Raw genomic sequence first — 72089 nt, 5'->3', positions numbered from 1 at the left:
ATGTGAGATAGAGAGAAAAAATCAGCTTCTACTTGCTAGACAAGTGGCTCCTTCTCCTTCGCTAGGGTTTTATCCTTCTTGTGAATTTTGCTCTACTTTTCTGCTTCTAGCTATTGCATATCGAACTTCTTGGTTGGTGCTTCAAATGAGATCGAATAGTTGCCAATATATAGTGAATCTGTGAGGTCGAATTTCCTAAATGAGGCTGAATTGTCCTTCGTTGAGGCCAATTTGGTGGAGGAGGCCTAAATGACCTAATTTACATATTTTTTTTCTTTCTTTCTTGATAGACAAAGCCCAATAGGGGTCTTTTATATGATGACAAGGACTCTTGACATAAACCCTAGAATCCTACAATGGAGGCTTTGACTTAGAAATAGAATAATAAAGCATGAAACCCATGTTTAATAAATAATTTTTCTTTCATAATAAAGTTTCTTTTTCTTTCTTTTGACTAGAGTACAATTACAAAGACCAACACTAGTTACATTCTTCAACTCTCCCTCTTAACTAGGGAGGTATTCATAATTACATATATACAGAGATATATGGAAGATTTCAAAATGATATGTTATTATGTTCTATGAAAAGTCACAGCACACACAGTCCCACAGATTAGATACCTGACCAGGGTACTCTAATTAGGTGGGACTAAGATGTACTCAAGCTTTAGCCACTCTAGGTACCATCGGGCTTTTAATTTCTAACACCTACCCAGGGATCTAGGTGCGTATCCAAGGTTGGAGCTCTAAGACCAATGCCACTCCCTACTTTGGGATCTAGACATTAACACATAGGTCGGCCAAATGTCCTCCCAAGCATATTGTTGCTCTGGGATGCTTTATCTCTCCTAATTAACTAAATCAGATATATCCACCAGTCCAAGCATGCTTCAAAATGTTCAACCTTTTTATGGAGAGATTTACTTGTACAATCACAACCCCAATTAGCAATAAACTTTCAATATATAAATATGTTTAGAACAAACCTTTTGAGTCTTCAAATATTCTGATGCTACTTATATCATCATCAAGTTATTCGAATACATCTTGTCAGAAGCTTTCTTCTTTCATTTCTTCTGCAACACCAAATACAACCTCAATACTTTTCAACTCAATCAAGTCTTTTGTTTATAACTTCATGAATCATGAACATCCATTAATAGTACTTTCTATGGTCTCATTCTTTCTTCAAGGTCTTTATTATGACTATCATAATATGCCCTCCCTCTTAGCTGGGGAGATATACCCTTTATTCTATCCAAGCTCCCTCTCAACTTAGGGAGATCAACAATTTCCTTCTTTTATAACATTGGAGAGACTTCAACCTTTCAAGGCTTCATTTCTTTGGGAACATCATGGCAACAAGGTTATCTTAGTCGTCATCATTCTTATAGCTTCCTTTATTCATCATGCTCATCATTATTATCAAGTCATCTTCACTTATGAACATCTTCAACATCCTGAAGATTATGTACTTGCAAATCTTTAACAACAAGTACAACCAAGTACAAATATACAAAAGCATGAAGTTAACGATATCAAAATCATGTTATTACAATGGAAGCATCAAAATAATCGGCTTTAGACTTCTAGTTAGGTTCATAATCAACAAGGGTTACATCTTTTATATTCTAGACTTCAACAACTTGCTAGGGTTTTGTCACAAACCCTAGACTCCATCTTCGAGACATAAAGCCTTAGATATCAACAACTCAATCAAAATATCAATCCAATCATAGTACTATACATCTAAGGTTTCAACAATATGACAATTTTACTAGGGTTTTGCTATATACCCTAGATTTTATTAATAAAACTAAAACATCAACAATCAAGTTAGCATACTCACATATACATATCTAGGGTTTCATTATCATGCACTAGCATCTCATATCAATATCTACTAGGTAAACCCTAGATACAAACATCAAGACATCGAAGTTAGATATACAACAATTTTAATCAGGCTAGGGTTTCGATCATACAAAAGAATATACACCTAGGGTTTCATTCCTAGGACCTTACTTTAGCTATTACAAGGGTTTTGTTCATAAACCCTAATTCACCAAACCTTAAAAATCTAGGGTTTTATCTTACAATCTAGACAACAACAACAAACCCTAAAAAGGCTAGGGTTTTACCACAACATCACCAAAACCCTAAATATTAAGAGAGTAGGATTTCATCATGAGATCTAAACTTTATCAACAAACCCTAAGAGAACTCGGGTTTCATCATTGTTGTCAACATACCCTAAGTACCAAAAGGGTAGGGTTTTGCAGTGAACCCTAAAGGTTAGGGTTTCAAAAAAATGAACAAATGACAAGAGACAATATAACGAGGGTAGATTCAATCTAATGATTAATCACCCTAACAAGAATCTTTATGATTCAAAACCCTAGACATAAGAGTTTTAGTAATATAAAGCAAATTTCAAAAGAAGAATGATCATACCTTTTGTATGAAGAAAGCCTTGCAACAAATCTTGTAGTTTATGACATACCTTGAGTTGTTCTTTAACAAACCTTGTAGGACATCAATTTTTGAAGGGCTTCCTTTGCAGCAAAACTTTTTTTTTCATGGTTCAAGTCTTTCCTTTGAAGTCTCTTCCATAATCTTTGTGTATTCTACTAGCTTTCCTAACAAAGAAAATATAAAGGAAAAGGTTATGAGTATGCAATATAAACAAATCTTGATGTGAAGAGAAAACCAAACATAAAAGAGGAAACGAGGAACAAGATACTTATCTTTCGGTAAAATGGTGAAGGCTCCCTCTTAATCCAATCTTTTTGAGGGATACCTACAGGTTGAACAATTCAAAAAGTTCTAGCAAGATATACCTATCAATTCTAGAAATCAAAACATAAAAAAAACATTACAAAACTTAAAGTAGAAGGATATGCAAGGGATAATATCCCTAAGAGTCTCTAGAAAAAAGTCTTTGACTTTGGATTCTTTAGTATTTTTCTTCTTTGGTGGATCTTCATCAACAACATTTGCATCTTCTCCTTCTCTCTTCTTATTCCTTGGATGTTCAGGACAATGACTTTTGTAATGACCCATCTTATGAAAATTGTAACATTCAATCTTGGATAGGTCAACTTTCTTCCTAGGTCCTTTAAACTTCTTGTATACTCCCTTCTTCTTGTGATGAGCAAAGTAGGCATTTGAAGTGTTGTTTTCTTCATCCTCCTTCTTGTCACTTACTAAGGAGACGTGGACTTCTTCTTGACTGCATGCATTCCACATTTGTTCAAAGGTTGGTGTATCTTTCCAACTACTAATTCCTGATGCAAAAGAGCTCCATGATTTTGGTAGACCTAGTAATGCAACAATCACGAGTTCTTTCTCTGGTAAAACTTCATCAATAGCTTGGATTTCATTTCTTATCCTAGAAATCCTTACAAAATATGATGATACAATGTCATATTTTGTCATCTTTATTGTTCTTAGTTCATTCTTGAGACTAGCTATTTGACCAATGTTCTTGATGGTGAATAACTTGGAGAGGGATTCATACATCTCTTTTACAGATTCTATATTAGATATGTATGGGATTAAATTGTCCTTTACTCCATCTACAATCAAATTCATGGCCAAGATGTCAGTTTCCTTGTATTTTTCTTTTCCTGTATCATTTGCTGGTTCCTTGACCTTTCCTTGAACAAAATCCAAAACTTTATGCTTAGCAAGAATAAGATCCATCCTCTTCTTCCATGCCCTGTAGTTGGAGGCTCCTTCTAGCTTATTTTCTGTCTTCATTGAGGTTGCCATAGACTTTATAATGTCTCCTTTACTTGATATAGATAGTAGGCTTTTCTCTTCTTATATGATCCTTTCCTTAATGATCTTTCTTTGTTCCTTCCTTCTTAACCCTTATTTCAATAGACCTTCAAGCCGCCTTTTTCTTTCCTCCTTCACCTTAGCTCTGATACCATGTTGGAAAATCAGAAAGGCAAAAAGATTTTCTTATGTTGACAATTACTTGTGATATTCTTGTGTTCTTATTAACTTTCTTTATGTTCTTTTTTTATCTTCTTCTCATCAAGCAATCATCAAATCAAAAGCATGAAGATTAATGACAGCAGAAGTGGTGTTAATTTTAGGATAACAATGGTATGTTCTTTGCTTAGAGAAATTTTACTTCAATTTCTTTATTAGCTCAATATCAATATCCAGTTCAACAATCACATCATCGTGATAGTCAAATGCAGATAGAACATAAACAATAACAGTAGAAGACAAGCCAACACAAGGGGACACAAGATATGGCACCAGCCAGAGACAAACCCCAATTTGGGGAAGCCCTTGATCAATTCTTATAATTCTTCAAAATTTCAACATAGAGAGAGTATAATTTACAATATTCACTTGCCCAATCTGATCAGTCAAAACAACAGAAACAAAAATTCCTAACCAGAAAGTCAACACTGGTCAACAGGGTTGAAATAGACCTCCAAAATAGCGCGGTCAACCTTGGTGAACTCGACCTCCAACAACAAGATAATGCAGCCCAAAACAGTATGAAAATAACCAGTCAAACTCGGTCAACATAAGTCAATGCAACAACCAGAACTAGGGAAGTCAATGCCGAGGTCAAACAACCTTGATTTTCGTGCCCAAAATTGCGGCCTGCCCAAACAGAAGTTTCCCTCGGAAAATCGCAGTCAAATAGGGTCAACGCTGGTCAAAGTCAGCCTCTTGAAATTTTGGTCAAATCTGGTCAACCCAACAGCTAGAAAACGAGTCTTTCCTTCGCACGTGTGGAGAGAGAGAGGTGCCTAGAAATCTGTACCCAATCAAGATGAGAGAGAGAGAATATGAATGACTGAAGTGTGTCCAAATGAGGATGAGGCATCATGTATTTATAGGCTAACGTTGAGGATGAATAGACGTGACTATTGGGCTTCAGAGCCTACATGAGTTCGCTGGTTGACCTTGACAATTTGTCCATAATCAAAATAAATTCATTACTTCAATTGTACATGTCAGAATAGGATGATCTTTAGATCAATCCTACACCTCTTAGAGAGAGGAATCCAAGAAAAAATATGAGTTGCCTCATATGAACTGCCCAATGTGAAGTTTGGCTCTAGTTGCCAAATTTAACACTCCCTCTCAACTAGGGAGAACTTCACCTGCCAAATTGTTTGACAAACTGTACCATCACTATCTTTGCTCTGCTGAACTATGAAGAAAGAAGAAATGATTGAGAATGTATCATACAATTCTACACAGACTCGAATTCAGTCTCCAATAATAGAGAGTGTGTCATACCACTCTTAATCGACCTGAATCTGTTTCCATTGATCTCAGATCAATATCAACATCCTAACATAGGGAGTACAGTAGTACACAGTGCATCCATCGGTAGTACTATGGTCCCTATCCTCATTTCCCTACTCATTGGCCATATGATATGTACTTCCCATGAGTCCCAGACTGCATGGGTAGGATGTGTCGACAGGAGAAGGTGAACCACTCATCCTGCTCATATGCCATAGGAGAAAGTGAACCACTCACCTTGTACATCGTGCGCCAATAGGGGAAGGTGAACCACTCACGCTATGGTCGCTCATCGCTCCAAGAAGTACACCAAGCCCCCTGCAGCTCCCAGAGCTCAACATCCATCTCAGAGAGGACCCTCATAGGAGGGTCTCTCCACGACTCCAAGTCGTTCACGAAAGGTCAAAATTTTGACCTTCCCCAGGGGCTTTGTAATATCGACGATTTGATCATCAGTCCCAATGTGTTGGAGCCTTATTGCTCCCCGTTGTACCATATCCCGGATAAAGTGGTACCTGATATCAATATGCTTGGAGCGGTCATGAAACATGTGATTCTCAGAAAGACGAATCCACTCTGGTTGTCACAAAAGATCACGGTGATATCCAACACATGTCCAAACAACTCACTAAAGAGCTTCCTCAACCAAACAACTTCACAGGAGGCCAAACTAGTAGCAATGTATTCAGCCTCAACGGTGCTCCAGGCAACCGACTTTGCTTCTTGCTCATCCATGATATCGAAGCAGAACCTTGGGAGAAGCAACATCCAGATGTGCTTTTATGATCCACCACACTGCCAGTCCAGTTTGCTTCAGAGTAACCATGGAGTCTCACATTCTCAGCAGTGTATCTCAGTCCATAAGTGATTGTGCCCCGAAGATATCTCAAGAGATTCTTGGCAGTAGTCCAATGTATGTGATGAGGCTCGACCATAAACTGGCTTAATGTATTCACTGCAAAATACATGTCTAAACGGGAGTTCACGAAGAACATCAGGGCCCCCACGAGTTGACGATACTTAGAAGGATTTCCCAAATCGGGCCCAACAACACTTCCGCATAACTTCTTGAAGTTAAGTTCCATCGGAGTAGTCATGGACTTGCAGTCCACCATCTCAAATCTTTCAAGTATCTTCACAATATATTTTCCTTGAGAAAGGAAAGTCTCGCCTGGCTTTCACAATATATTTTCCTTGAGAAAGGAAAGTCTCGCCTGGCTTTTGCCAGACCTCCAACCCTAGAAAGTAATGCATCAGTCCTAGGTCCTTCATCTCGAATTCAGAAGCCAAATCCCTCTTACATTAATGAATATGAGGGTCTGCACCTGCTAGAAAGAGATTGTCCACATGGAGTACCAAGATGAGAGGTCTATCATTCTCAACCTTAAAATAAAGGTTCGGATCAACTTCACTTCTCGTAAATCCCAGCTTCATTAGATAGCTATCGATCCTCTCATACCAAGCCTGGGGTGCTTGCTTCAACCCATAGAGGGCTTTCTTCAATCCACATACATGTGACTGACGATCTTGAACTTCGAACCCCTCAGGTTGTTCTACATAGACTTCCTCCTTAAGTGAACCATGCAAGAAGGCAGTCTTGACATCCATCTGGTGAAGATTCCATCCTTGCGAGGCAGCAAGGGCTATAATTGAATGGATGGTGGTGTAGTGGGCAATTGGCGCAAATATGTCATCATAATCTAGACCTTCCTTTTGAGAGAAGCCTTGAGCAACGAATTTGACCTTGAACTTGTCAGCACTTCCATCAGCTCCATGCTTGATCTTGTAGAGCCATTTCAAGGTGACAATGGATTTGTCCTTGGGTATAGGAACCACATCCCAGACATCATTCTTCATAATCGACTCATACTCTTCGTTCATTGCATCCTTCCAAACCTGGTGTTTGGCAGCTTCTTCGAATGTGCAAGGCTCAGATTGAACAATGGTGCTCATAGCAGTTAAGTACCCTTGGTACCTATTCGGCTTCTTACTTTCACGAAATGTCCCCCTAGGTGCAACATGTCTCTCGGCATCTTCGAGAGTCTCCCTAAGCCATGAGGGTCTCCTTTTCGAGGAGGAGGGCTCATGAGGGGGTGGATCAATGGGATCCATTGGTCCTTCAACATCAGGCATCTGCTCATCCTGCGATTCTCCTTGCTTTCCAGAATCTGCTTCTTTGTCCTTCCTTGGAAGAGGAAGGTTACTAATCTTCCCAAGGGCAACATCCTCATCGAAAGTGACATCATGACTTATCTCCACTTCTCTTTGACCAGGCACATAGATTCTATATGCCTTAGAAGTTTCACTGTAGCCCACAAATGTTCCTTTCTTCCTGGAAGCATCCAATTTGCTTCTCTTTTCTTTCGGCACATGAAAATATACGGGGCTACCAAAAATTCTAAAGTGAGAAACATCAGGTTTCTTATTGGTGAAAACTTCTTCGGGAGTCTTGGAGTCCAACGCTTGATGAGGGCATCTATTTTGAACATACACGACAGTGTTTGCAGCTTTGACCCATAAGAACTTCAGAAGGCTTTGATCATGAAGCATGGCACAAGTGGCTTCTACGATAGAATGGTTCTTCCTTTCAGCAACACCATTTTGCTCAGGAGTATATGCGGTAGTAGTCTCCCTCTCAATATTTGAACTCATTTGATTCGTATTCGGTTCCATTATCGGTGCTCAATATTTTGATTTTCTCCCCGGTTTGATTTTCGACTAAAGCTTTGAAAGAACGAAACCATGAGAATACTTCGTCCTTCTTCTTCAAGAAATGTATCCAATTCTTGCGAGAGAAATCATCTATAAAGGTTGCATAATATAAGTATCCTCTAAATGAGTTCACGGGCATTACACGAGATAGATCATAATGAATCAATTGCAATATGTTAGTGGTCTTGCTATCACTTGAGGGGAATGGTCCCCTTGTATGCTTTCCTTCACACCCTTGACAAACACCTTCATGTTCAACTTTAAATTCGGGCATACCTGTCACCATCTTTCTCGCATCGGGTAGAGCCTTATAATGTAGATGAGCAAACCTCCAGTGCCATAATTTAGATTGAGGTGATGTGTCGTAAGACATAGCCCCCAATGGGCTTCCTCCAACTTGATATAGGCTATCAACCCTGAAGCCAAGTGTAAATGCATCTTTGAAATTTTTATTCCACACACGTACCTTTCCATTGATGAATGCCACTTTGAATCCTTTGTCCTCCATCGCCGAGATAGATATTAGGTTCTTCTTTAGATCGGGTGCATATAATACTTCTTGTAGATGAATGGTGTTACCTTGATTCAATTGAAGAGTAACATTCCCAACTCCCTTTATGGGATAGGTGGCATTGTCTCCAAGGATAATTTCTAAATTTGTATCCCTTTCAATCAGATTTGAAAGAGCTTCCTTATACCCGGTGAAGTGCCTTGAGGCACCACTATCAATCAACCAATTTCCCAAAGTGTCCGGAGGAGATGCAGTAGAAAGGGCAGATATAAGATATAATTTTTTTGCTTGTTATCAACAACATTAGATTCATCATACCTGGTGTTTCTTGATCTCTTGGAAGGGCGACCATTTCCTTGATGAGAAGCGGGAGCATTCCTTTTTCCTTGGTTGTTGAATCTGCCATTCCTTTGATTGTTGTTGCCCCTGAAATTGTTGTTGTTGTGATTGTCATCATCATGAGGTGTATCCCTTCTATTGGGACACTCCCTAGCATAGTGACCAAACTTGTTGCAAATGAAGCATCTTCCCTTCCTTCCATTTTTGAAACCTGACCTTCTTTGACATTGCTTCTTTAAACCTGCATTGTTCTTCTTTTTAGCATGAGCGGAGAATGCAGTAGCATCATTCCTATTTGAAGGCATATCTAGTTCCATCATCCTTGTTTCTTCTTGAAAGCATCTAGTCAACAATTCTTCAAAACCTGGAATCCTGTCATTATTAAGAATAGTAGTGTTGAACACGTGCCATTCTCGAGGGAGTCCTCCAAGGGCAATGAGGGTAAGCTCCCTATCAGCAATAGCTTCTCCAATCGAAAGAAGATCATTTTTGATCTCTGTAATCCTCATGAAGTAGGATTGAATATCTTCATTTCTTCCTTTCTTTATATCCTTCAGCTTGTTCTTGAGGAAAATAATTTGATTTGCATTGCTAGATTTGAACATGCCAACCAACCTGTCATATATCTCCTTTGATGTGTTCAAATTGGAAATGTAAGCAACTAAATGCTTATGAATAGAATCCTTGATGATCTTCTTGGCTTTGACTTCACCCTTCTTGTATTTGGTTTTAGCAGCAGCCGATGCATTAGAAGGAGGTTCTGAAATCTTTCCTTGCACATAATCCATCACATCTTGTTCTTCTAATGTCAAATCAAGAGACATCTTCCATGCATGATAATCAGACTTATCATGAAGCTTATCATTAGACTTGAAGTAGGATGTGGAAGCCATTGAATCTTGTCTTTGATCAGTGATTGCTCCTCTTGGTGATTGCTCTTCTCACTCTTGCTTGGGCTTTGTCTTCAACTCAGCTCTGATACCATTTTAATTTTGGGAGACCAATTTTACTTCAATTTCTTTATTAGTCCAATATCATTATCCAGTTCAGCAATCACATCATCATGATAGTAAAATGCAATAGAACATAAACAATAACAGTAGAAGACAAGCCAACACAAGATGACACAAGATATGGCATCAGCCAGGGACAAACTCCAATGTGGGGAAACCCTTTGATCAATTCTTCTTATAATTCTTCAAAAGTTCAGCAGAGAGAGAATATAATTTACAATATTCACTTGCCTAATCTGATCAGTCAAAACAACAGAAACAGAAAGCCCTAACCAGAAAGTCAACGCTGGTTAACAGGGCTAAAATAGACCTCCAAAAAAACTTGGTCAACCTTGGTCAACTTGGCCTCCAACAACAAGGTAATGCAGCGCAAAACAGTATGAAAATAGCAAGTCAAACTTGGTCAACAAAAGTCAATGCAACAACCAGAACTAGTGCAGTCAACGCTGAGGTCACACAACCTCGATTTTTGTGCCCAGAATTGTGGCATGCCCAAACAGAAATCTCCCTCACAAAACCACAAACAAATAGGGTCAACACTGGTCAAAGTTAGCCTCTTGAAATTATGGTCAAATTTGGTCAACACAACAGCTAGAAAACCAGTCTTTCCTTTGCACGTGTGGAGAGAGAGAGGTGCCCAAAAATCCGTACCTAATCAAGATGAGAGAGAGAGAAGATGAGTGATTGAAGTGTGTCCAAATGAGGATGAGGCATCATGTATTTATAGGCTAACGTTGAGGATGAATAAACGTGACTATTGGGCTTCAGAGCCTACATGAGTTTGCTGGCCGACCTTGACAATTTGTCCATAATCAAAATAAATTCATAACTTCAATTGTACATGTTAGAATGGGATGATATTTAGATCAATCCTACATCTCTTGGAGAGAGGAATCCAAGAAAAAATATGAGCTGCCTCATATGAACTGTCCAATGTGAAGTTTGGCCCTAGTTGCCAAATTTAACAAGTAGGCACTCAGCTAGGGATAAAACCCCTATGTAGGGGAAAACCTAGTCAAACTCTTCCACTAATAGATTCAAATCAAATTGAGACAAGCCAAGACCTTAGACCAGACCAAAAGACCTTCTTCCTCCACCAAGTCAGCCCTCAAATTGTTCTTCCAAGCTTCAAAGATCAACTACAACAATACTGCATCAAAGACATATGTTTGACCCTACTGCTTTAGAATTTCGGCCCAACTTCATGTCTGCAACTTCGACCCTCTTGAAGCTTCAACTTCTTCGCATGTGTGAGACAAAGAGAAAAAATCAACTTCTACTTGCTAGACAAGTGTCTCCTTCTCCTTCGCTAGGGTTTTCTCCTTCTTCTTGGGAATTTCGCTCTTCTTTTCTGCTTCCAGCTACTGCAAATCGAACTTCTTGGTTGGTGCTTCAAATGAGGTCGAATAATTGCCAATATATAGTGAATCTGTGAGGTCGAATTCCCTTGATGAGGCCGACTTGTCCTTCTTTGAGGCCGACTTGGTGGAGGAGGCCTAAATGACCTAATTTATATAAAAATAATTTCTTTCTTGATAGACAAAGCCCAAGAAGGATTTTTTACATGATGAGAAGGAAAAGAATCTTGATGTAAACCTTAGAAGCCTACAATGGAGGCTTTGACCTAGAAATAAAATAATAAAGCATGAAACCCATGCTTAATAAATAATTTTTCTTTCATAATAAAGTTTCTTTTTCTTTCTTTTGACTCAAGTACAATTACGAAGACTGGCACTAGTTACATTCTTCAACAGTTCAGTCCATTAACAGAGCCCTAAAAGGATATTAGGGCCCTAGGTATTAGAAAACTAGAATTGTGTTATCAGATAGGGAAAGAGCAAAAGTCCAAAGAGCTTTGATATGGTGTACAGATGAATGGGTAGATATCAAGTAATCCATTGTATTTGATGGCTGGAAAAATGTTAGAAATCAGCGTTTGATAAATGTTCTTGGTGTTTTAGCTAGTAGTATAGTGTTTTTGTAGCACATGATTTATTGTCAATCATTTCATCTACTCAAACATTTTAGAGCCCCTATTGAAAACCATTAATAATGTTGGTCTTTGAAATGTGATTCAACTAATCATGGATAATGTAACAAATTGTAAGGGAGTAGGGAAAATCATTGAGCAAGTGCATCCTCACATCTTTTGGTTTGGGTATTTGCTGCACACGTTGAACCTTTTGGTGCATGATATTGTCAAGCATAAAGATTATGGATGGATTAATGACTTGTACAAGACAAAGAAGAAACTCATCAAATTGTTATTGAGCATACAAGGGTCCATTACTTTTATGGCAGTCACTCTAGGTTGCAACTACTTAAGACTGCAAATACTAGATGTGGTAGCTATTTCCTCACCTTCAAGCATCTATTGAGGGTAAGACGAGCTTTTGGTGCCATGGTGTGTTAATTAAACTATTATATTCCTTGATTTAATTTCATTCAACAATTTAACAATATCTAGAAATATTTTACAAAATAAATTTAACAAGCGCCAAAAACTAAATACATTGATAATTAATAGGTAAATTTGTAGTGGAAATAAGTGATAAATCAATGATAGGTACAATTGATAAAATTGTCCACAAAACCCCTTTGCAAATTTTATTAATTCAAGAAATATGGGCTAGACCCATAGAGAAATACACATGACATTATAGTTGATAAGTAACTTGGTCTCTTACTGAGAAATTCGGCCTGAGAAAACCCCATGTTGCCTAAGAAATTCAGCCTCAACAAAACTCGGTTTGCTCGATCAAGATCTAAGCCTATAAGGTCCTCCTCGATGTCACACATGTGAGCCACGATTGTCTTATCACATGTGGAATATCTGCGCCCTTCCTCACTCACACACGTGGGATGTGGTTTGATTCCTTGTTGCTCGACCTCCTTTCTCCAATTCAGCCTTTAGATCTTCTCTCGAAATCTCCTCAACATCCTCTTGAATCTCCTTCGTCAAGTCAAACCTTCTAACTCGACAAATCACTTGCTTAAACGCTCAACAATGATTGTGTGTTTTAGCCTCCTCCCTTAGGCTCAATATATAACTTCATTAAGGCCTAGATCGACGACTGAGATTAAATTGTGTTGATTTTTGTAGCATTTTTTTTTTTTCTAAGTAATACTAAACTATTATATTACAGCAAGAGCAGAGTTACATTGTGAAAATTACAACGGGGCCGCGGCCCTGTAAAATTTGTCCGTGGACCGACAGTAGACACTTGAGAATTCTTGCCAGAATTGCATAGGACACATGGACAAAGGACACATGGATAAAGACTTAGAACCACATTCATGCAGCTGACACATGGACATAAACACTTGCAGAACATCGACACAGAACAGAGATAACATAAAACCGACACCATTACATAGAGACAGAGTGACAGACTCATATATAACCGCATAGGAAGCTGACTGAGAAAAATTCTTGCTGTAGAACCTGGAGTGCGAGCTGGGCATGTCAATCTTCGTCAGTGGTCTGCGGCTCATCTTCTGCCTTGCAGCGTGGAGGCTGAAGGATAGCTTTGCCAAGGTTGCGCGCTCCACGGTCGCTTGGGCCAGCGCCTGAGTCACCAACAGGCTCTCTCAGGCTCGCTCCCGGGTCATGTAAGGGCCGCATCATCTCAACAGCAGGGAATTCCATATCCACCATGGGAACAATCCCAGGAACACGCGGAGGGTTGGCCCGAGGGATGTCATTCTCATCTTCCCATGGATTGCTACAATGCTCAACAGAGACAGTCACAAAGAAAGTGGAATTAGCTAAGGTGCAGGGGAGGCGGTAACGCACCATTGGGTGTTCCGTGTGCCCACAATCCATGCGCGCAGGCTGTTCCCCCATTCTGCCTCTGCCCGGGGGCCTTCCCCTCGGCCTTCTGCATTCAGAGGATTCCTCAATTGAGGAGGAAGTCGAGGGGGCTCTGCCACTATACCCACCCCTGCCGCCGCTGCCTCTTCCCCTAGTACGATGCATGCTGGTCTTATGAGCAGAGCGCTTAATACCACAGTGAAACAGCGTTGTCGGCCTAGAAATGCTGCCAGACCAGGTTTGAGTTTCCCAATTGCCGAGAGCAGTGGCAGCAGAGCCTTGACCCTCTTTCTTAATGTTTGATTGAGGGCTGAGACTCTGAGCCTCCACACCTTCTAACGAAGCCAGAATAGGACTTAACAATGGATGCGGATACGAGCTGAAGCTCCGAGTGCCCTCACCTTCTAACGAAGCCAGAGCAGGAGCTAACGAAAGGCGCATACAGAGAGGCGTTACCAAATTCTCAGAGGCGCAATTGGCTTGCTTGTGAGCTTGCCAATTGCCCCACTCCTCCGCAGCATCACACTCACATTCACAATCAAAGTTCAGAACCTCCGTCACCTCCGGCGAGAACGAAACAGTTGCAGCGAGAAATGGCGTAAGAATGTCTGGGAGAAGGCTGTTATGAAGCGCCATGATGCGCTTCTCAAGAATCGCCTTGATGGTCGACAGGACTCCTCTGTCAACCTTCTTAATTCCCCTCCTTAAATGCTGAAGGGTGGTAGAATGAATGCGTGTCCTTCTGTCATGCTTGGCTCGTCCGGGCGGACACATGCCCTTTGGACGAGCCTTGTGTGTCACATGGCTAGCGATCACCCGCATCCGGGGTTGATTTTTGTAGCATTGGGAGTTATTCCCACATGCAAATAAGACTTCTAAATCAACAAACATAAATTAAATATTAAAAGAAAAATGAATTTTTATATTGGTTTATGTAGCCTCTAAGAAGCCTAAGTCGACCCCACTATTGGAAGTGACCCTTGGTCAAAAGGGGCACCCATTTAACCACTATAAATATACAAAAAAGATATCCAATCCAATAACAACATCTCATCTGAAGCAATCGCACGTGGGTACAAGAAGGAAGGACGAGTTGAGCAAAGTTGACCTAAATCTAATCTTTGAAGGAGTTTTGACTAGCGTTGACCTTAATTGAATTTGACCGCCGAACTTTGATCACAGGAGGCCGAGTTGATCGTAGACCCTAGCCATAGTTCCAAATTTTGATAGTTGACCGAATTCTGCTAGTTTGACTACCGTTGACTAGATTGACTTTGTATTTTTGGAGGGTTTGAATAACTGATATAGTTTTGAATTCTTGACCAAGTTGGACTGATATTTGGGCTTGAGAAGTGGCATAGATTTCTAGACAATATTTAGTGTAAACTTTTGCTGAAGATTGAATTCTCCTTAGAAGAAAAGTTTACTGGGTTTTTCCCAAGGATAGGTTTTCCGAGTGTAATCTCATGTCCCTTATTGTGTCTAGCTGTCTTTTTATGATCCCATGGTTATTATTGCATTATAGTTGAGATTTTTTATGTATAATTACTTAATGATATAAATGACTTAAGACAACTTGAGAATACAAATCATTGGAAGTGATTTTTAGATTAGGAAGTCAGTTTCTATTATAAGAAAAAATGAACAAATTGGCGAGTTACTAAAGATGAGTCACTTAAATTAACTTACTTTTCTTAAGCCTTCTTTTCCTAAACATAATAAAGAAGTTATAGATAGCTTGCATGTCATGCATGCCTTATGCATGTCTCATGGTTCATGCAACCTTCATGTCACATGCAACCCTCATGCATGCCTTGCATTTGCATGTAACCCTCATGCATACCTTGCATGTCACATGAAAGCTCTTAAAGGGGCAAAACAAAATCTTTCTAGCCAAGACACCAAGTTAGAAGATCTTTTGCAACTTAATAATTCAACACTTCCTCCTTGTCCCTTTAAAACACAAACTTCCCTGTCACTAGAGGCTTGGTAAGAATATTTGCAACTTGCTTCCTTTTGGGTATGTACTCCAATCTCACAACACCTCTAATCTCACAACACCTCTCTGGACCATGTCTTTGATGAAGTGGTACTTGATCTCTATGCACTTGGACTTATCATGAAACACTAGATTCTCTGAAAGCTTGATATAGCTTTGGTTATCACAGTGTGTCATAGTCGGTTCCATCTCAAGATCAAATAAACCTGTGAACTGTTGAAATTTGGTACTGGAGGACAGGTGGTTCCCTAAGGCTTTGATCTTTGGCCTAGGGAAAAGTGTCCAAAAGAATTTAATTTTTCTCCTAAAGTAACTTTATAATTTTTATAAAGTTAAATCTAATTTGAAAGTGACTTTAAGTGATAAAGTTACTATGTCTAATTTTAAAGTGACTTTTATAAAGTCAATGAAAAATTAGAAAGGAAAAGTGACTTTGGAAATAAATGACTAAGTGGGTCTTTATTAAAGTGGGGTGAATTAAAAAATAGAAAGTGAGATTTAAATGAGCATTTAATCTCAGCCATTGATCTAAATCTATTTCAGCCATTGGATTTAGGGATCACCCAAAAGTCATTTAGGGTTGGGTTAAGGGAGGAAAAGAAAAAAAAAAGATCATTCATTCTTTCATGAGCAGATTGGGAGAAGGAGAGCAAGAGAGCAAGGGAGATTTCTGGACAAGGAGGAGAAAGAGGCAGCAGTTTGGCACACATACAAGCAGCACTTCAGCAAATCCGAACAGCATAAAGAACAAGCAGAAAAAGGCAGTTTTTGTGAGCAAAACAGTGGAAAAATTAATTTTCAGCACGAATATTGAGGAGGCGATTTTCTGCACATTTTTCGAGGTCTGTCCGTACAAGTCCGTACGGCCGCCCGCACAGTCCGTACGTCCGTACGGTCCGTACAGCTCGTACAACACTTTTCAGATTGTCTGTTGGGCTGAAAACAGATAAGTTTTGCTTGCTGGAAATTTCTGTTTTTGCTGAAATTTATTTGCTGAAAATTTTCTCTGTAAAAAGGCATTTTCCAGAAATAAAGAAGAGCTCTCAAACTGGTTTTCCCCAAGAGTTGTAGGGGGTTTTTCCAGGGTCAAGTTGACCAAAAATATCAGTGTTTTAATGTGTTTTAATGGCTGTTTTAATTGCTGATTTTTTATTTCTGCAATTTCCAGCACTCTGAAAAATTTCCAGAATTTGTGTTTTCAGCAATATTTATTTTTTTAGTCTATTAAATGTATGGCTATGGGAATGGGCATTTAACTACATGGTAGAAATAAGGTGAAACTGAAAACCGGGGTGGGAAAACAGAAAATTTTACATGGTATCAGAGCTTGAGTGCTGAAGGGCAGTTTGGGACAGCAAAAGAAAAAAATACAGCTGCTGATTTTTTTCACTCAGAAAATTCCAGCAAGCTGATTTTTCATAAACAACAGTTTTATCTTTACCACAACAGTGCTATTTTTCAGTTTCAGGACAGCAAGATGTCATTGGGATTGAGGGTGGAGGATAGGTTGGATGGGCATACAAATTACAGCGTTTGGAAGGAGAGAATGCAGAGTATCTTTGAGGAGGCAGAAGTCTGGGATATCATGGTGCATACAGCACAGCACCCTGTTGTTGTGCCTACTGATGCTACTCAGTTGACCGCTTATAATAAAAAGAACAACAAGGGTAAGAGGCTGATTCTAGACGGAATCAAAGACCATTGCATTCCTCATGTGAGAGGAAAGAGCAATGCCCATGAGATTTGGACAGCATTGTCCAATCTCTACCAGAGTACCAATGAGAACCGGAAGATGGTCCTGAAGGAGAAGCTGAAGAACATTAAGATGGGGAATGATAGTGCAGCTGGATATCTCACAAAGATTACCAATGTGAGAGATGAGTTGGCAGCGATTGGAGAGGCCATTCCATCCACTGAGTTGGTGCGTATTGCAGTGAATGGCCTCCCCCGTTCATGGTTGAACTTTGCTGATGGGGTTTGTGCACGTGAGACCCTTCCCACCTGGGAGAGGTTTTGGGATGATTGTATTCAGACAGAGATCAGGAAATGACAGCTTGGGGCAGCCAAACCAGTTGAGCAAGATGAGGACGTAGCACTGGTGGCAGGAGGCAAGAAAGGCAAAGGGAAGAAGCAGGCTTCCACAAGCGGTGGTGGAGGCAAAGGCAAAGGCAAAGGTAAACAGGGTAACTCACAGAAGGACTATTCCAAAGTGAAGTGTTGGAATTGTCAGAAGATGGGACACTATGCAGTTGTGTGTTCGGAGAAGAAGAAGAAGAAAGGGAAGAACCAGGATGTGGCAGCTTCAGCTGAGATTGAGGACTTTGCAAGTCGTTTTGACCGGGAGTTTGCGTTCATTACATGTGAGTCCTCTAGTGCAGGATCACCTGCCACACAGGTTCAGAGGGAGCATGCTTTTCCCTCGATTAGCGGAGCATCTACAGGTATCTGGTATGTGGGGCTTCACGCCACATGACAGGAGTCCGGGAGTACTTCTCAGAGCTTTCAGAGAGTGGCACTGATATTGAGGTAGTACTCGGTGATGACAGAGTTGTTAGAGCAGTCGGGGTGGGTACACTGACATTTCAGAGGGAGTCCAGACCTCCCTTGAAAGTGTCAGATGTTCTTTATGTGCCAGGGATGAGGAAGAACCTCATATCCGTCTCAGCTTTGGAGGACAGAGGATATGAGGTACTGTTCAGGGGAGGACATGTGTTGATGTATCCTAGGGGCACTCCAACTGATTCAGCTAGAGTGATAGGTGTACGCCATGCAAAGGTGTACAAGTTTGCATTCCAACCCCTTTTGGCATTGAGCAGTAGTACCGACAGCAGAGCTAGCAATTCTGAGCTATGTGAGATTTGGCACCGCAGGATGGGGCACATGTATCATGGAGCCTTGAGGACATTGCGGGAGATCACTACAGGTGTGCCAGATTTCAGTACTGATCACTTTGATACTTGCAGAGGTTGTGCAATGGGCAAGTTTGCCAAATCCCCTTTTCCCAGCAGTGACAGCAGAGCGACGGGGATACTTGATTTGATTCATTCCGATGTGAGCGGTCGGATGTCTCATGTTTCCTTGAGTGGATATGAGTACTATGTGTTATTCATTGATGATCACTCCAAGAGGACCTGGATTTATTTTTTGAAGACCAAGAGTGAGGTCTTCAAGCGGTTTCAGGAGTTCAGAGCTCTTGTGGAGACTCAGACAGGTCGAAAGATCAAGTCCTTGAGGTCGGACAATGGAGGAGAGTACACCCTTGGAGAGTTTGTTGACTATTGTGCGGAGGCAGGCATTAGGAGGGAGTTCACTGTTCCTTACAACCCCCAGCAGAACGGAGTTGCAGAGAGGAAGAACAGATCCATCATAGGGGCTGCTAAAGCCATGTTACATGATCAGGGGTTGCCATTGTTCTTGTGGGCAGAGGCCTGCAACACAACTGTTTACTTGCAGAACAGGAGTCCGCATCGTGCCTTGGGGCACATGACTCCGGAGGAGGCTTTCTCTGGGAAGAAGCCTGATCTTGGTCATCTTCATATCTTTGGATGCATTACATACTTCTATATACCCAAGGAGAAGAGGACCAAACTAGAGCCCTCCGCAGAGAAGGGTATCTTTGTGGGCTACAGTGAGACCTCAAAGGCCTTTCGGATTTACATTCCTGCACAGAGGAAAGTTGTTGTCAGACGGGATGTGAAGTTCGAGGAGGACAGGGCCTTTAGGAGGTCACGGGAGTTAGAGTATCTGGATCAGCCAGACCCTCAGCAACAGTTGAGTCAGTCGCAGGGATCCAGTGGGCAGGGATCAGGAGGATCCAGAGGTACATCTATGAGGATGTCAGGTCCATCAGTGAGCAGTGGCTCGCCGAGCCAGAGGGGTGGTGCTCCGGGCAGCATGCAAAGCAGTTCACAGAGCAGTTCACTAGGGAGTCAACTGATGGACAGTTCACACGGTACCTCAACTTCTACAGGTTCAGGTGCAGGCAGGAGGACAGCAGACAGACAGTCATAGTCGGTTCCATCTCAAGATCGAATAAACCTGTGAACATCTTGCAAAGCCAGATGGCCTCACAAAATTGCGAGACTCACTGCCATGTACTCTGCCTTTGTTGAGCGACGTGCCATCGAGTGTTGCTTCGTATTGAACAACAAGATCATTGCTGACCCCAAGCTGAAACAACATCCAGAAGTGGATTTCCTATCCATTCTGCTCCTTTCCAATCAAAATTTATGTATCCCCTATAGTTGTACAGTGTACTCCACCAACTCTAACATACCTCATTCCAAAGTCTATTGTACCATGAAGGTATCTCAAGTTTCAACACGTGTTTCGTTGCCAACCAATGGACCTTCCTTGACTCCACCATAAACTGACTATGTGTTTACTGAAAAGCAGATATTTGGCTTAGTATTGACTAGATACATCAAAGACCCAATAAGTTGCCTCTACAAAGTGGGATCCGATGGTAATCATAGGTGTAAACATAGGCTTGTAGTCTTGCATCTTGTATCTCCTTGCGATCTCAACTACATACATGCCCTACCCAAGGACGATCTCTCTTGGCTACTGCCACACGTCCGATCCCCAAAAAGTAGTGCATAAGCCCAATGTCCTTCATCTCAAACTTAGAAGCAAAGTCCTCCTTGCACATCTCAATGAGCCTCTTAGAAACTGTCAAGAATAGATTGTCCACATACACGGTCACTCGTCCTCAACAAGTACATAGAACAAATTGGAGTCCGCCTCACTTGTGGTGAAGTCCAAACCAAGAAGGGGCCCATCGATCTTGGAGTACCATACACATGGAGCTTGATTCAACCTGTAAAGGGCCTTCTTCAATATGCATTCATGGGACTCTCTCCCATGCACCTAAAATCCCTGAGGTTGCTCAACATACACCACCTCCTCAATCACTCCATTGAAGAAGACAATCTCCACATCCATTTGATGTAGCCTCCACCCTGTTGCTGCAAAATCTAGCAGGCCTTGGAGAGGGGCACTTTTAGTGGGCTAGGGCAATTTTTTCCCCTAGGGTTTTCCTATAGTAATAATTCTTCCCTTCTCTAATACAACAATTATATCTAATGCAATTATTAATCTGACATTTCCCATCTCGTGCTATAGGCAGTAAGGTGACATTTCGTAGTTTAACTAAGTATAATAGAATGATTAATAGTTCACAATATACAACCCAACAATGTAAAATGAAATATGATTCAAATACAACTTCAGTCCCACAATTGGTAAAACCACAAATTCATGGAATAGCTACAATTTCGGAACTTAAACTGCCCTAACTCGTGTTACAGACTTGAAGTGTATTCGATTCTCTATAAATTTTTGGGCTTAATCTGCGTATGATGCTAATCTGAATATGTTGCAATCTCAGTCTCCCTCTTACTGTTCGATCCCGAGTCACTTTGTAATCTGCCCTTTAAACATGTTCCGACTCTTCTGCTGTATGATACGGATCACAAGATGAACACAAACCATAGACTAATGCCTCGCGACCTTGATCAATTGCAATTCTTTCTACTTTGTTGTATGCGAATTCGCTACTCTAAATAGGTGTTGTTACTACCTAACGGAACTCACAACTCCGAATATATGTATAGCCCGCCCAGATCTTGTCTTATCTAGTCAATTACGTCAATCATTTGTCAAGTATTCCCGTGAAGCTACCGCAACAATCCCCTAGATACTTCACTCAACCTCGCTGCGCAAGTGTGCTGTCATTACTTAGCTGAGAGCTGCCTAAACTATGCGTTCGATTAATGGGTGGACTGTGAAAATTCGAAAAACCCCAAATCCTACTACAACAATTGATGATATTTCTCCTATTTGTTAAATTACTTGCAGTTTTCTACGACAAATATTGAAATACATACATTGTAGCCTTCACAAAAATAAAAAACACTGCGGAAGAAATAAAACACTGAAAAATAGATGCACATGCACATATACACAGTTATTTTTGGACCAATGTTCCCGGAAATACCTAACTTGTGAAAACCGACGCAACAATTGAGGGTTTGATTATTGTGTAGTAGTAAAGCTGAGTACAAATCTATGGAAGCTCAATATAGCTTTCTATACAGAGAAAATGAATGACATAAGTCTAGTGAGAAAAATCTCACTTCCACTGGTGATCCGACACTGACCTTGGCTCAAGATGAGCTGCTCCTTGCTTCCTCTGCGCCACCTTTGCTTCACTCTACACAGTTCTGCGTCACCCAGCTTGAACCAACGTCTCTCTCGCTCACTGGTCAATTGCTACTCTGGAAACTCGATCTTCCTGGCCTCCGGGCTCCCACTTTGGATTCTGGCTTTGAATTTCGACCTCTCCTCAGCAAAATACGGATCTCCCTTTGAAGCTCTGCACTGCCTCTTTGCACTGCGTCAACCTCTCTGTGGAGTTCTTTGTCTCGCTGCTATGCACTCACTGGACTGGAAAAACTTCCTTTCGACCTTACTATCCTTGCCCCTCTCTCACTGCTTTGAAATTATTGAATCACCTCCAGCAATTGATTGCTGCTACTCTAGAGTTCGATTTCCCAACAGTATTGAATTTCTCTCCCACGAGTGTCTCAATTGTATTTCTCCAACCCCATCGACTTTCTTCTTATAATCTCTCGTTGAGGCATCAACGACCAAGATTAAAACATAATCGATGGCTAAGATTAACTAGAAATCGATCCAAGTCATTTTCTAGAAGATTCTCACCATGACTTAATTAATACCCTTTAATTAATCGATTTTCCTAAGTTTAGACTTAGCTGCCTTTAAAAAAAGATTAATTATTTTCAATAAGTAGTCTCTAGGTGGAATTTCCAAAAACGATTTTCGGGTTTTGGAGAATACATGTATTATAGCCTCTCCACAAAATTTCATGGCTAGAACACATCCGATGCTACAAAAGCTAACACTCCCTCTTAGCGAGGAATGTGTTCTAGTGCTGCAACCCACTACAGCAACACCTTGTCTTTGCACCACCTCCAGTCACACTGTTGATGTCTGGCTCTGCTGCCCACCAACTAATACGCAACTCTGATATGAGCTGCATCTGTGCTGCTGCTGACCTTGCTGAACTCCTGTCAACTACTGTATCTGCACTGCAACTGTTGCTGCTGCAACTGCAACAAGTGCAACGGAAAAGCATCCAAAATACTGAACCAACTGTGGTCAGTATGATGCATCTGTCACCTGAGTCTTAACTGCTGCTAGACTCTATGCTGTCACTGAAGCCTCTGTGTTGCTGCTGACTCTGCACTGCTGCCAACTCTACTTTGTGGTGCTCAGTGTCTGATTGCTACTAGCTACTGCATCTGTCACTTTGGCACTTGGTTGCACCAATTGTCACTGGTCCATCCTGCTATTGCATGCTATGGGCTGCCGTAGCAAGGTATTGATTCATGAGGTGGACCTCCTCAAGAATCCTGCCCATTTGTAGCTCTCTAGGGCTACAACTCCAAATCACCCCACCTCACCTCTGGAGGTATCTCGGTGATCATGGCAAACTCTTCCTCCAGTCTGCTGGACAACTTGTCGATCTCTGCGGATGCAGCCTGTTGATCATGCTTCTCCCCTTTGTCCTTCTTTCTAAGAGGACACTGGGTTCTGTAGTGGCCAAGCTCACCGCATCTGAAGCATTTGACTTTGGAAAGGTACTTCTTCCTCCTTCGCTGCTCCTACTGCCCCTTTGACGCGAGGGCCACATTCTCCTCATCCTTGACTTGCTTCGACCCACTACTGCTGCTACTACCACTGATAGTGCTCTTCACCAAATCTCGCCTCATCTCCTCCTGCTGCAGATCAACCCACATACGATCCCACTTTGGCAGTTTTTCTCTGCCCAGAATACTCTAGACGAAAAGTTGCCACTCTTCGGAAATGCTATTGAGGGCTAATCACACCAATTCTGTAGGCTGAGGCGCTGAGCCTACTGCAGATAGTTGATCTCAGATATCCTGAAGCCTCGTAAGGCCCTATGCACTCCCCTTTCTGCAACCTTGTGCATCTCAACTTCTCCTCAAGTACATCTTCCGTTGCTCGGAAGATCCTTCGTACAACGTAGCAAGGACCTCCCACATTTGCTGGGCAATATCTTTGCTAACTATGTGACACAACATGATGTCGAACCCCATCGAGAATCAACCTCTTTGCCTTCGCTATCTCCTTCTTGTAGGCTTTAAGCGGATCTGCATCTACAGATACAACTACCACGCCATCGATGTAGGCTTTGAGATCATACTCATCCAGAAGATAGGAAATTCTTGCCTTCCAGATCACATAGTTGGAGGCTCCCTCCAATCTATCTTGATCTTGTAGCCTTGTTGATGCCATCTCTGAAGAATGTTGAATTCCTCCTCTTCCCTTTTGCGCAACTGCTGCTCAACTATTCACACTCCTTTCTAGAGTGAGAAACTCTGCCCACAACGCTTGCTGGTCTGTAAGGGAAAATCAAACTTCTTGGCTAGAAGTTTCCCTAGGAAAGAATTCCCTCAATGTGTGCTCTTTCTTCCTCCTGACGCTATTTCGCACTAGCAAATTGCTGCGAAATATATGTGTCCCGTTGAAGATCTGCGCTGCAAGGAAATTGCAGCTACTCTCTCTGCCTTCGATCTTGAAAAGTTTATTCTCTGTCGACTCTCTCAGAGAAATAAAATTTCCTCGAAAAAACCCTCCTAGCCAAAGAATTTCGCTACCCCTGAGGGTTTCGAACTGTTGCCTAGGTAGAGTTTTGAACTTCCTCTTTCTTTCTGGAGCTGAGCTCTCCAACTTTTATCTACGCTCTGATACCATGTGAAAATTCAAAAAACCTCGAATCCTACTACAACAACTGATGATATTTCTCCTATTTGTTAAAATTACTCAAAAAAATTACTTGTATTTTTCTATGACAAATATCGAAATACATACACTGTAGCCTTCACAAAATAAAAAAACACCATGGAAGAAATAAAAAGTTGAAGAGTAGATGCACACACACATATACACAGTTATTTTTGGACCAATATTCCCTGAAAAACCCAACTTGGGAAAACCAGTGCAGTAGCTGAGGCTTTGATTATTGTGCAGTAGTAAATCTGAGTACAAATCTATGGAAGCTCAATCTATCTTTCCATACAGAGAAAATGTCTGACAAAAGTCTAGCGAAAAAATCTCACTTCCACCGGTGATCCGACACTGACCTTGGCTCAAGATGAACTGCTCCTTGCTGCCTCTGCGCCACTCTATGCAGTTCTACATCACCCAGCTTGGACCAACGTCTCTCTCGTTGATTGATCATATGCTACTTTGGAAACTCGAGCTTTCTGGTCTCTGGGCTCCCACTCCGGCTTTTGGCTTTGAATTTTGACCTCTCCTCAGCAAAATAAGGAGCACTGCGCTGCCTCTCTACACTGCGTCAGCCTCTCTGTGGAGTTCTCTGTCTCTCTGCTATGCACTCACCGGACTAGAAAAAATTCCTTCCAGTCTTACTATCCCTGCCCCTCTCTGACTACTTCGAAATTACTGAATCACCTCCGACACCTGACTACTGCTATTTTGGAGTTCGATTTCCCAACAATATCGAATTCCTGTCTCACGAGTGTCTCAAGTGTAGTTCTCCAACTCCATCGACTTTCTTCTTATAAACTCTCGTTGAGGCATCAACGACCAAGATTAAAACACAATCGATGGCTAAGATTAACTAGAAATTGATCCAAGTCATTTTCTAGAAGATTCTCACCATGACTTAATTAATACCCTTTAAATAATCAATTTTGCTAAGTCTAGACTTAGGTGCCTTTAAAAAAAGATTAATCATTGTAATTAAGTCGTCTCTTGGTGGAATTTCCAGAAACGATTTCCGGGTTTTGGAGAATACATGTATTCTAGTCTCTCCACAAAATTTTGTGGCTAGAACACATCCGATGCTACAAAAACTAACATGGACGATGTGGCGCAAATCAATCCATGCTCCAATTCTTAATGATGATTCCTATGTTGTATTATGTAGATTTGCTTACGTGAGAACCATCGCAAAAGTGTAACCCGCCGACTCCCTTCCAAACCTTCGCGTATACTGAAAAAAATTGTTAACGATAGTTTGTCCTTCGATGAACATTTTTACAAAATTACCTGTTCTTTGGAATCATTTTTGGTCCATTGATAACAGAGATGTGCCCTACGGTCCATAGGATGGGACTTCTTGCTAGGGGCAGCTGGATTAGGGTGATTTCTCTTACTTTGATAGCTGCTTGTGATGTTCTTTTACTTAACTTGATATTAGCTTCTTCTTTCACTTGATTATTATTGAGTTCTATATCATCAAACAACTACCAAATGATAAAACAATGAGACGAGAACACAAGATACAAGCTATAATCCAGGGCCAAAACCTCTCCTTGTGAGAGGAAAACCCACAAGAATTCTTCTCCTTCCTACAAAATCTTCAAATGACCAATTCCAAGACCTATGACCCTTGATAGAGACCCCTCCAAGACCAATTCAAACTTCTTCTTGATGAGCTTGCTTCTCCCAAAGTCAACCCAAGTCAAAATAACTTCACAACATCTGCAACTTCTCCGTTGACCTTAACTTCAGACTTGCAACTTGTGACTGTAATTTTCGGCGTCCTGCAGTCTCTAAAATCTTCGCATGTGTGATTGTTTTTAGGGCAAATTTGAGTCCTTTACTTTGCTTGACTTGATTTATTCTCCTTAAGACTCCGGCTTCCAAAGTAGATCTTTTGGTACCCTAAATTGGCTTCTTTTAGCAAGTCTGCAATTCGGTCTTGTTGTAATAAGATGATGCCCTAAATCTCGCATGTGTGGAGGACAGTAACCCCAAAACAACTCTTGAAACTTTGTTTTTCTTCTTCCTTAGGGCCTGCTTTTCTTCGTTGCTCTTTTTAGGTCTCTTGTTCTTTTAGATCGAACTTGATTGATGCTTTTCCAAATGAAGTCGAGCTCTTATATATAGTTTCCTTGTGGAGGTCAAATAGTTGTCCATGAGGCCGACTTGTCTTGGAGGGGGTTTTTTGTCACTTATATGACTCAAATAAATTCTCCACATAATACAAGATGCCCAATGGGGTCTTCTTCATATGACAATGACTCAATAACATGTTGAGAAATCTAGGGCGAACATATTAAGTGATTTCTCCTACTTTGATAAATGCTTGTGATGTTTTTACATAACTTGTTTTGCTTTTTCTTTCACTTGATTATAATTTGTGTTCTTATCATCAAACAACTACCAAAACAATAAAGAACAATGAGACAAGAGGACACAACATATAAGCGATCAACCAGGGCCAAAACCTCTCCACTTGAGAGGAAAACCCACAAGAATTCTTCTCTTCTTATAGAACTTCAAACTACGAATTCCAAGACCTAAGACCCTTGACAAAGACCCCTCCAAGACCAAGTCAACCTTTCTCGTTGATGAGCTTTCTTTCTAGCAATTTCGACACCAACAACCTCTGTAACTTTGATCCAATAGTTTCTTCTGTAACTTTGACCCAACAGTTCCTTCTGCAACTTCGACCCAACAATTTCTTCTGTAACTTGGACCCATCAGTTTCTTCTATAACTTTCCAAGACTTCGACTTTCCTAGCAACTTTCCAGCAACTCGACTTTCCCAACAACTCTTTAGCAACTCGACTTTCCCAACAACTTTCAAACCCTAACACAAGAGAGAGAGAGAGAGGCTCCTATGGAGCAACTACTAGGTCAAGGGCAACAATGGAGCGATATCCCACTGTCACCTCAACTAAGGCTCCTCGCTCTTTATAGATTTTCACTGATGGGAGGAGACCCGATATGAGAGGAATCACGATAATGGATGAATCAATGAAGAGATAAAGAGTGATTCCTAAGGCCTATTCACAAGAGAGACCCAATTGTATGGTTTGCTTGCTTGAGAAGCAAGGTGTAAGGCTCTCAAGGGCTAAGGGGATTTCAAGGGCTAGGTTTGTGAACAAGATTTATAAAAGGAGATACCTAGTCCTAGAAATCCTTAGGAAAACTTGGCTTCAAAGTGGTCTTTGTGAAATTAGCTTCAATAAGTTCTGGGACCACATTGAACCAAGTGGACCCAAAATTAGGTCAAGGGGGTGGAGTTGATCAATTTGGGGTGTGCTCGACCTAATTGAGGGGGAGAAGGGGATCAAAGGAGAATTTTTCACTAATTTTGATGCAATGATCCCATTGAGGTCACTAGCCAAGGGAAACCTAGGGCAAGAATCGATCTCAGAGCTAGGGCTTGGAATATATCAAGATCCCATCGTCGTAATTGCTTCAAATTTGGATGGCTTCTAGGAGACACAACAACGCAGTGGAGGGCAAGAGATATAACTTTTCGGATGGGTGTATCGTGAGAAATTTGATGCCCTAGGTCACCTATGGGGGCTAGGCCTAGGAAGAAAGAGAGAAAGGTGAGAAAGATATGCATTTGAGTGATCACCAATGGAGGATCAATGCCTAATCCTTGGGAGAGATGGGGTCAAGGAGATTGCAATGCTTAGAATGGATTCACTTAGTCAATGAGGCTTCTATAACAATTTCACATGGCATTAGGGCATGAGAGCGATTGCTTCAAGGTCTTTACACTTTGATTTGCAATATTTGATGACTTATGAAGATAAAATTTTGACAATATCTCTAGGAATATTCACTCATTCATACATGGCCCATGACATGATGCAACGCTATAAAAGATCAAATTTCCACAATTTCACATAAGAAAAACAATGAACTTCACCCCAATATAGCGAAAATCCCAGCAACATGCATGTGACATAAGAAAATAACAAGAATAACATTAAAAGAGTACTTACATGTAAGAAATAGTATATCCAATCATCAACATATGCCAATAATGAAGCTCCAAGGCAAAAATGAAGAGATCCAATTATCAAAATTCAACCGTTCATTCAAAATTTGTCCTTCAAAGGAATAACGAAAATCTCTTAAGAGAGAACAACCCAATCCAAGTGATGATGATCAAAATGATTCATCACACTTCTTTTTATACACTCTAATGAATTCAATTTAGCTAAATTGGCCTAATTTAGCCCCTAAGATAATATAATGTGCATAATAACAAAACTTTTGGTGATAAGCCCACCAAATAGCTCAATAATGTAAAGATAAGCCTCTCAAGAGGTGAATGATCAACAAAGTGAGTCGTTGGGCTTTTGAGGAGGCCTGATGAAGTCCAAGGGGTGCCATGATGTAGAAATGGACTCCAAACATAGTGGACAAGGGGTTGACCCCTTTTTTTCCAAGTGAGAAATTGTGGTGCTCCCAAGTGGGTGTGGGTCACAAGGATATCCTCATGGGTCTCCAAATGGATCAAATATTCCTATAGACCATCTGTGAGGGTTGGAGTAATGACATAAGCCCTCCCTCTGTAGTGGGAGACATACTGGAACACCTACCAAGTGTATGGTGCAGTGGTGGAGCCGACTGGGCGTGGTGGACCAGGTGCATCATCTTCATCCAAAAGGTGGAACATGAGCAATCAATGAAAGTTGTTGGGGAACCATGAAGTAGTATCTACTATGGTGGAGGCTAATGGCTCTCAACATTCACACTACAAGTGCCAATATGGCCCTCTGGAGGGTTAGGACCCCGTATAGGGAGACTAAACCCCAAATAGAGACCCACCTGCAATCCTGCATAAGATCCAATGTGCTCCCTTGCCCTCCAATATAACCAGTCATTAGAATAATTGAGTAATAAAGCTTACAAGTCATGGGATCAATGGGGCACTTCATGGTGGCATGTACAAGTGTCTCCAAGCTCAATAAGGGGTTAATCAAGGACCCTATTAGGTGGTTTCAAGTTTCAACCTCTAAAGGGGGTGACATGTCCATGGTAGAATCCTCAAGTGGTAGGTGGCAAGTGATATAATAATGGAATGAAATGGGGATCAGGGGAATCATTTAGACCACATGTGAAGGTGCAAGGGTAGCTATGAAAATGGAAGCCCACACCTGGGTGTATGAGTGTAGGAGGGAGAAAATCGTGGTGCATGAGTTACCTCGACCTTTTTTTTCCACTCTTCTTCATATGCCTTTTGCCTCTGATTGATTTTTCTTCATAATTGCTCGGGACTCCAGGGGATGGAGAGCATGATGTGTAATATGTAGCAGTGGATACCCCTTTGAGTTGGGGAATTCATCACCCACCAGGGGTTGGGACAATCATGGGTTCCTTAATGATGGAGGGGGCTCATTTAGGGCACATTGGAGCTAGGGTGATAGCCATGGATATGGGGTAGAGCTCATGTTTGGCTTTTTCCCACGTGTTAAATTTGTATGTCCCAACAATCTTTTGCATTTTGTGGTACATATCTTGTTGAGAGTCGCCAAATTATGCTTTTTATTTTTCTTTTTAGTTGCATCAACCTCGGGGGCATCGTTCCAGGCCCAACCCAAGGTGTGGACAAGGGGAGGGGGAGGCTAACGTATATGGACCCAATGGACACATGTGGACCCGAATGGGAAAAGAGATGAATGGGTCTCAAATGAGTGGAAATGGAGTTTTGTAGGTGGTGTCGGGAAGTAAGACCATGCAACTAAAATTGAGATTTCCCATGTAGTGCCAACCCTAAAGCTAATGGCCAGTTAAGGAGATCCCATAGGACTAGGATACAAGGGTAACCACGAAATCAGGAAATGGAGACAAGAATACAAACCTAACCCACTCTTTCCGTCAAATCCCCCCACCAATTCATGCCCAAAAGTGCCCATGACAAGTAAGGAAAAATACTAAGCTATACCAATGAAAAGCCATACCTTTTGGGACGGGAGGCTTGCCTTCAAACATACATTCATAACAGATGGGTGAGGGACCACATGGCTGGCTCAGGTGGCGGAGAAAATGGCACATCGAGCTATCTAGGCGCTGCAAGGGGTTGTTCGCTGTCGGTTGAGGACCATTTAGGAGAAATTTTTTTTCCCGTATACACTACCGACTGGTGGTGGGTAACATCTGGTTCCAACTGGGACATGAGCTCTTGGAAAAGTGCACAAAGCCACTTGAACGGGAGGTCATGAGAACACTAACAATCTCTTGGTTATCGTAGACCTGTTACCTGCACATATCAAAGACCAAGCACATGGGGCAACATGTTTTTATGGTGTCTTATTATCACCCATGCTTAGTGTTAGGCCGTAAATTCAACAAGAAAGAGAATTCATTTTCAATGCAAGTCTAATCTAAATGCAACTAATCTACCATGATAATATCATATGATGTTAGTTCTAATGCGAAAAACCATCATGCAATGCATCCTACCCTAACATGCATATAGTAATCTTAATGCTAAGTGTAATCATAAAGCCAATGCAACCAACTTATCATCATATCATTATACATATGCTTGCTAGTATGATTATTCATGTAACAAATCCCAAAGCGAATACGGATACAATCATATGGAGGATGAAGTGGGTGGGAGGTGGGAAAATCCGATCTCCATTCCAGGTAAAAGGAAGCCCTAGGAGAAGGAAAATAAGCCAATCTATAAGTGCAAGGCTTTCCCTCTAGGTACACAATGTTGGAGTGTATGATCACTCTCAAGAACTCCTTATTACAATCATTGTTTATAATATTATGCTTTGTAGGTGCCACAAGGTCATGATGGGAGGAGAAATGAGACTTGAAACACGAAAGGGGACATCAGATCAGTTTCTCAATGTAGTGATTATATTCACAAACCCGAGGGTATGAGGGGGAAGGAGGGATGCATCTAGTGGATGGTTCTTCCTCAACATCATACCTAGGAAGGTAAAAGGGCCCATGGTCACTGGAGATCATATGAAAAGGGGAGAGGGAATCACTTGAGGAAGACTCATAATGATGAATAAGAGAAAAAAGGCAAAGGGGAGGGTGAAGTGCTATATTCAACGGGTTTTTCTTCCTCAAAATCATAATCTAAATGCTCAAGCGATTTGAACATGGGATCATAAGGAGGACAGGTAGGAGCAAAGGCCTTATCGATTTCATCATCATTAGTATCAGAGATAGGGTCTCCCCTAAAAGGAGAATCAATCATCTCCAACTGCCCCTTTTCATGCAAGGGAAAATGATAGGTATCGATGGATATGTCATCATAAACAATGCCTGGGAGAAAGGGAGGACCAATCTCAACCTCATCCTCCTTGTTGGTGTCATAAATGGGAGCACAATCAAATTGAGGACCAACAATTTCCTATTTCTCCATTTCAATATGGAAATAATCTCCAGTGTCATCTTTCAAGGGGCTAATGGGATCACCTTCCTCAAGGTTCTCAAGAGAAGAATCACCGGGAGTAATATCCTTGAGAAAGGTAAGGTTAGTCTCAACTTCACTTTCCATACACTCATCCTCCTTAACACATGTGTTCTCAAAATCATCCCTTTCATCATGTGGACCCAAGGAGAACTCATCTTCCTGCGCATCACCTAGATTCTCAAAGTCCTCTTTAACTTCTTCATCTTTATCACTAGGCAAGCGGGACTTCTCTTCTTCCCTCTTCTCTTGGAGAACAATAGCTAAGGTGTTTGTTACATGAGCTTGGTATAATACTTCTAGGAATAGTGTATTAGTAGGGTTTTCTTTATATTCACACTTCATTTTACAGAGCTTTGCCTCTTGGGTATATAAATGGGAGAATAAGTTGTTAACATTATATTCCCTTACTAACCCCCTGCGTGACTTACTATATTCCTCCATTCTTTCTTGCATGACTTGGATGCTTTCAGGATCAAACTCTTCGTCATCCTCAGAGGAGATGTCTTCCACCTCAGTGATATTGGCCCCCAATTCCATAATTGATATTTGCTCATCATCCTCATTTTCTTGGTCATCCTGGTCATCCAAATCCTCATTTGTAATGAGCCATATTTTTCTTTGATCTTGTGAGACAAGGAATTAAATGTACCAGTATAATAGGTAAGTACCAAGAAGAGATAATCTGTGGGCATTTCTTCATACTTCTGCCTTATGCTGCCAAGGTTTAACCTTCACCTATTATAAAAATTGAGTCTCATGCTCTATCAGATGATCACAAAGCTCAGACCAGAAATCCAATCTTTCCCTTAGGGCTTGTTCTTCTTCGGGGCTAATGTCGTGGACACTTTCTTCAGCCATTTTTCATGATCTTGCATATAATGCCAAAATGGAGTCACTAGGGTGAATTAAAATGCCTTGATAGATGCTTGCTTCACCCCACAGGGCCACAAACATTTAACTTTGTAGTTCGATGAAGAACTTGGGCTTCGTTCTTCCAATGGAGTCGCCAAAATGATATGTCAATAATGTCGTAGGAGGAACAAGATACATGTAACGTGTCCCCGACAATGGTGCCAAAATGTTATCGCCCAAAATAGCAGGGGTCCTAGGAGGGGTTCCTATGGAGCAACTAGTAGGTCAAGGGAAACAATGGAGCGATATCCCATTGTCACCTCAGCTAACTAAGGCTTCCTGCTCTTTACGGACTTTAACCGATGGGAGGAGACCCAGTATGAGAGGAATCACGATAATGGATGAATCAATGAAGAGATAAGAAGTGATTCCTAAGGTCTATTCACAAAAGAGACTCAATTGTATGGTTTGCTTGCTTGAGAAGCAATGTGTAAGGCTCTCTAAGAAGGGCTAAGGGGATTTCAAGGGCTAGGTTTTGCGAACAAGATTTGTAAAGGAAATACCTAGTCCTAGAAATCTTTGGGAAAACTTCGCTTCCAAGTGGTCTTTGTGAAATTAACTTCAATAAGTTGTGGGACCACACGGGAGCAAGTGGACCCAAAATTAGGTCAAGGGGGTGGAGTTGATCAATCAGGGGTGTGCTCGACCTAATTGAGGGGGAGAAGGGGATCACAGGAGATTTTTTAACTAATTTTGATGCAATGATCCAAATGAGGTCACTAGCCAAGGGAAACCAAGGGATCTCGGAGCTAGGGCTTGGAATATCTCAAGATCCCATTGTCGGAATTTCTTCAAATTTGGAGGGCTTCTAGGAGACACAACAACGCAGTGGAGGGCAAGAGATCGAATTTTTTGGATGGGTGTGTTGTGAGAAATTTGATGCCCTAGGTCACCTATCGGGGCTAGGCTTAGAAAGAAGGAGAGAAAGGTGAGAAAGGTATGCTTTTGAGTGATCACCAATGGAGGATCAATGCCGAATCCTTTGGGAGAGATGGAGTCAAGGAGATTCCAATGCTTGGAATGGATTCACTTAGTCAAGGGGCCTCTATAACAATTTCACATGGCATTAGGGCACGAGAATGATTGCTTCAAGGTCTTTACACTTCGATTTGCAATATTTGATGATTTATCAAGATAAAATTTTGACAAAATATCCCTAGGAATATTCACTTATTCATACATGGCCCATGACATGATGCAACGCTATAAAAGATCAAATTTCCAAAATTTCACATAACAAAAGCAGTAAACTTCACCCCAATATAGAAAAAATCCCAGCAACATGCATGTGATATAAGAAAATAACAAGAATAACATTAAAATAGTACTTACATGTAAGAAATAGTATATCCAATCATCAACATATGCCAATAATGAAGCTCCAAGACAAAAATGAAGAGATCCAAACATCAAAATTCATCCATTCAGCCAAAACTTGTCCTTCAAAGTAATAGCGAAAATCTCTTAAGAGAGAACAATCCAATCCAAGTGATGATGAACAAAGTGATTCATCACACTTCTATTTATACACTCGCTAATGAATTCAATTTAGCTAAATTGGCCTAATTTATCCCCTAAATAATAATGTGCATAATAAAAAAACTTTTGGTGACAAGCCCACCAAATAACTCAATAATGTAAAGATAAGCCAGTAGGCTGAATGATCAACAAAGTGAGTCGTTGGGCCTTTGAGGAGGACTGATGAAGTCCAATGGGTGCCATGATGTAGAAATGGACTTCAAATGTAGTGGACAAGGGGTTGGCCCCTTGTTTTCAAAGTGAGAACTTGTGGTGCTCCCAAGTCGGTGTGGGGGCACAAGGATATCCTCATGGGTCTCCAAATGGATCAAATATGTCTGTAAACCATCTGTAAGGGTTGGAGTAATGCTTGTAGGAGGCCTCTACAGCGGGAGGCATTTTGAAACACCTGCCAAGTGTAGGGTGCAGTTGTGGAGCCGGCTAGGTGTGGTGGACCAAGTGCATCATCCTCATCTAAAAGGTGGAACACGAGCAATCAAATATGTCTGTAAACCATTTGTAAGGGTTGGAGTAATGCCTATAGGAGGCCTTTGCAGCGGGAGGCATCTTGGAACACCTGCCAAGTGTAGGGTGCAGTTGTGGAGCCGGCTAGGTGTGGTGGACCAGGTGCATCATCCTCATCCAAAAGGTGGAACATGAGCAATCAATGAATGCTACTGGGAATCCATGAAGTAATATCTGCTATGGTGGAGGCCCATGGCTTTCAACGCTCACCCTACAAGTGCTAAAGTGGCCCTTTGGAGGGCTAAGACCCCGTATAGGGAGACAAAGCCCCAAATGTAGACCCACCTGCAATCATCCATAAGATCCAATGTGGCCCCTTGCTCTCCAATATAACCAGTCATTAGAATAATCGAGTAATAAAGATTACAAGTCATGGGATCCATGGGGCACTTCATGGTGGCATGCCCTTCCATAGTGGGATTTGGCATGTACAAGTGTCTCCAAGCTCAATAAGGGGCTATCCAACGACCCTATTAGATGGTTTCAACCTCTAAAGGGGGGGGCATGTCAATGGTAAATCCCTCAAGTGGTAGGTGGCAAGTGATATAATAATGGAATGGAATGGGGATTAGGGGAATCATCTAGACCACATGTCAAGGTGCAAGGGTAGCTATGAAAAGAGAAGCCCACACCTGGGTGTATGAGCGTAGGAGGGAGAAAATCGTGGTACATGAGTTACCTCGACCTTTGTTTTTCCACCCTTCTTCATATGCCTTTTGCCTCTGTTTGATTTTTCTTCATAACTGCTCGGGGCTCCAGGAGATGGAGAGCATGATGTGTAATATGTAGCAGTGGATACCCCCTTGAGGTGGGGCATTTCATCGCCCACCAGGGGTTGGGATAATCGTGGGTTCCTTAATAATGGAGGGGGCTCATCTAGAGCCCATAGGAACCAGGGTGACAACCATGGATAAGGGGTAGAGCTCATGTTTGGCTTTTGCCCAAGTGCTAAATTTGTATGTCCCGACCATCTTTTGCTTTTTATGGTACATTTCATGTTGAGCATGGCCAAATTATGCTTTTTATTTTCTTTTTCGTTGCATAAACCTCCGGGGCATCGTTCCAGGCTCGACCCAAGGTGTGGACAAGGAAAGGGGGAGGCTAATCCTGTGTGGACCCAGATGGGAAAAAAGATGAATGGGGCTTGTTGACCCTGCTGCCTACACCTACCTACAAGTCAGTGAGAAAAGCCTTCAACCCCACAAGGTGTGGTTGGTGGCAGGGAACTCAGAGAAGGGGCTGTTACACTAATCCCGACTTTCTCCGTTTGAGCTATCTCATAGGTTAGCTAAGGGGGGTGGTCCCTAATGAAAAGTTAATTTAAAAAGGATGTGAGTTTCTAGGAGAATTGTTAGAGTTAAATAGATTATCTCTTTACAATTTATAAACAAAAAATTGATATGAACAATAACCATCATAAGATAAGCATCAAATACATAACCAACCAGTGCCTTCCAAGTATTTGCTCTTTAAGAAATGAAATTGTATTTTGCTTAAAATGAAGTGAAATGCTTTCAAATGGAAAGCCAAAATAAACCTGAAAAGTGAAACACTAAATTGTTAGCACAAGATATTATAAATGCTTTCAAGATGAATAAGATGACAACAAAGTATGTTACAAAAATAATCTACAAGAAGCTAGGCCAAAGAGTATGAACAAGCTCTCTTCCTTGACTAGCCATGACTTAGCTCTTTGTAATAGCCAGATATTGATAAATGAAGTACAATACGTAAAAAATAAATTTTTCCAAGTTTGATATTTTGATGCAAGAAATAAAAGCTTTAAGAAACTTGAAAGAATCTCTGCAAGACACAAATAAGATATAGATGAGACTTTGGAATTCAAAACATGTGTTTTCTTTGAATATTTTTCAAGAATGGGTTGATTCCTCTGAGAATTTCCCCTCACACTTGAAAAATTTGACCAAATAATGATTTATTTACATGAAATTAAATAAGTGCATTGGAAAGAATTCCTAGAGATACATCTATTATCCACTAGAAGATTTCTTTTCCTAAAGCAAATAATTAGTTCTTATGCTAACATGAGATAGCTACATACCAACATAACTTGAAACAAGCATGAAAGAAATAATAACACGAGTAAATAAATAGAAGCATAACAACAAGTCAAGAATTTACCACACATGCAAAGAGAAGAACACCATCATGCTTTACCCCAAAGACTGTTGTATTATATTGCAAGTAGTGAATACAATCCCGCAGAGTCTCCTCAAACACAATAAATCGTATTACATGATTTGATATGAGAGCCCATGGCTCTATTATATAGAGAGTTGGGCGCAAATCCCATTGAAGAATGACAATGACAAATAGCATTGGAGCCAATCCCAATGTAGAAGTGATTAAACAAGTGGCATGAGGTGACAATTCCAAAGAGAAATTTGAATTTGTTGAATGGAGCTCCAATGCCAAGTGTAAAAATCAAATTCTGGCAAGTGGGCATCATTTTCTTCTTCCCTTATGTTCCAAATTCGAATTTTATAATAGAATGACAAGTGTATATGGGTGGTAACCCATGTGGGGACAATTTCTCACAAAAATCTCCACCAAATATTCTTCAAAATCCTCCCAAATCAGCATTAACTTCACAAATTCGAATTTCTATGTAAGCAACTTTTCATTTAATGCCAAAAATTCGATTTTATTTGATCACATGTCCTTTCCTTGATTTTAGGAGTCCGCATCACCTTGGGACTTCACTTTAACTCCCCCATAATTTTCCACCTCATTTCCACAACATTTTGCATGTGTGGATATTTATTTTTCTCCATTTATTTAATTTATGGTTTAATTAATTGCCAGATTTCCCACTAAACTTAGGAAAATTGGGTTTTGAGGGTTCAAAACACATTTTTAACCCCTCAAAGTGTGTCATAGTAAAAAGTTGAGGGTGAGAGGTGCAAATTTCATTATTTATACCCCATACAACTTCTCTAGACATCACTTATTACATTACAAATAAAATTTTATTAACAATTTCCGCAGTGCGAAAAATCTAAAAATTAAAAAAATGACTATCTAGACCTAATCAAATTACCTAATCAAATTTCACAATTTTTTTGTGTGATCTAGTATGGTAATATACATCAACTCTAGACACTAAGATATGTTAGGGGCTCAACCTTCAAACCGTCACCCCGGATTTGGGGTAAAAAGTGAGTGAAAAAACCCATAAAATTATCCGCCTCCGAAAAAGAAGGGATAATTATCTAGATAAAAAAAACACTCAAAGGTGTACTCGTTTGCTGTTCGAGTCCCAACATTCTAGGCCTATTACAGACTCAAAAATCATCATCACTAGTATCACTTATTACAATTCCCTGCAGGGTGTGGAATCTGAGTATAAGAAAGATGATGAGAAAATAGAAGTAGAGTTAAAAAAACTCTGTTGGCTAATGATATCTGATGGTACAAGTGTCCTCTGGAGCATCCTTGGGCATGGAGTATTTCATATAATTATCAGGTGTCACTCCAGTGGTCAACAGGGCTCAAATGAGTGGAAAGGGAGTAATGTAGGTGGTGTCGGGAAGTGGGACCGTGCAACCAAAATCGAGATTTCCCATGTGGTGCCATCCCTCAGGCTAATGGCCAGTAAAGGAGATCCCACGAGACTAGGATACAAGGGTCACCACGAAATCGGGCAATAGAGACGAACACAAAGCTAACCCACTCTTTTCGCCAAATGCCCCCACCAATTCATGCCCAAAAGTGCCCATGACAAGTAAGGAAAACTACTCAACTATACCAATGAAAAGCCATACCTTTGGGGTCAGGAGGCCCACCTTCAAACATACATTCATAATAGATGGGCGAGGGACCACATGGTTAGTTCAAATGGCGAAGATAATAGCACATCGAGTTATTTGGGGGCTACAAGGGGTTGCTGGCTGCCGACTGAGGACCATCTAGGAATTTTTTTTTCTCCCGTATACACTACCCACAGGTGGTGGGTAAAAAGGCCCAAAAACTTTGATCTTGCTCTTGTTATTTTTTTTGTTCTTTTCCAACTGCTTTCTTGAGGATATTGAACTTGCTTTTTGTGTGTCCAAATGAGGTTGAGTTCCTTCTTATATATAGGCTTTCTAGGGGTACAAATTGCTTCCTTGAGGTTGACTTGATCTCTCATGTAGGTCGACTTGCTTGAAGCACCATGATAAGGTCTTGGAGGGTCTTTGACTCTAATTTGACTCAAATAAATTTTTCTTTACATTATGTAACATGCCCAAAAGGGTCTCCCATACATGACAAGGACTTATGACTTGTTGACTCAATGACAAGCTTGAAACTTGTTGCACACATTTTGCCAAAGTTCCAAGGAAGTAAAAGTGCCAAATTTTTTCAACAAGATCGGTTCATCTATTAGTAGTCTTCATGTCGTTGTAAACCCATTCTGCAAGTTATATAATGTAAATGATCCTAGACCTTGAGTATATGTAACAACCTAGGTAACCCTATAATTTTAATGACAAATTTCATCCCAGGAGGTTTTTTAACCTCGTTGATTACCTGTGTTTCTAAACACTACTAATCAGAAGAGTTTTTTCCCTCCAGCTTAAACCTCAAAGCTAGGGTGAAATTTGTTGTCGAAATCTTAGGTGAACTTTTTAGTGGAGTCTGATGTAAAAGTGATTTGAGAATAATTTAAGCTAGTTGGCTTAATTCATTACAAATCACTTGCTTTACTAGATCATATTGTGTCGCAAATGGGTTGTGTTTTGAGGGTCTAAGCCAAATGTGTATCCCCCCTTTGAGGGTTGTAAATGTAAAAAATCTTATGTATTAGAGGGTGGAAAAATAATTTAATCCTCTAGTGTAAATTTATTTTTTATTTTTTTGTAAGTTTGGTAGGACTACATCTTCATCATGTCCAACTTCGCACCCTGATCAGGGGAGATAGCACAAGATTTGAACTCAAGATTTCCGATTCAGTGAGACTTCATTTCCACGAACATTGCCATTTGAGCTACCTCAAGCGAACCCCTCGTGTAAATTAATTAATTTTTTTGGCAAAATAAAATTAAATCTTAAGCCAAAAAATTAATTAATTAGAGTCAAAATTAAATTGTTTTAGGAAAAATAATTCTCCTAGTGGAAAAATTCGTGGGTCCTAAAGGAATCAATTTTTAACGGTCCTCCACCAAGGGAATTTTGTATATTTTAAGAAAATTTAGACCCTTGGACCATGTTTAAGTCAAAGTCAAATTTTTAGGAAATTAACTCAAAATAATTAATTTTGAGCTAAGAAAATTGGAATTAAATGGTAAATTCGAAAATTTCTCAAAAAGAAAAAATCAAAGGCCAAGATTAAACAATCTTGAAGTGTTTATCAATGGCCAAGATTATTTTGACAAGGATTAAAGAAACAACCGTTATTTTTCCACTTAGAGGATAAATCTATAAATTAGAGTCTTTTGAGTCTTTAGCACGATGATCTCTGGCTAGAAAATTGATATTGAAACTTTCATGTAAATTATTGTCCCGCTAAAAACTATTTTTTCTATCATAATGAAGACTTTGGGGTGCAATTTCAAGGTGTTCCATGTTCATGATTTATGGTATGTACTGACTATAGGCCTACCTATGTTGTGCTGAATATTCGTAAGATCTGTTTTCATTAGATGGAGATAAAATCATGCTATTGATAGTTTTGGGCTAATCTTAGGTGGTTTGATTCCCCATATGATTAACATATTGTCTTGAGATAAATACAGTGTTTGCAGGTACTTTAGTCCTTGGTCTCCAAGTTCACAAACTTGGATAAGAATTATTTTGCTTGGATCCCAAATATTTGTATGTTAGATTTAATCTTCGTTGAGGCTATAGTGTGCATTGGTTTTCTAAAGTATTTTTAACCATTCATCAAAGAAAAAACTCCATAAAAAAATCAAAATTTTTATTTCAAAACCCTTGGACATTTGTAAATTTTGTGAATAGATTTGTAAATTAAATTTGTAAATTATTTTTGCTAATTGGGGGTTTGGATTTTTTGAGATTTTGTATATATTTGGGGTTTTGATTTTTATTTTTTATATCGAGTATTTGGGTTTCTATTCTAAATTTGTTTCAGGATTGAGGAAGAAATTGGCATTGGAGACCTCAAAAACTCTAAACGTCTAGGGCTTTGAGGCTATTTTTGCAGGTTGCTTATTTTCAAATCATGGAAAAAACCCATTTTCTGAAGGCCCTAACTCTTACCCAACCTAAAAGGCTAGTGTTTGAGACCTATTTTGCAAGCATTAAAAAGGCCATAAGCCCTACAAGGGCTAGATCTTATTGCAAACAAGGGTTTCTTCAAAGGATTGACATTTTATCTCTAACAATTTGATTTGCAACGATTTTGGGGTTAACGTTGTGTTTTCAGGTGGTCATCTTCATTGGAAGTCTTCCTAGCTATCTACAAGGCCCCAAGACCTCCTGGTTTGCTATTGGAACTCTAACTTTTCACTGTTTTACTACTGTTGTAATTTTTATTTTTAACAGTGATATATAAGCCCTAAAATCACATTTAATTTGGTCAAAATAATTCAAAATTGTAAAATTTGAATTTTCTTAAATTTGGCCATTTGGGCGTTGGTTATCTAGCCTAGATCTGATTTTTTGCTTGTTGGAATTTTACTGCATAATTGAATATATCAGATCTGAACTTTTTCTGAATAATTCATTTAAAAGGCTCAAAATTTCAAATTTTCAGTTTTGACACATTTTTCCGAGTTCTGGGCATTTTTTGACATTTGTTCAAGCACTAATAGTTCACTGATTTTCTGATTTCCTCATTGCTGTAACAAGTTTTTCAGATCTGATCTTTTCCGAATATCATACTCTAAATGCCCTAAAAGTTGATTTTTTCAATTTTGATAATTTTTTCCTAGTTTTGGGCATATTGGTCATTTGTTGTAGCAAACTCCCTGATTTGATGATTTATTTACTGCTGTAATAAGTTACTTCAGATCTGACATATCATCGAATACTCCATTTTAAAGTGGGTTAAATTCATAAATTTACATTTGTTAATCATTTGAATTTTTTTTTGTTTCATATATTTGGTAAATTCCATGCTCTAAAGTGATATTCTTGCCGCTGTCATAAGTCTAATAAGTGCTGGAATTTTCTGAAATATCATTGCTGATTTGGATATTTGAGATATAACACTTGCTTGGCTTGCTCCAAGTTACCAAGATTTCTGAATTTAACACACTCACACACTTATGTTCTAAATTTATAATCTTTTGGTTGGTATAGGTTGCTTTGACACTGGAAATCTAATTGGCATTGTGATAAGAACATCTTGAATAATTTTTATTGGCATCCTGTAATCATTGACTAATTGACAAATAGGATAATTTATTCTAAGTATCTTGTGGATTGGTTCATTGGCACTTGTATCCTTAAGCACATGTCTTGTTTTAAGATTGTCTTTCAAATTATTGTTAAGTACTATTATCATAAAGAACAATCATAACTTAAGTACTTAAACACTTAAACAATCTTAACTCAAGTAATTTCACTCATCATCGTTGCACAAGCATTCTAGGATCTAGCTTGCATTAAAACTTACCTCCTAGCATAAGCTAGGTTGATAGAAATATAGGGCCACCCTTCTCACCTAGCTTGAGGGGCTTAGTAACTCTTCGGTGGTTAACACAGTGACCTTGCAGTCGTTAGAGCCACAGTTTCTACAGCTTCGGAGGCACCGGGTGATAGGAGCCTAACATAAGGTATTGTTAATCAGGCCCTAGCCTGCTTCCTGTTGGCCTCCTTCCCACAACCTACCTTGGAGCTTGGTTCCAAAACAGTTAAGGGAAGGTTACATCTAGGCTAGGCATATAATTAAAATTAAACAAGAGCTTTGCATCACACCTAGGTCCTAGGATTTGCACATCATATAGGTTAGTCAATTATTTAAGCAACGATTGTCCATCCAGTTACTTGGCATTAATTTACATTAACCAAGAATTGTGACTCCATAAAGCACTGGTCTCATAGTTAAAATTTAATCTAATTATTGATCTTGTTAAATTTAACCAAGTAGCTAGGCCACTCATTTGTGTCTCCCAAACAAGTTGGTTCCCAAGTTGTTTTCCTTCATCTCATTGCATAAGGACTACCCCCCATAGCTTGCTGTTGGGAGACAGCTAGAATGGAGTGGGCGGGGATTAGAGTGACAATGTTAAATTGGCAACAAGGGCAAAACTCCATGTGGGTCAGCTTATTTATGGCAGCTGATAATTTTATTGGATCCCTCTCGTCGAGAGGTGTAGGATTGATCCAAAGATCATCCGATTCCGATAAGTATTTATGGAGATATGAATTTATTTTGTTTATGTAATTATTATCAAGCCGACCAGCTCTTATGTAGGCTCTAGAAGCCCAAACGTCATGTTTATTCATCATATACGTTTTAGTATAAATAGAAGAGTTTTGATGTCAATTGGCACACTCATTCTTGATGTGATCTCCTCTCCACGTCTTGGGTTTTTGGAAGGAGAGTCACAAAAGGAGTACGCTGGGCTAGATTAATGATGCCCTAATCCAACGTAGTCTTGGAGACCTTATAAGATATAAGCTGCTCATAATACACGTTGTTCACATTGGATACGTTGTGGATGCTATACGCTGGTTTCATGCAGTCATGGGATCACGCTGTACATATTGATTATACGCAGCCCTAGCAATATACGCAGAAATTCATATGATGTAAGCGTAGGAACACAACATGGATGGAATGCAGTAATGCCCTGGCTTATACGTGGATAACCCTAGCAATATTCATACGATGGCATGGATGGAACGCAGTCATAATAGACTATCATACCTTGCCACGCAGTCATATATGCAATGTATAGTTATACGCTGTTCATGGTAAAACCGCAGCTGGAAGGAGCCCTCCCACATATACGCAAGGCACAGAGACTCCTTACACGCTGTCCCATATGCAGTTCATGGAGCAATAGATACACTGTGTATATGCTGGTCAATGAAAGAGTAATACGCTGTCAATGAAGAATGCATACGCAGTCAAAAGTGGCACAGCCATGAAGAAGAGCCGCAGTGAGGAAGACACCTAGCCGTAGAGAGCCAAGGTATATGAATCCGAGGTAGCCGCAGTCAAGACCTCGCATGTATGGGAGCAGATCCGCACTGCAGGAAGAATGACGCTGATCTCAGGTGAGTACAAGTTCTTAATGTCAAGGTGCAGGTTCCGTATTTCGTAAGAATATGATACATATATGATAAGGGTTTTGGTGAAGAGGAAACCCTTGCAACTTGCACTACATAAACATCACTTCGAATAGCATGCTATCTCGACAGCGACTAACACTGTCTCAGCCAAATAGAGATCACGTTAAAGTGATTATCTCAATCTTGCATACATATATGACTGTCTTGGCATAATAGACACAATCTGAAGATAAAAGAAGATTTCGTTGTTGATAGATTCTCAGCATACTTGTGATGGGAGTCTTACTAGCTATCATAGTATTCAAATATAGCATAATGCAGTCCTAATGTGTTACAAAGAGCAGTAACAAAGATCATAGTAGAGGTCCTGATAGAACTAGACATGAATCATGATCTTGTATTCATGTGATCTCAGGGTAGCAAGGTGTAGAAGAGATGTGACATCAATGATCTTAATGAAAAGGATCACATTGATTATAGATCATCATCATATATATGTATATGAGCATGATGTAATGGGACTGCATAATGATGTAAAGGGCAGCATGATCATGATGATGTAAAGGGCAACATGAGAAAGGAGCAGCATGAAGCATGATGACGCATGGGTAGCATAAAGCATGATGAGATCATGGACATGGGCAGCATGAGATCATGGAAATGAAGGGCAGCATGATGATGGATAAGATCATGGACATGAGCAACGTGATTAGTGAAGTATGGTGCAATATGAGTGGTACAGCAAGAGAACCAGATGCAGCACGATGATAGGTGAAGGAGTCACCTTGGAGAATCAGTTGAAGCAGAATGTCTTCAACTGATCTCATTGTTATAGAAGATGATCTATGCTTAGATCTAGACAAGTCAAAGTGTTGACTTCTGTTGTAATTGTACTCTCTCTCTCTTTCTCTGCTGAACTTTGAAGATAAAAGAAGATTTGATCAAAGGATTTGATCAAAGGGTTTCCCCACACATTGTGGGGTTTGTCCCTGGCTTGCGCCATATCTTGTGTCCTCTTGTCTTGGCTTGTCTTCTGCATATTATATTTATGTTCTATTTGCAGTTTATCGTAATGCTGATGTGATTGCTAACTGTGAAATTTTAAATAAATTGCTCTAGCATAGAACATACCAAAAATTAACAGACAACCCCCTACTTGAGTGGTTGTGGTGGTGCCTATATAATCCGGGCAACAACAAAAGTCATGCTTTAAGAATAACAATAATAAATTTATTTTTCTCTTTACATTAAATACATAAAATCATGATTACATATGTCATTATGAAGACTGAACCTAGTTACATATTTCAACATAACAAACCCTAAAAACACTCAATGGGTGTTTGAAACTTTGACCTACAAAGATATTGACCTTGAGCATGAACCCATGCTACCAAAAAATAATAATAATAATTTTTTCTTTCTTTTTATAATATACAAGAATCAAGAGTACATTTCATATTTTATGAAGACCAAACCTGGTTACATTGTTCAACACTCCCCCTTAACTAGGGAGGTATTCATAATATGGTACATGGACATTCTCATACTGAAGAATTCTCATTAGAAGAGTCGGATTGGTAAGTCATCTCATAAGCTATCTTCTCTGCTTATATCAATGCATCTCAACATATCAACCAACATTGTCACATAGCAAGGCCTTGACTAACAACTCTCTCTCCACAAGATTAGAGCACAATGCTGGTGAGACGATGACTTATAAACACCATTATCATTCTCTCAAGGCACATACCCCATCGAATGTTCACAAGGCATGTCCTTTTAGGACCATTCCTGTCTTGGATTAACACATCCTCAAGGAATTTCGTCTTTGACTACTTTTACCTATTGGATGCCCTACCACATCCTCAAAGAGTATCATAATTCAGATGCTTACCTAATCCTCCATTCTTTCTTAATAACATGAAGACAAGAATGATGTGTCTATCTCTCCCTCTCAACTAGGGAGGATATACTCATTCCTATAAAGGAATATACTCAAGTTGTCTCTCAACCAGGGACTTGCCCAAGCTCCCTCTTAGCTAGGGACTTGTTTCCAACAACAACTATCTGCTTCTTTGGTGGAGATCATGATACTATCAACTGCTTGTAGGGCTCCTTCTTTCTGCATCAATATTTCATGGATGAAAATCAACTTCTTCATCATGGAGCCTTCTTCTTTCAGAACTTTATAGGGCATCGACCATCTTCTTCATCACTTCCCTTTAACGAATCATAGGGTTGAACCAACAATCATGTCATCTTTCTCTTCATTGGAAAATGATCTTTTAGTTATCATCTAGCTTTCCTTTATACAACTACCTTTCCCAAGTCATGTTTCTTTCAGGATCTTCCATCCAATCTCATGAGTGCTAGTTGTAGGTGGATTTCTACAACCCTCTTTCGTTAGCCCTGTAACAACCCAACCAGATGCTTCCAAAAATTAGAACGAACATTAAATCAAAGCTACCTTTTTATGATGGCCTTTCGTCATGACATTAGCTTCTAGTAGCATCAAGATCCTTTCGCATACTATATGAATCCATCTCCAAGTCATATATTATCAAGGTTCTCCTTTTTCCAGAATACGTATCAGGGTCTTCATGCCTTCTTTATGGAGATGTCATAGCTAATCCTTCTTGTTATCAAATGTTGATCACTTATCTTGACTATGGATACATCTTTCTTCGCCTTCTTCACATATTGCTTTCTTAGATTTACATGGTTCTTTCATCGTAGGGACCATGATTGTCAACCACCTCAAATTCTTCATGAGGTCATATTATGTCGATTTCATCTTGTCAATAAGTATAAGAGTTCAAGGCATATTGTCTACATGCCTTTATGCATCATTCTAATGGAAGAGTTTCTTCTTCTTCAATCATGCTCATGAGATAGAGCATTCAACCATTCTATTTGCAATCACATGATGACATGACTGTATTTAATACCAAAATATATACATACCTCTTTCTTCATGTGGTCATCTAGGCTTTCTTTTAGCAACTTCCTTTCCTTGCTTTAAGATGAAATTACGTCAACCAACCTGACATGCTGCACATCTTTGTCATCATACCTTACTAGTGGATCCCACACAAGGTGGAATGTGGACTATTTGCGAGGCACTTGCTTCTTCTTAGTAGAGGTGAACCTTCTCAAAAAGATTCTAGTGGAGGATCTTGATGATCCTCATATTGCAAATACTCATTCCTAATAATGATGATGTATGATGACATCTTATTCTTCTATCTTGCGAGATGACTTTGCCCAACCATATATGCTCCTACTTTGGTTGTCTTTGTATGCTTTTCAATGAAGATGTCATGAGCTACTTCCTTTCTATGATGATGACAACTTTAACCATATAGACTTCTACTTTGGCCATATCATGCTTCTATAATGCTTCCATCTCAGCTATAATGCATCCTATCATACTTTTGATGCTTTACATCATGACTACAATCTTCTATAAACTAAGTGAAGGAGGTTATTTCAATCATAATAAAGGTCTCTTACTTCCTCCTCCTTTGATTTCTTCTTTTTAGGTTCTTCCACTTTTTCAGTGATATGACTTCATTTCTATCTTTTCTTTTCTTGTTGTCCTTCTTGAGTTTAAGACATTTCCTCTTAAAGTGCCCATATTCATTACATTCATAGCATTGGATCTTTGACATGTCAATCTTCTTCTTTTTCCGAGGATCAAACTTTCCAAACGTCCCTTTCGTTCTAGCCAAAGCTGCATATGCTTGAGTTTGTTCACTTGATCTTTCCTCTTAAAGTGCCCATATTCATTACATTCATAACATTGGATCTTTGACATGTCAATCTTCTTCTTTTTCCGAGGATCAAACTTTCCAAACGTCCCTTTTGTTCTAGCCAAAGCTGCATATGCTTGAGTTTGTTCACTTGATCCAACATCACCCTTTGCCTTTAACCTAGTTTCTTCAATCTTACATAATGACCAAAGTTCACTGAATGGAGTGGCTTCCTTCTTTCCATAGATACTTGATACAAAGTTGCCTCATTCATGTAGTGCATTGAGCACAATGGTTGTCATTTCTTTATCAGATATTATTTCTCCTAGTCTTGTAGTTGATCTCTTATTTGAGATACCCTCATAAGGTATGAGGCTACCCCTTCTTCCTTTGATACCTTCATCTTGTATAGTTCGGTTCTCAATGATATAACTTCTCCTGCAGTGCTTACAGAAAACAATTCTACCAACTTTTCATAGATATCTTTGAAGTCTCCAGCTTTTGCTACATAAGGGATGAGGCAATCCTTGATTGATTCTATGAGGATTATTTGAGCCCTTACTTCTCCTTTCATATACTTTGACAGTGCTTGAGATTGCTCTTGAGAAGGCTTAGAGATTGAACCCTTAATATATTCAATAACTTCATTCTCTATGAGGATCAAATCTATCTTCTTCTTCCATGCAAGGTAGTTTGATGAACCAACAAGTTTGTTGCTCTCCTTGCAAAATGAAGTCATATTGACAGTAGAATCAAACGTAAACATAAAAATACTTGTCAAGTGAAGATGCTCCTTTGATGATGATATCTTCAACTTTATGCCTTCTTGATGATGTTGATAATTGAAGATCCCTTCTTGTTGATGATTGCTTTCTTGAAGATGTCTTCCTTCTTGAAAAGATAATGCTTCTTTTTCAAGGGAGATATCCTTCTTCAAAGATGCTAGGGATGAGATTCTTTCTTTAATGTGAGGGAGATGGCCTTGATTCCTTTGGTGATGACCTTCTCTCCTTGCTTTCTTTGGATGATGATTTTAGAATGTGTGAGCTTCCCAAGAATGTTTCAAGTGCAGAGTCCTTCTTTGGATAGAGGTAGGGCCTTTGAGGTCTTCTTCTTCTTCTTCAAAATGTTGTCGCTTCTAGATGATATGATCCTTGTGATGAGATGGGTAGTCCTCCTTGATGCTCCTTAGTTCCTTCCTTCAAGATGATGTGTGGATTAGTTCTTCTTGATGATCTCCTTGTACTAGACCCTTATCTATCCTTCTTTAATTGGATGATCTTCAAGCTGCCTCTTCTTGTCTTGTCACCTTAGCTTTGATACCATGTTGAGAAATCTAGGGGCAACTAGATTATGGTGATTTCTCTTGCTTTGATAGTTGCTTGTGATGTTCTTTTACTTAACTTGACGTACTTGATATTAGCTTCTTCTTTCACTTGATTATTATTGTGTTCTATATCATCAAACAACAACCAAACGATAAAAAAATGAGACAAGAGGACACAAGGTATAGGCTATAAGCCAGGGCCAAAACCTCTCATTTTGAGAGGAAAACCCACAAGAATCCTTCTGCTTCTTATAAAATCTTCAAATGACCAATTCCAAGACCTATGACCCTTGACAAAGACACCTCCAAGACTAAGTCAATCTTCTTCTTGATGAGCTTGCTTCTCTCAAAGTTAACCCAAGTCAAATTAGCTTCACAACTGCTGCAACTTCTCTTTTGACCTTAACTTTGGGCTTGCAACTTGTGACTATAATTTTCGGCCTCCTGCAGTCTCTGAAATCTTCGCACGTGCGACTGTTATTAGGGCAAATTTGAGTCCTCCGTTACTTTGCTTGACTTGATTTCTCCTCCATAAGACTTCGGCTTCCAAAGTAGATCTTTTGGTACCCTAACTCGACTTCTTTTAGCAGTTCTGCAATTCAGTCTTGCTGTATTAAGATGATGCCCTAAATATCGCACGTGTGGAAGAAAGTAACCCCAAAACACCTCTTGAAACTTCGTTTTTCTTCTTCCTTAAGGTCTCCTCTTTTTCATTACTCTTTTTAGGTCTCTTGTTCTTTTTTTTGATCGAACTTGATTGATGCTTTTCCAAATGAAGTTAAGCTCTTATATATAGTCTCATTGTGGAGGTCGAATAGCTGTCCATGAGGCTGACTTATCACTGCTTGTAGGTCGACTTGTCTTGGAGGGGGTCTTTTGTCACTTATATGACTCACATAAATTCTCTTGACATAATACAAGATGCCCAATGACTCTTCTTCATATGACAATGACTCAATTGACTTCTTTACTCAATAACAAACCCTAGAAGCAGTCAATGGGTGCTTGACCTACAAAGATATTGACCTTGAACATGAACCCATGCTACCAAAAAATAATAATAATAATTTTTCTTTCTTTTTACAATATACAAGAATCAAGAGTACATTTCATATTTATTAACACTGAACCTAGTTACATATTTCAACACTCTTGTTTGAGAGTTTAGGTAATCCTTGAATAAGCCGCAAAGGACTTCGGGTATCTTCCTCGGCTAGACTTAAGTGTTCAAACTATCATCATAGAATTCAATCTTTCAGAAGGTCTCTCGATTGTGCTAGAATCAATTGATTTGCTTCAGAGGAATAACTGGTGCCGAATTGATTCTCTCTAGAGGAACTACCTGTGCCAGAACGAAATAAAAGAAGAAAAATAAAGATAATTTTACTAACTAGGGTGGAACTTTCACCATCGAAATTAGTAGAGAAAAAGGGACCTTAAAACCCTTAGAGCCTCTGGCTCAAGAAGAAACAAAGATAATTGATCAAACCCAATGATGCCGCAAAATGAATTTACTCCTCATCTATTTATAATTTTCTAGAGGGGTTTCATCTTCTTAAATGATTGAGTAAACCTTAATCAAAATAGTCAGTTTTGAGATTTTCGCCCAATTGCCCCAAAACTTGCCCAACAATGGGTATTTTGGGGTTTTTTCCCCTTTATGAAGGACTATAGCCTACAGGGATGGATAGGCTAATAAGTCCCATTGGCAATTAATTTCCTGGGAACATTACAGTTCCCGGCAATGACAAGTTCTGCTGCTGCTTCCCTCTGTCTTCCTTTCTATGTCCACTGTTTATGATTCCATTATCATGCACAATGTCTGATTTTGATTTTCTATTTTCATGCACATGTTCCTGCAAATGTTGACGTTCAACCATCAACTGCTGGAGCTGCATATCTCCGGATTCAAGATCCTTGTTGATGGATTCTAAAGCACTCTCCAATTCCTTTGACTTGTCTGATTGCTGGAGAATTTGCTCTGTAGCTATTGAGAAAATATTGATAGTTTCACCATGCTTTCCCATCAGCCCTTGAACTGACGAACACTTATTTGTTTCTATCTGCTTCTCTCCTCCACCAATCAAACCAGATGCCCATTTTAGAAGTCCTTTGTTCCATCCCTTCTGCTTACCCCCCTTTCCTTCCTGTGTGTGATCATCATCATCAACCTCATCTGCACTGATAAGTACTTGTTCCTTCTCTTTGCCTTTCCTTTTCACTACGTTGAGGCAAATCAAATGTACGCTTAAATTGTCAATTACTATCTTTTTTGTCTTGGGGGCCTCCTCAGTTCCTTCATGTGTCCCTGCTAAGGTGTAAAGGTCAGCAGATCTTCCTGGAGCAAGTTGTAGATTCCACACTCGAGGAGAAACTATTAGCTGCCAATAGCCCAAATTAGCCATTACAACAGTATCAACCATGTGTGGCCTCTGTTTCGTCCCCAGAAGCAATTGAAGACCTCGAGGTGGCTCATGAATTTTTTCTGAGTAATGCCTAGGAAAAACAAGTGCTTCCAACTCAAAAACAACCACTAATGTCCTTGCAGCTCAGAGACTTTCAAGAACAATATTGTCTAAATCCTAAATTGCAATGATGGGCTCAACAAGCCATGGCTCAGGAACATCCAAATTCATGGTTAAAGTTTTAGCTAAGGGCATGTTTGAAAACCAAGCAGTAGGGCCATTCATTGATGAACCATCGGAACAAAAATTATCCTTCAATGGAACAACATACCTGTAGAAGTTCTTCAGTGGAAGGTTGACAAGAGAGCTCATGGTGTGCATAACAATGCGCAGGCTAGGTTGAAACCATCTCTGAAGAAGTGGAGCAAGCTTTTGACCAGAGGAGCTCAAAGGATCAATCACAGTACCCATGTGTATAATGGCATTCTCTTCCTCTAGGATAATAACACTGTATTTTGCATTTAGAATTTCAAAATGAGCATTATCAGTACCTCGGGAACGAATAGCCATTGCAAATGAAATCACCATTATTGCATCACTCAGAAAATCACTAGTTAGGTAATCAGGATCAATGTTGCACGAAGCGGGAGCGAAGCGGAAGCGCGAGGCGGAAGCGCGGAGCACGGAAGCGTCATTTTCCAAAAATCTAGGAAGCGAAGCATCCGCGGAAGCGTCTGCTATATATATATATTTTTTATATTTTTTTGCATTTATACTCAAAACAAACATCCCAAATACCAAATTAATTGTAGAAGACATGAAAACATGCATATTTTTGCATAAATCAAGATAGATATGGCATCCATGATTCCATTGTAGTTACTAGTATGTACAACAATCATCTATATTCTAGCTATTACAAACATACATCAAATTTTTAAGCATTACATGAATTTAGCAATTCAATTGTAAAATTAAATGGGAAAATTTTGATTTAAGCATTACATAATATCATCGAAACTCTGAAGTGCCTTGATCGAATTTCTATGTATGTGATGCAAAGTCCTTATCCTTGTAATATCATTGTTATGCGTCAAGATTTTGACAGTGAAACCTTCTCACCGAACCCTTATCATTGAGACTGTGTTAGGTACCAAGATCTTCTTATTGTGATGAAAACTTTCTCACTGTTGTGATACCAAATTTGTATCACTGTAGTTATACCAAAATCTATTGATGACTGTTCTTACTGTTGAGGCACCAAGACTGTGGTAGCACAAAACCTTTAATCTGCATTACCTTACTGTGGTACCCAAATTTTATTTCAGAGATAATTCGAGTTTCTGTGACTGCATCACTGCACTGAAGTGTGATCACTGTAATATCACCGATGTGTGATCACTGTAATATCACCGAAGTGTGATCACTGTAATAGCATCGAAATCAAGGTAGCATCGAAATTGTGATAGGAATAACATTGAGTCACTGTAATACATAACAGAACTGTCTCCATTGCAATCCGCATTCATTGTGATACATAACAAAATTGAACCCAATCTTCAACGCAATCTTCTATGAGATCTGAGATAGTAATCTCAGTCATATCACCGAAACTGCTCTCTAAAATCCTTACCCGAATCCCAGGAAGCGCATTAAAATTTTGGAATCGCGCTTCGGAAAAAATGGAATCGCGCTTCCTAGGGCGCTTCCGGAACGCTTCCGTACGGGACGCGATTCCGGCCTAGGATCCGGGGGGGGGGCCGCTTCCTGCAACACTGTTTGAATCCCAAGTACTACAGTCAAGAGTGGCTCCATGGTGGGACCTCACACAGATACCCTCCTCACATGGATGGAGAGATTTCACAGGGGAGGAAGATAGCATTCAGAAGGATGTTTCAGGATAACACATCTTTTCTTGAGGTGGAGGAAGGCTTTGTAGAGTTCTCCACTGGCACCAGGAGATTTGGGGCGTATGATGTACTTGGAGATAGGGGGGTCAAAAGTGCCTATGCATGGTGGGCAACTCATGGGGCAGCATGCCCTATTCTACAACAGTTAGCCTTGAGGGTCCTCTCTCAAATTACTTCATCTTCTTGTTGTGAGAGGAATTGGAGCACTTACGGGAATCTATATAGTTTGAAAAAGAGCAGGCTTGAGCAATCCAGGGCGGAGACAATGGTGTATGTGCACACCAACCTTCGTCTTATTTACAGGCAGAGACAGGAGTGGTTGAAGGGAAAAACAAAGATGTGGGATGTGTTTCCTGATGATATGGGCTTGGACGACAGTATTGAGTTGGCATTAGCCAACATGGATCTTAATGACCCAGTGCTAGAGCCAGTGACTTTTGATGATGAGACATAGCATCTTGAGGGGTCATCCTCCACAGCAGCAGATCCTGGATTGGGCATAGAGGAGGAGGATGGAGTACAGTCAGATGGCAGTGGCAGTGATGGTGACTATGACATAGAGGACATGGACTATTGATAGAGTGATGAGTCATGACTCATGGACCAGTACCGAGCTATGATATTCCTACTTATTTTGTATCTAGTATCTAGTATCTACTCTTTTGTATTTTCCATTGGCATTCTCTCAGGAGTCAGTATCTACTGTAGTCTATGATCTATCTATGTACATTGCAAGCACTGAACAATGATACATTTTGATTTTGATGACTTAATGGAAAATCTGCATTTTATGGTTTTAATATCTTTTCTTATGTGCTTGTAAGTTGTAAATTTTGATTCTATTTATTTTTTTAAAGTGAACTATGAACTTTGAGAAGTAATTATATTTTAATTTGATTAGATAAGCTGCAAGCCTGCAACCTGCAATTTAATATGGATAAAAAACTATATTTCGGTATATATATATATATATATATTTTATTAAATATATATAAAACGTGTCCCCCGTGTCCTGTTTCCAGGTCGCTGCGTTTCGTATTGAATACCACGTATTTACGTGTCCTCCGTGTCTCGTGTCCTCGTGTCATGTGACTTAGAGATGCAATGGCGTCTCGAATGTTAAATAGACATTTGTAACAATCATAAATGTAAAGTTATAAACATTTCATCATACATGTTTAACAAAATAAGCCGGTAATAATGATATATATATATATATATATATATAGATAGGAGTGTGTCAAAAAATATACATCGTCTTCGATCATAGGTTGAAAAACACCTTATGATCGGCAAAAATGATAAGTACAAAAAACCAAAATGTCACATGTGTCTACAAAGTGACTAGCCAATCACTGGTGATGCTCTCTATACGACACCACTGCACGGGCTACTCTACACAAAAAACTCCTAAAGGGTCCCGGGACTGCGACTACATAGCGCTGCAATCTGATAGGAATGTCATCTATAGTCGTCTCTGGTATACCCGCCGTCAGACGCTCTAGATCCTGCTCCAACTCAGCTAGTGTCTCTGCAGCCGCGTCCTGTGGGGCCGGTGCCGGTGCAACTGGCTATCTCCTCTCAAAATCCCGGAGATTGGCCGAACGCCGTGGACCTACATCTGCATTTTGAAACATTTTACTGTCAGTTTGAGACGATATATATAAAAAACAAAAAAAATAGATAATTTAAAAACTTGTGAAAAATGAAAGTACCTCTGTCATCCCATTGTTCTCCCTGTGGAAGAACCATGTCTGGATCATTCCGAAAATCCATTTCGGCATAAGGAAAATCCTGAATCGCAAAGACCTGGTTTTCCAACCAGTGAAAGTACCCATCAGGAAATCGAACAACTGCTGCTCCCTCATCAGGATGCCGGGCCATTACCGCAACCCATCTCGTCAACTTAGGCTCCCGAGGAGGCCCAACTGGAACAGTAAGATGCTGGGGGATCAGCATTGGAACTCTCTCTAGGGCAAAACTCACGACCAAAGGCCCATATTCAAAGGTCTTCAATCGTCCGGTCTTTGCCCTAGTCAGTTGGCCCTTCATATTGGCCAACACAGCATCGCACCAGTTGAAAATGGTGCCTTGGAAGCAATCTATAGCCATTCGCATTTGGGACTCGGTGGCATGGTGCAAAGCGGCTGCGCCGCAAAGTCTGGTAACAGTAAAGGCTATCACCATAAGTTCAGGTCGGGATATGTATTTGATTTCTATCCCCTTCTCCTGGTTTTGATTGTTGCACCACTCTAGCCGGAGACTAGTAAGGGATTGGCCACCCGGCCTAGTCCCGCATAGAGAAAGTTGCTCGCCCCTGTTAGGCAAGCCAGTGAGAAAATATATGTCGGAGGGCTCTATCTCGAGCTGGTGCTCTCCGATGTAGAAACATTGATCCTGAATGTTCCACCTTTCAACCAGCCACTCAAGGAATGGCACCTGGGCCCTCATGCCAGGTATGGCCCAGTACTTGTAGAGACCGCATGCCTTTAACGCATCAATAGAAGGTTGATGACCTATTGCGGCCAAATCAACGTCCTCGTGTTCTCTTTCACGCCAATCAAGCATGGTGTGCACCCTGCACATCATAAAACATCTGTTAGAGTTCATAAAATTTGAAATTTTTGGTCCATTTTGGAGAAATGAGGATGTCAAAATGCGTTTTGCGGGGTACGCACCCCGGCTTTTAGGAACAGAGCGTCCGGACGCAGCTGCCCTTAAGGCCGGGTGCGTACGCCCGATATTTTCCCCATTGATAAAATATCGAGGTACGCAGGTCAGCAGTGCATGACCTGCGTACCCCGAAGGGCGCATCTTGAAACCCCAAGACCTCCAAAAAATCAAATGAAAACCTAAAAATGAATTTTAAACGGATGGAAAGCAAGACAAGGATGTTGTAGAATACCTGATGAGACGGCGTTCGATTCTGACGGTCGGATTCTCCGCAATGTCCACGGGAAGTTTCTTGTCAAAAGCCCTTTTCTCAACCTCAACAGTGAAATGGTGAAAATGACATGGTAAAAGGTCTTTTTATAGGTTTTTGGATAAATGAATGCTAAGTTTGTTTATTTTTCACCATGAAAGGATGTTTTTTAATATATTTTTGCCCATCTTAAACAGGTATGATTAATGTGTTGTTTTTGTGCAGGACAAAGGGACTTTAGGGTAAATTATCATTTTTCACGTCAGAGTCATCTTTTAAGCTTTTTTCTGACTCCTAAAACATGAAAAGATTGTCGAGCGTTTCTTTTACACTCGTTAAAATGGAATTAAAAGACGGTCCTCTTATAGCCCTTTTCTGACCGTAAAAACACGAAAAGATTGCCGGGTTTTTGTCGTTTCAAACTCGATATTGGAAATAAAACGACGTGTCCTTGATCGCTTTTTACTTTTCAGGTCAACGGCACTAAACATGAAAGTACTCCTTGGTCGCAAGATCAAGCGGTTCTCTCAGGTATTATTTTATACTTTTTCGGGCTTGGGAGACACAAATTTACGAAAATGTTCACCTTGGAGTCTTCTTTAGTTTTTTCAGACTCTCTAAAATTGAAAAACGCCGAGTTTCTCCTATACTGGACTCGTTAAAATTTCACAGTAAAGGACCTGTTCGATTACAAACAGGAACGGACCACTCCTTCTTAGGGTCCGAATCTAAACTAAGTTGGACTCATCCGAAGGATGAGCTTATAATCAAGCATATGTTATCCTCCTCAAGCTTGTAAAAAATAAAGAGGTACTTGCCAGAAATGGTGGGGGAAAAGAGAGAAGAATGAACCTATTTGTTATCCTTTGTTACAGAAGAACCTTATACTCGCTCTTGAACACGACACTTTTCATTCACCTGGGTTGGGAAATCCTTTGCCTTAAAGTTGATTAAACCACTTTGAAAGACTTCAACCGTTTCTGGGTATTAACTTTGGGTCAATCGTCACCAAGCCATCTGTCGTGTCGTTATGTGTTCAAGAGGTTTCTGCAAATCAACCATTCATATGCAAAATACTTGTCATCCATTTTGACCATCCCTGAGTCAGTCCTTACAGCAACATTTCTTCAACTTGAACAATGATTTCGTGTTGTGGGCTTGCCTGCAACGAGTCGCTTTCTATCGACATCAACACATTATCTAGAAAGATGACTTAGAGATCGTCAGTACCTTGAAGTCTGCATGCATCAATGGCAGGTTTCTCGCCTTTGACGACAGTTTACATCATTGACTTTCGATCAAAGGACTCCGTGACGTGTTCGACATCAACCCATTCATTCACATTTCATGGATTGTACTGGGTACTTTGAGAACCATTGACATCACTGGTGGTCTCTCTCACACTTGTTAACAGTTTACATCATCGACTGGTAATCAAGTGGTTTCTACCATGTTCGACATCGACTCATTTATTCACATGGATAGAATCGTACCAATTCGGGAAGTAGAAATGAAGACCCTGGATCTAGTTTCCACCTTCCAGGCTGCGAGGAGTTTTGTATTCATTATATAGTAGACTAATCATAAACAGATGGCTGCGTCCATACTGTGTCTACAAAAGTCTATAATTGTGATGTACTGCAAAATCATTCCTGTATCAGAGCAGTAGTTAGATTGTTAGTTAAAGTTTTCAGTGTGAGTATGGGAATGCCTACCTCAGCAATGATATCATCTTATATATGTATTTTGTGTTGAATATTTGCAGGTTCTGACCAGGCTCTCCGCAAGATACTCCTTGAAATGATAAAGTACTTCACCCTTCCTAGATCATATAAAACCCTAATCTACTACAGGCTTCGCACTTTAGGGGGCAATCTGTTACACTAAAAAATGTCACCATGACTATGTGCAGTTAGTATGGTTCCATCCACTGTCATACTATCCTCCTTGGCAAGTCTCATGCCTCTGCCTTCCATGTCAAACTCAAAGAAAGAGAGAAAAGTCATTTAAAGTCAAGTTATCTCTGGTACGCAGTTTCTCTCAGCCTTACCTGCGTATACGCAACCCAAGTTCACAATACCTGCGTACGTGTACGCTCTGTATGTAAAGGGATGGGTGCGTACTCCTGTAAAGGTCAAAAGGCGCAAGTTTCATCTTAAAAAAGTTACTTGTGGTCATTTCTAGAGCATTCTAGAAGCTTGTTTGACGTGTATGAAGCGCCTCCAGATGGTTCATGTATCCCTATAGAAGAGGAACTTATCCCATCAAGAGGGGAGCTAACCCACCCAAAAGAGGGGCTTATCCCATTGATGGTGGACCTGATTAACTTCTTCTACAGTACTATAAATATATGCATTAGGCCAGAAGGAGGGGAGGTTGAAAGCTGAACATTCCTAAGGGTAGATGCTGCTGGAATTAGGACTTCCTTGTGAGAACTTGTGAGGAGAGATTACCATCTTTACTTGTTTCCATTGGGAGGTGGGTGAGCTGATCAGAGTAAAGGAGGACTCTTGTGGACCCTGGGAGGAGCTTGCGCAACACCAAGGCTCAGGTTGTAATGGTTCCTTTTGTTACCTTTAATACAAATTAGTCCATTCTTCTCAACAATTTGTTATTTATGAGTTGTTTCATATACTCCTTGGTCTATATGTTAAATGTGTTTTATTTTATGTGATATTCAGGTGCTATTTAGTTGTGTGACTGTTGGTGAATGCAGGTTTCAGAGAGAAGGAGGAGCTCATCCGGATCAACGAAGCTGGACTACTACAACAGCGTTGGGTTACAAGTAAGATCTAAACACTTGATTTCTCATATTGTAATGCATGTTTAGAGAAGGATTGCTCTCATTTGTCTTGTTTGTCACTAGAAAGTCTTAGGCTTCTAGGGAGGTCGGTTGTGTCCGCACCGTCGACTCTTTCCGTGTGACAAGTTGGATTGTGAATGACACAAAGAAATGTGAGTACTTATAAAGCAGTGGATGGTATGAGTAAATGTGCTCATTGTTCAATCTTCGGTTCACCGCAATCTCCGTCGTTGATAATTTTCATACGCGGAAGAAGTCAAAGGGTTTGATTGGTATGCACGTTGTTCACATGCTATTGTGCATTGAACGATGTTTTTGAAGGCCGATATTTACACCACTCTGTTGATTGAAAACATTGTGTAATGGCTCTGCGTTAATGGCCACCGTGCGACCGTTTGCACAAACAACTTGCGAATGAAGCATTGCATTGAGGAACCATGAATGTTGTGACTAATTTGAATTGGTATCAAATTCGTGTGTTGAACTTCGTTGACTAAAGAGATGTATTAATTGAATGTTGCGTATGAATGTTTGCATTGGGCATTGAGCTATTTTGAAGGGATGCATTGTTTTGAAGGCCGTTTCATATGTGTTCATTGAGTTTTAAGAAAAAGGGGCCGTATGGGATATAGTGTGGATGGAATATATAATTCATTTGTTGAATTAGTGTTTGTTGATTTTCTTAAAAAGGGGCAGCTCTCCATATTTTTATATCCTAGGCAGTGATCTCTAGTGAGGACTAGCTCTTCTTTTTCACAGAGTGAGTAGTTTGAATAATTTGAGAAGTAAGTGCATTGAAGCAGCGAGTCATTTGCTACGTTGAAATTGGTACTGGGTTGTCTGCTACAGTGACTTGGTGATATTGGTATCCTTCTACTCATCTAATAGTTGCAGCTATTTATCATTTTATAGGTCAATTTGTAGTTGAAGATAACATCATTTCTATGATTATATTGGTTTGAAATGGATCGAATGGATGATGTATTGAAACTACTAAATAATTTAATACATTCCACTATCGATGAGATGTTTAAGATCAACAAAACCTCTCTTTCCAATATTAAAATTTGTCTCCAAAATGCACAGGGGAATATTGAGTTTGAGTTTTTGCAGCTTGAGACAAAGCTACAACAGGAAGAGCTACAACATCATAAGCATCATTCTATTCAGAACATTGAGATAGACTCCCATCAGCAGCAAGTCAATATTGTCGAAGTTCATTCTGATTTAGTACCCAATGAAGCGACAAAGTTACATGCAGATGCAGAAATTCAGTCTGCACTTCCCAAGCCCATCATTAGACCTTGGGAAGAGCTTGTCCATAACAAGCATAGAACTAGTCTTGGATATGAAAAGGATGTGTCCTTTCATATTACAGATTACTCAAAGCCCATTCAGTTTCAGAGTGCTGGATTTCTTCATGACTACTCACCTTCAGTTGTTTCAGATTTTGGTCCTCTTCCACAGCAGCCACAACAAATTGTTAAATGCCAACACTGTGACCGAGTTGGCCATATGAAAGATCACTATTTTGATCTTCATCTGTGCAAGAATTGTGGTCAGCATACTCATTCTTCACACAGATGCTTCAAAAACAAACCTCCTGCAAGAACAAAGATTCGTCTTGGATGGATCGCTTCTTGGCAATGGGCTTCAACAACTAAGAAGATATTTTGCTCATACAACAGGAATTGTTCATGAATATTGAAAAGTTTTGCAGTTGAGATCACTTCGTCTTCTCACCTTGTATCTGACAGGGGGGAAGTGATGGTCATCTACAAGCTTCAAAGCCACATCAAGCGAGTCTGAGCCACAACTTGCCATACCAGATTCAGAGTTGTAGCCAGAGACAAAGATGCCCTTGAGCATGCCTTCGGTAGATGATGCCTCTTCAAATAATTGGGGACACTTCCTCTAGCAGAAGACTTCAGCTTCTTGCCAGCTTTGGAAGAGTTCCAGGAATTGCATTAAGCATTCCAGAGTTGATGGTCATCTTTAAATCATCACAGGTTGAGACGACCCTTTTCAGGTGGAGGTTCTCCCCTTTATGCGGGGTGAGACCTCTTTTTCATGGTTGAAGGTTTCCCTCTTCAAAACATCAAGAACACTTCTTCTAGCAGAAGACCTTGCCTTCATGCCAGACTTGGAAGAGTTCTGGGAACTGCACTAAGCATTCCAGTGTTGGTGGTCATCCTTAAACCACCTCCCTTGATACCAACATTTCAGAGAGCACATTCAGCCTAGTGTTGCCATGCATTTTTACACATTTTTGTATTACAACTCTCTTCTTGGACTCATACATAACCCTTCGGATTAAGGGGGGAATGTCGGACAACCTGATTCTCTAAGGGTTGGTGTGGAAGTTGAACAGCCAAAGGGAGTCCAAGGGACCAATTGGAATATAAAACCAAGGGTCATTCCTATGTATTATAAATATTTATCATTGTGAATAAGAAAAGTAATCTAATGGTTATCTTTCATATTGCCTCTGCCATGTATGTGTTTGACAATAAGTTTCATGACTCAATCACTCATACCAACTCATGAATGCATCACAAAGATTCCAATAATCTTCACATACCAAAATATTTTGCCTTTGTCATACCTGCTAGGAATCAATATACCATTGAATGCAACAGTAATGTAAGACCAGTATAGTAGCATACTTACCCATCCTTCCCTTTTTCTTTTTCTTGGACAATCCATGAATTTTTATTCTCTTTATCCATTCTTGTTTTGTGGGTTTCTGGTTCAATCTCTTCCTCTACATCTATTGAGATTTGAACACCACGCCACTTTAATCTCTCACTAGCGGTAACATTTTTCACTTTTCCTATATTCATAGGCAACAAGATTTCACCAAATATCTCTAATGTGTACACTTTAGATTTCTCCATAGCAAAAACAGTTTCCAGAGCTTTATGATGTGCACTAGTCCAATGTTGCATGAAGCGGGAGCGAAGCGGAAGCGCGAAGCGGAAGCGTCATTTTCCAAAAATCTAGGAAGCGAAGCGTCCGCGGAAGCGTCTGCTATATATATATATATTTTTTTTTTTTATATTTTTTTGCATTTATACTCAAAACAAACATCCCAAATACCAAATTAATTGTAGAAGACATGAAAACATGCATATTTTTGCATAAATCAAGATAGATATGGCATCCATGATTCCATTGTAGTTACTAGTATGTACAACAATCATCTATATTCTAGCTATTACAAACATACATCAAATTTTTAAGCATTACATGAATTTAGCAATCCAATTGTAAAATTAAATGGGAAAATTTTGATTTAAGCACTACATAATATCATCGAAACTCTGAAGTGCCTTGATCGAATTTCTATGTATGTGATGCAAAGTCCTTATCCTTGTAATATCATTGTTATGCGTCAAGATTTTGACAGTGAAACCTTCTCACCGAACCCTTATCATTGAGACTGTGTTAGGTACCAAGATCTTCTTATTGTGATGAAAACTTTCTCACTGTTGTGATACCAAATTTGTATCACTGTAGTTATACCAAAATCTATTGATGACTGTTCTTACTGTTGAGGCACCAAGACTGTGGTAGCACAAAACCTTTAATCTGCATTACCTTACTGTGGTACCCAAATTTTATTTCAGAGATAATTCGAGTTTCTGTGACTGCATCACTGCACTGAAGTGTGATCACTGTAATATCACCGATGTGTGATCACTGTAATATCACCGAAGTGTGATCACTGTAATAGCATCGAAATCAAGGTAGCATCGAAATTGTGATAGGAATAACATTGAGTCACTGTAATACATAACAGAACTGTCTCCATTGCAATCCGCATTCATTGTGATACATAACAAAATTGAACCCAATCTTCAACGCAATCTTCTATGAGATCCGAGATAGTAATCTCAGTCATATCACCGAAACTGCTCTCTAAAATCCTTACCCGAATCCCAGGAAGCGCATTAAAATTTTGGAATCGCGCTTCGGAAAAAATGGAATCGCGCTTCCTAGGGCGCTTCCGGAACGCTTCCGTACGGGACGCGATTCCGGCCTAGGATCCGGGGGGGGGGGGCGCTTCCTGCAACACTGATCAGGATCTACTCCTTCCCACTCAACTTGCTCAATTATAGTTGCTACCGGTTTGATTCTTCTATCATATTCTACAGTTTCGAGAAGCTTCAAATCATCACGGACAAAACTGTCTTCTTTGTGAAGGACCACCCTTCCATTTGTACTGACAGCAGTATCACCCAATCCAAGTCCAAACTCTGATGATAAAAAGTCAGAAACCTGCAAAAATAGATCCTTCTTATAGGGTTTTACTCGTTGTTGTCTCCTACGTGGCAAAATTTCAGAACCTTTTGATGATGCTCTCTGTTTCTCCTCTTCAAGCCGAGAGAGATGATTGGTCAAAATCTTATCTAAACTCTCAATACTACCCTCATCACTTTGGTGTTGATTTCGTTGAATCCTTTGAAATGCCTCTTGTGCTGCTGTCATATTTTTCTCCTTCTCTAGTTTAGAGACATGCTTCATTGAAATCTTATCTAAACTATCCTCATTCTTCCCATGGCACTTACGCTGGCCTTTTTGTTCCCTCTCAGATTCTTCTTGCTTTGCTTCTAATTTTGCCTTTTCTAGCTTAGAGATGTGTTTCACCAAGACATTTTCTAAACTCTCTCCGGTAACATCATGGTGTTTCAGACTTCTTTGCACTCCCTGCAATGATTCCTTTTCTGATGCTAATGCTGCCAGTTTCTCCTTCTCCAACTTTGATATATGCTTGACCAATACCTTATCCGAACTCTCTTCAACTGTGTCATGCAGTTGATGTTTCCTGTCTAATGCTGATGCTGCCATTTTTTCCTTCCCAAGCGTTGAGATATGCTTGACAAAAATCTTATCTAGACCTTCCTCACTATTTTTACTATGCTGGTTTTGCTTTCTCTATACTGTATCAACAGCATCAAAGGTGTCCCTCACTGCAAGAATCTGTTGTTCAATCTCAGTTACATGCTTCAGGGGAATAGTACTGAGGTCACTACCAAATGCTGTAGAAGTAAAATTGGACTTTTGCATCTTATCCAGGCTGTTGTTATTGAGAATATCAAATTTGCTCTTCATTTCGGGTATCTTATTCTCAGTTGAATATATATTTATATCTTTGTTATCTTGATCATATTCAGTGTCGATACCATCTCCTGGATTGACATCAGTTTCCATGTATTGTTTCTTGGACAATTCTGATTTTGGCTGATGCATCTTTGTACATGTTTCTCCTGTGGGAGTTATCTGCTCTCTTTCTGGCACATGGATCTTTTCAACCAAGATTGCATCCAAACCTTCTGCATTTTTCTGTTCTGGTTCTGCTGCTTTTGCTGTTTTTTCTGACACTTGGATCATTAGCTTGGCATGCTTTACAAATTTCCTTCCAAGCTCAGGATTTGTTTCAAAATAATTATCCTTTGTTGAAGCTTCAAACAAACTTTCACAATCTTTGAAAGAGTTGACATCTGATGTGGGTAAAGACATTTGAACCATTTTATTGCAAATATCAGAATCCTTGTATGGGCTACAAGAACCTTTGTCAACCAAATTATGACATCCCTGGTCCTTATGGCCACTTGTCTGCTTCTTGTATAGCCATGACCATGCCTTTGCCTTTGCTTCAGCTGTGGCATTTTTGTTGAATTCTTCTAATCTTCGGATCCTTTCTGCTTGCTGCTCTTCTAGCCTCTTCCAAGACTCTGCTTGCTGTTCCCAAAACTCTGCATACTTTTCCCAAAAATTTGCTTGTGGTAGTTCCATTTTCACATACCATCCAGGCTGGCAGGACTTCTGCTCTGATACCACTATAATGGGCTAGGGAAATTTTTTCGCCTAGGGTTTCCTGTAGTAATAATTCTTCCCTTCTCTAATACAACAGTTATATCTAATGCAATTGTTAATCTGTCATTTCCCTTTTAGTGCTACAGGAAGTAAGATGACATTCCACAATTTAACTAAGATTAATAGTTCAGTGTACAACCCAATAATGTAACATGACATCTGATTCAAATACAACTTCAGTCCCACAACTGGTAAAACCACAAATTCATGGAATAGCTATAATTTCGGAACCACAAAATAGCTACAGACTTGAAGTGTATTCATTTCTCTATAATTTTTTGGGCTTAATCCGCGTGTGATGCCAATCCGAATCTGCTGCAGTCTCGACCTCTGTCTTACTCTCCGGTCCTGAGTCACTTCGTAATCTGTCCTATAAACAGGTTCCAACTCTTTTGCTATATGATACAGATCGCAGGACAAACACTACCCATAGACTGATGCCTTGTGACCTTGATCAATTGCAATTCTTTCTACTTCGTATTGTGTGAATTCACTGCTCTGAATAGGTGTGGTTCCTACCTAGCGGAACTCACAACTCCGAATATATGTATAACATGACCAAATCCTGTCTTATTTGTTCAACTATGTCAATTGTTCGTCAATTATTCCCTTGAAGCTGCCGCAACAATCTCCTGGATACTTGGCTCAACCTTGCTACGCAGGCGTGCTGTCGCTACTTAGCTGAGAGTCACCCAAACTATGCGTCCGATTAATGGGTGGACGACATGGCATAGATCAATCCATGCTCCAATTCTTAGTGACGATTCATATGTTGTATTATGTAGATTTGCTTACGTGAGAACCGTTGCAGAGGGTAACCCGCCGATTCCCTTCCAAATCTTCACGTATACTGAAAAACAATTTTTAACAACAGTCCGTCCTTCAACGAGCACTTTTACAAAATTACCTGTTCTTTGGAATTGTGCCCCGTCCACTGATAACAAAGATGTGCCCTACTATCCACAAAATGCGACCCCTATCTCAGAGCTCAGGTAATCCGTGAATAAGCCGTAGAGGGCTTTGGGTATCTTCCTCTGCTAGACTTCAATGTTCACACTATCATCATAGAATTCATCTTCCAGAAGGTCTCTCGGTTGTGCTAGAATCAAATTGATTTGCTTCAGAGGAATAACCTGTACCAGAACATAACTGAATTGATTCGCTCTAGAGAAATAACCTATGCCATAACAAGATTGAAAAGGAAAAATAAAAATAATTTTAGTAACTAGGGTGGAATCTTTTACCATCAAAATTAGTAGGGAAAAGGAGGTCTTAAAACCCTCAAAGGCTCTGGCTCAAGAAGAAACAAAGATAATTGATCAAACCCAGTGATGCTCCAAATGAATTTAATCCTCTATTTATAGATTTTCTAGAGGGGTTTCAGCTTCTTAAATGATTGAGTAAACCTTACTGAAAACCTTAGTTTTGAGTTTTTCCGCCTAGCTGCCCCAAAACTCGCCCAACAATAGGAATTTTGGGGTTTTTCCCCCTTTATGGAGGACTATAGCATGTGGGAATGGATAGGCTAAAAAGTCCCATTGGCAATTAATTCCCGGGAACATTACAACACCCTACAAGGCTAACACTAGACCAAGTAACAACAATGGGGTAATGGCCCACTATCACCACAGCCAAAACCCCTTACTCTTTACAAATTTTCACTGATGGGAGGAGTCCCAATATATATGTGAAGGTCACCTAAGATAGATGTTCTAATGCTAAGGTACAAGGTGACTTGGATAGGTCTTCTACAAGAAAGACACAATAAAGGCTCAAGGCTCCAATGGGAGGCAATTTGCTTTCTCTAAAGACCTAGGAAGGGCAATCTATGACCTAGAGTTTGATTAATAGGTTGAGAGTTGGAGAGACCCAAGGCCAAGATGCAAAGAAAAGGTTACCAATGATGGTTTTCAATGAAACTAAGGTGCATGAAACCCTCAAGCAAGGCTCTAAGTTGAAGCAACCCAAACTAGGGTTTTGCCCTAGGGCAAAACTAGGGCAAAGAAATCTATGGATAAGGTTGAAGTGGATGCACACTAAGAGGAGAGATTTTGTGGCTAATACACTCCCCTTGATGTTTAGGCTCTCCAATCCCCTAAATTCTCCATACTTAGGGATTCACACTAAGCACTAGTTTCATTAGTTTATCCTTGAAGAGGCCGAAATTAGGAGAAGAACTTATGGATGAGAAAAGAGATTGATCACCAACAAAGTAGGTCAGTGCCTTATTCCTTGGGATTATGGAGTCTATGATGTGTTAGATCAACCAAAGGTTTTCTAAGGAGGCCGAAATCTTGATGCCCTAGCAACAAGACTTCAAACAATTATCTATGCAATGGAAAATGGACTTTCATGGGAGAGCTTAATCAATGTTCACCACTAGGACATTCAATTCACATGTTATGTATGAGTAATGCATGCAATAGATCATCTAGATAACATTCAATATATCTTCAACAAATTAGGGCACAATTAGCATAACCTAGAATCAACATTATTCCATACATTAGACATGTAGAAAAGTAAATATTCAACAAGAAGTACACTTACAAGATAACATGCAAAAGATTCCATCCATTGATCCAAAGAATAGCTCCAAAGACAAATGTTTTAGCTCCAAATGTCAAAATGCATCAATAGATCCGAATTCTCCAAAGAAAATAAGGCCAGATTACTCAAGTAGGCCGAAATTTTCAAGTGTGTGATGATGATAAGTTCAAATGAACCCTCCTTTATTTATATGAGGAGGTTGAGTTCCTATTTTAGCTTATTAGCCCCTAAAACAATAAAATAATGTGGTAGTAACAAGCTAGGTCACAAGCCGACCTAGTAGCCAATGGAATAAACTCAAACTAGCCCACATGTGTGAGCCGTAGGAGAGGGTAAGCTGATGTCATCCATGCGTTGGCTTGCTTAGGGTAAGTGTTGAGGGCTTAGGATGCCATGATGTGAGCAGAGGCCCTCTAAAATCACCTCCTAGGGGTTGGCCACCATGTCTTCATCAATCTCCCTCTGTGGACCCCAATATTCATCTTGGGGCACAAAAGTTATTTCATGGATCTCCAAGTGGTCAAAATTCTTGACTCTGCTTGAATGTTGAGGGCTCCCAAGCTGGTGCTGGCCCTCCCATGTCTCAAGGTGGGAGATTGTACTTCTATGGACCCTGGATCAACTACCATCCCTCTAATAGTGCTAAGCCTACTGGGGGCATGTTAGGTCCAGGGCATCATCCCTAAAAGCTCATTAATGCAGGGAAAAGTGCTATAACATTATGGGTGCTGGAGGTGCCCAAGGATGTGTATGATGCTCTACTATTGCTTAGAGTCTCATGGTTCTCAATGCTTCATCTGTGGGTGTCGATATATTTCTTTGAAGAACTTGGACCCCAGTTAAGTTGCCCTGGCCATAATGTGAAATTACTTGACAATTACACACAATAGCTAGTGCTGCAACTTTCACCATTAAGTACAATAATCATTTTTGCATCTAAGTGGGCCAAGCTTGAAAGTAAAGGGCAATTTAACACTTCAAATAAGTCTTCCCTTCTAGAATTAAGGCTTTGAACTCGCAATGGTGTTACCTCCCTAGGTAGGAGTGGCTAATGGACAACCCTATTAGGTGATTCCAACCATTAAGGAGAGAAGATATGTCCTTGTCCTGTTGAAATATGTAACTAGGTTTGGTCTTCATAATGACATATGTAATCATGATTTTATATATTTGATGTAAAGAATTTTTTTTTTATTATTGTTATTCTTGAGGCATGTGTTTCATGCTCTAGGAAATTTATTTTATAGGTCAAGCTCCCATTGAGAGCTTCTAGGGCTTGTCATTGTGTTTACAAGTCAAGAGAGTCAATGTCATGTATGAAAGACCCATATGGGCATGTTACATGTTGTAAAAAGAATTTATTTGAGTCAAAGTTGAGTCAAAAGATCCTCCAAGACCTCGTCATGGTGCAAAGATCAAGTCGGCCTACATGAAGGGACAAGTCGGCCTAAAGATAACAATTCGTACCCTTCACAAGCCTATAAATAAGAAGGAACTTGACCTCATTTGGACATACACTCAAGCAAGTTCAATCTCCTCAAGATAGAAACTGGAAAAGGACGAAAAAGAAGAGCAAGATCGAAATTTTGGGCTTCTTTCTCTCTCTTGTGTTAGGGTTTCTACAGTTGCTCGGTAGGTCAAAGTGCTGGAAAGTTGTTGGGCAAGTCGAAGTGCTGGAAAGTTGCTAGGCGGGTCAAAGTGCTGGAAAGTTGCTGGGCAAGTCGAAGTGTTGGAAAGTTGCTGGGCAAGTCGAAGTGCTAGATAGTTGTTGGGTCGAAATTGCAGAAGAAACAACTGGGGTCGAAGTTGCAGAAGTAGTTGCAGAAAGGAAAGCTCGTAAGGGAAGAAAGGTTTGACTTGGTCTTGGAGGGTCTTGGTCAAAGGTCATAGGTCTTAGAATTTGTCAATTGAAGTTCTATAAGAGGAGAAGAATTATGGTGGGTTTTCTTCTCAGTTGGAGAGGTTTTGGCCCCGGCTGATCGCCTACATCTTGTGTCCTCTTGTCTCATTGTTCTTTATGGTTTTGGTAGCTGTTTGATGATAAAAATGCTAAATATAATCAAGAGAAAGAAGAAGTTAACTAAGTTAAGTAAAAATACGTCACAAGCAGTTATCAAAGTAAGAGAAATCACCTATTTCACTGCCCCTAGATTTATCAACAGGTCCACTCTTCAATCAATAGGTGTTAGTGAATAATAACGGTGGAATGGAGGGGAGAAAACTTCATGGCTAAGTGCCATGGTCAAGGGGACCAACATGATGGGTATCCTCATTCTAAACATATAGATGTGATGAGGGAACAATCTTGGATGCATGAGTTACCAAATTGGCCTTTGTTTTTCCACCCCTCTTGTGTGCCTTTTACTTTTTTCTTGATTTTTCTTTGTATTGTTGCTCATAGCTCAAAGGGTTAGAACTTGCTTTGTATGATGCGTAATAGTTATAACCCCCTTAATGATGTGGCAGTTCATTGCCTATCAGGGGTTGGGACATGCAAGGGTTCCTTTTCTTTTGATGTACTAGGGCAACATTGGCCCAGGAACTAGGGGATGACCATATGAATGAGGTAGAGCTCATGCTAGGCTTTTGCCCACGCACTAATGTGTGTGTCTCGACCATATTTTGCATTTCAATATTTTTTTTTGTTTTACATTGTGACCATGATATGCTCTTTCTTGTTCTTTTAGTTGCATCAACCTCCCAAGGCAAAGTTCCAGGCTCGACCCAGGTATGAGGATGTGTGGGTGCCAAAAACCAGACAATCAATGGTCAATTGAAAATGAAGAATGATGATGGAATGAGGGGTCGTAAGTGGTAAGTATGGAATAGGGATAGATGGGACTACGCTATCTCAATCTGGGCTTCCCAAGTAGTGCCCCTCCTATACCCATTGGTCCATTAGGGGAGGTCCCATTGGATTAGGGTCAAGAATTAACCCCCCATTTAAGGGGAGGCAACAATATCATGGTCAAAACCCCTCTTCCTTCCAGGTTACCCAATAATCCATGTCAAATGCCCAAATACAAACAAGCATAAGCACTATATTGCAAAATGAATAAAATACATTTTGATCAGAAACCCACCTTTCAACATGCGCTCTTGCCAAATGGGTGACGAACATATGACTGTGTAGGTAGTGGAGACATGAATGGCGCATCATCATTTTCTAGTAGCGGCTGTCAGGGGTTGCTGGCTGGTTGACTGGAAGAGATGATATGTATTTTTTTTCAATGGGGTCACCCTATTTTGGTGGGTAACATGCCCCATCTCTAAGGCAATAGGTATGACCACCCTGATAGATGCATATTAGGTGGTAGGTGCAAAGGTATTCTCGTGGCCCACTCTCTCCTTTTGGGAGAACCCTCTTGCCATCAACTTTGTCTTGTACTTCTTGATGTTGCCATTCGCTACATGCTTGATCTTATAGATCCATCACAAACTTTCCATCCAACCTCGACACTATGCCCAACACATCGTTCCTTATGATGGAACTGAACTCCTCCACCATGGCACCCCTTTAGACCTACTGATTTGCTACCTCGCAAAAGTCGAAGTCTCAAAATCACTAATGCTGCTCATCAAGGCCATATAGCTGGAAAATCTAGTTGGTGGTTTACTTTGTCTAAAAACCTTGCTAGGAGTCTCCAAATGTTCCTCTGCATCTCTCAATGTCTACTCCGCTCATCTTAAACTCCTCCTAGTAGAGCTAAAAGGAACATCTCACTCCTCCTAAACTAAAGGTTGTGTCTCTACTGTTGGCGTTGCTAGATCCTTCTCAACCTTCATAGCCTCTTGGTTGCACTCCTTTGCCACCACTGGCTCTGGAGTCTGTGTTAAGAGACCTTTTAAAGGTCCTACCCTCCTCGATTCTGACATCTCGATTGATAATGACTCATCTGTGTTAGAATGTAGATCCTGTAGGCCTTTGAGATCTCACTTAGCCCACAAAGATCCCTCTCTCAAAACTTAAAAGAGGGCTCCATTTTAATTCTCGTCTTTAAGGAATATGGACAGAAACATGATTACCAAATACAAGAAATTGTCTCACCTTCAATCTCGCTCCTATAAAATCCTCCTCTTGGGTCTTGTCCTCCACTTCCTTGTGAGGACTATTGTTCTCCAAGTAAATAGTTGTATTGCACGCTTTCACCGACAAGAAAATAGGCAAGTTATGATCATGGATCATGTTGTCGCCCAGATTGTACAAGCACAATGACAACGCTCAGGACGGGGGTTGTCACTCTGATCCCTGCCCACTCCGTTCTAGCTGTCTCCCAACAACAAACTATGGGGGGTAGTCCCTATGGAATGAGATGAAGGAAAACAAGTTGGAAACCAACTTGTTTGGGAGACACGGATGAGTGGCCTAGCCAATTGGTTAAATTCGAGCAAGATTATTGATTAGATTAGATTTTAAAGTATGAGACCAAT

The sequence above is a fragment of the Pinus tabuliformis genome, chromosome 1_1 (genome assembly GCF_031772625.1).
Source record: "Pinus tabuliformis cultivar Carrire ecotype Pingquan chromosome 1_1, CPIR1, whole genome shotgun sequence".
Lineage (NCBI taxonomy): Eukaryota > Viridiplantae > Streptophyta > Pinopsida > Pinales > Pinaceae > Pinus > Pinus tabuliformis.
This window is presented reverse-complemented; position numbering follows the sequence as displayed.